The following is a 71821-nucleotide window of genomic DNA, read 5'->3' on the forward strand; positions in this document are numbered from 1 at the left end:
TGCCGACCCTCTGCCTCTTTACGACGGCCGTCCCTGACGCTTCCGTCGAGCCCCCTGCGTTCCTCACGGGCCGAGAGCAGCCCCCAGTGATAGTGTGGATCACGCCCGCAACGGGTCGATTCTGCTCCCGAGGCTTCGGAGGAGCCGGGTCGGCCGGACGCGGGTCTGCGGGGGGACGTCGGTCGCTCACATATCGACCGAGACGCCCCCGACGGATAAGGGCCTCGATCTCGTCCCGAAGCTGGAAGCAGTCCTCTGTGTCGTGGCCGTGGTCTTGGTGGTACTCACAGTACGCCCGGGAGGGCCTCTTTCCAGGGATCCTTCGTATCTGTCTCGGGGCCGGGAGGTCCTCCCGCCCCTTGATCTTCATAAGGATCTGGGCCCGGGGAGTCAGGAGAGGGGTGTACCGGTTGAAACGTCGGGGCGGAGAACGAGGGCGTGGGGCGCCGTGGTTCTTCGCCGGCGACGGGCTTCTGCGCCGACGCTGGGGCGTCGGGCTCCTCCTCTGGCGTGCCTCTTTCCGCCTTTTCTTCCCAAGCTTTGGAGGGATCTCGGTAGCCTCCTTGCTCCGGTGGGCGGCCGCCTCCTCGGCGTCCGCATACTGGTTCGCCCGGGACAACAGCTCTGGGAAGCTCCGCGGCAGGCGTTTGTCCAGGGAGAAGGTGAGCCTGCCCTTCCGAAAGCCACGCTTTAGGGCTGAAAGAGCTACCTCCTGACTCAGGTTCCGGACCTCCAGCGTAGCGCTGTTGAAGCGGGTAATATAATCCCGCAGGCTTTCTCCCTCGTTTTGCCGGACGTCAAAGAGGGAGTCGGAGACCAGTCGCCGCCGGCTACTGACGGCGAAATGAGTGATGAAGAGGCGAGTGAACTGGTCGAAAGACCGGATTGAGTCAGCCTCCAGCCCGGCGAACCACGCCCTCGCCGGGCCACGGAGGGTTGCCGGGAAGGCCTTGCAGAGAAGGGGATCTGATGCTCCGTGGAGGAGCATAAGGGTCCTGAAACTCTCGACGTGATCCCGCGGGTCTGCCGCGCCGTCATAGGGCTCAATCGCCGGCATTTTGAACCCCGGGGGATTCGGAGTTCGCAGGATCCTCGAGGCAAGTGCCGGCTGGGAGGAGATCTCTAAGTCGGCGAAGGGATCTTTGGAATGGCCCTTCAGGACCTGGAGTTGTCGGTGGAGATCGTCCACCCGCCGGTCCAGGGAGCGCGACCGGTGGGTGGGAGACAAGGAGCGGCGAGTGGGGGACCGACTGGAGCGCGGGTTCCTCGAGGACTGGGGGGTCTGGGAACGCGCCCGGGCCCGCCTCTCGTACCCCGCGCAGCTCCGATGGGAAGGTCCTGGCAGAATAGACCGTGCTCGAGAATCCTCCTCGCGCCGGCGCTCCTCCCCATGGGAGAGGAAGGAGCGCGGGTTGAGGAGGACAGGCGAGCGCTCAGGGAGCAGTGGCTCCTGAGCCCGCTGTGGCGCCCGGGACATCGCGCCCTGCAGATTCTGCACCGCCTCCGCGAGGGTACGAACCTGCTGGGTTAGCTGGTCGAACTGGGCGGCTTCGACCATCTGAATGGGCGGTGGGGCGGTGGAGTGTTGCTGAGAGCGTGTTGGAGATGCAGCGGCCTCCCGGCCAGTGGCGCGAGAGGCCCCGCGACCGGAAGCATTGGAAGCTCCACGACCACCTCGCCGTGCCATTACGATCGCTCTGAGATCCGTCCCTTCCTCTAGCGCCAACTGTTGCTGGTGGTCCAAACCGAGAACGATTGGCACAGCGGTGTGAACGGGGTTCCCTTTGAGTTGCTTTGGTTGCGCTCCGCCCTCCGCCGTGAAACCTGCAAGCAAGCCTCGCACCACCACCGGGGTAGTGGGGGCCCTCCGACGATCAAGTCAGAGGAGATTAAAGGAGAAGGAGAAGGAGAAGGTAGCAGGTGAGATGATACTCTGGAAGATATATCTTTCCCTCTCCCTTCCCCCCCAGCCTCATATATATCAGGCTGGGGGGTTTTTCCGGGGATTCGTCATCGTGTGGCACGATGGGGCTGCCACTGACATGGCCGTTACAGGGCGTCGTGGGGCAGCGCTGGGTACAGCCATGGCAGGGCATAGTGGAGCTCCGCTTTGTACGGCTGTTACAGGGGATCGTGGGGCAGCGCCGGATACGGCCGTTGCAGGGAGTAGTGGAGCAGGGGGCCGCGGCGTGCCTCAGAGGAACAGTCTGTTGTTGTCGAGAGATTGCCGACTCGGGGTCGGATTGCTGGATCAAGGGGCAGCCGACTCGGGGTCGGGCTGCGGAGCTGAAGATATCCGACTCGGGGTTGGATTGCTGGATCAAGGGGCAGCCGACTCGGGGTCGGGCTGCGGAGCTGAAGATATCCGACCCGAGGTCGGATCGCTGGATCAAGGGGCAGCCGACTCGGGGTCGGGCTGCGGAGCTGAAGATATCCGACTCGGGGTCGGATTGCTGGATCAAGGGGCAGCCGACTCGGGGTCGGGCTGCAGAGCTGAAGATATCCGACCCGAGGTCGGATTGCTGGATTAAGGGGCAGCCGACTCGGGGTCGGGCTGCGGAGCTGAAGATATCCGACCCGAGGTCGGATTGCTGGATCAAGGGGCAGCCGTAGTCTTCCTGGGCGCGCGTGCCGGTCACGTGGGGCGTGATGGCTAAGTTCCCCCGTAACATATATATATATATATATATATATATATATATATATATATATATATATATATATATATATATATATATATATATATATATATATATATATATATATATATATATATATATATATATATATATATATATATATATATATAGAACAGGCAATTCATACCATTCCAATATGAATACATCACAAAAAAAAAAAGAAAAAAAGAAGTAAGATATTCTAAAGTGCCCTATCAACGCTCAATTGGTCTATAGTACATCACCAGAATACTTTGTCATATAGAAGACCATCTAATCCACAGCTTCGATCATCCTACGATAGATGTGTTTCGAAAGGAAGTGGTGTCCCTCACCAGTCTCCATATATTCTTCAAAAGAGGTTGCGTACCTACTCCTTCATGATAGTATTGCGGCCATGCAACTTTGTTTACTAGTTAAACTTACTATCATATGACATACAAAAGTGGTACAAAATTTAGCATACAACATGCGATGTCGTTCCCGAGTCCATTAATTCTATCAAACTAAGGTCCTGGAAATCATGGACCCAAATAATAGTTTGGGATCCTTATCTGAACGGTCTTAGAACATCACATCAAGACAGTCTTACAATTTTGACCGTCCATTTGATGTCACAGGTGGAAGGCAGTACACAGTTTTTTTACCATTCTATACATACCGATACAGGCAGCTACAGTACACAATGGTGGTCCCGACGCCTATTTTATTTTATTTTTTTATGTTACGACTTGCTTTATTTATTTATTTATTTTTTTTTTTGGTGAAAACGGCAATTCATATAGCTCTAAGTTGAGTACATCTAGCAATATCAAAATAAAGTAAAGAGTGCAAGGTGGGAGGAATATCTCCTAACGATGTCCAAATGACCTCTCCGGAGTGTCAAGCGGCAAATGAGGCGACCCAGTCTGCTGCACTGTTCGCCTCCCGAAAAACATGTGAAGCCTGGAAAACGCTCGGCTCCAGAGCCAATCTCCGAATCTCACGGATGAGAGGATGATCATCTCCATATCTGTCCACTCCCCGAATCCACTCTATCACCACAGAGGAGTCTCCCTCAAGACATATGTGCTCAGCACGGAGTACCCGCCTCACATAGGATATCCCCTCCCAAGCGGCCCGTAGCTCCGCACCGACTATAGTAAATCCCGGCACGCGGCAGCCACCGGCTGCTATCAAACTGCCGAGATGGTCCCTGATAACAAAGCCAACTCCTCCTGACACCCCGTCCGCCGACATACTACCATCAAAATTTACTTTGAGATGACCAAGGGGTGGGGGTACCCAAGAGACTAGAGCAAACCTGGGCGCTGTGACAGCAGAAAGAGTACCCCAGGTGTCCCTGGCCATCTCAGAAGAGAAAGTAATGGCAATGGTAGAAACCTCCCTGGCAAGACGCATGGCTCTGTCCACCACCATCCGCGGGGGTAACCGCCTGCCCTCAAATATACCCGCATTCCTGTCCAGCCAGATAGAATGAGCCAAATATGCCCACCGGATCCCGGCCTCAACAGTGCTGGGCTGCCGCAGGGCCACTCTCAACCAATGAATCAAATCCAGTGTCGACTCGATTGAATGGGGTAGCAATGTGGGCGATCGGCTCCAAATGCCCCTAGCTCTGGGGCACTGCAAAAGAACATGATCCATCGTCTCCTCAGTCTCCGTACACTCATCACAACACTGAGTGATCCTCACCCCTCGCTGTGCTAGTAAGCTCCTGGTCGGTAGGCAACCCCAGGCTACCTTCCAGATGAAGAGCGCCACACGCGGGTGAATCCGCATCCTCCAAATCCATCCTCCCTCTATCTGTCGGGCTGGCTCTCGGCTCAATAACATGTGGATATCCCTGGCTCGCACCTGCGATCGTCCTGTCGGCATCCAGACTAATCTATCCGCCCCTCCTTGGGCAAAAACAGGTAGGGCCAGGATCCTCTCCACCAACTGCTCCCCGAAAGCCTCCCTAATAAGCTCCACCCTCCAACGGTCCCCCCCAGGCTCCATCAGGTCACTGATCCTGAGACCGGCTAACCTCGCTGTGTCCACGGTAACCGGAAGTCTACTCATAGGCTGCTCCGTCACCCAACGATCCTCCAACACATCAATGGATCGACCATCACCAATGGCCCATCGAATCACAGGAAACACCAACCCTGCTCTAGCACAAATCTCCCTCCAGATCGGTGAGTGGCGACGCCCAGAACGGGCCCCCGGCACTGGACCGCCATACTTGGCCCTCATCAGTGAGGACCACAAGCCATCAGGCTCCAACACCGCTCTAGCGGCGTGTCGTGCCGCTAGAACCTCCCGCCTCGCCACCAAAGACTGCACACCCAAACCACCATATCTCGTCGGCTGACATACAACCTCCCATGCCATAAGATGGATACCCCCTCTGCCTCCGGTCCTCCCCCAAATAAAATCCCTGAAGATCTGCTCAATATTCCTAACTGTCGCTACCGGTATAAGAGAGTTAGATAATAGGTAAATCGGGATTGAGGAAAGAACTGACCGTACCAGTATAATCCTGCCCATCATGGAGAGAGAATGTATCTGCCACCCCTCCAACCTATGCCGGATACTGATCTCAAGAGAGGTGCAATCACTGCTACGCAGACGCTGACCAGAGATCGGGACTCCCAAATACCTTAACGTGCCTTTCTGCTCTCCCACCCCCAAAATATCCAGTATAGCGGTCTTCACATCTGGTTTGGTCTTCGGACTAAAACAAATTGCTGACTTAGATGAATTAACCCGTTGACCAGACATAGAACAATAATCCCGCAAGATCGTCCAAGTAATCCCTGCTGCCTGTCTAGTCGCACGGGCTAATAGAAGACAATCATCGGCAAATAGTAGATGAGAAATCGGTGAGGCATCCGGCACAGGCCTATAAACCTCCAGCTCCTGGGTGATCACTGCATGCCGCAAGGTCCTGGAAAGCGCATCTGCACATATAATAAACAGTAATGGGGAGAGGGGACAACCCTGACGCAGCCCACCAGAGGACACAAAATACCGTGATGGCGTTCCATTTACCAAAATGGCAAAGGAAGGGCCTCTGATACATCCCATGACCCATCTAATCCATGCCTCGGGAAATCCAAACCCCTGCAGAGACTGCTGCACAAAATTCCATCTCATCCTATCGTATGCCCTCTCCATGTCAAGCTTGACCCCCATCAAACTCCTCCTACTCGACGCCCTGCCAAGATCATACATGAACTCCTGAGCAATAAGAACATTATCTGTGATACTCCGTCCTCCCACAAAAGCCCCCCACTCCGGACTGATCAATCTCGGAAGTATATCCTATTTCCTTCTTTTTTCCCCACAAAGGGAGAAACGAACATTTTTGATAAACTTTTAGTCCATTCAATTAAAATACTACAATATTAGATTTAATTCTAAGAAAAGAAGTATAATGTGGTTTTAGAAAAGTAAATTATATTTTAAATATCAAACCTTATAACCAAGCAGTCCTATTTATTTGCCAGTATAGATTTTTGTCATCTTTTTCCCCCTAAACTGTGTTTTGATTGCTAGGGATGGCTAACCAGATTTGTTACTTAATTTTGGATATTCCTCAATTATCGTAGTACCCCTTATTTGCTTGAAATTTGAGAACTAGTGAGATAAATTATAGAAAATATGGAAAAAAAATAGAGAAGAGAAATCTTTGCTTTGCAAATTAAAGTCGTTTCACCTTTTTGGATCAAATCAATTTAACTTGAATAAATTACATTTTAAACATTAATTGTATACAAAAAAAATTAGATGCGTTTGGATGAATAAATGAATAACTCGAGATTAACTTGTTCTTACCAGCACCAAAACACGGTCTTATAAATTATAGCAACAAATAACACTTTTGTAAAAGTCTTACAAAAAACAATACCTTTTCAAATAATTAATATTTTTAATGAATTATTATTTGGGTTTTCTAGAACTTAGATTTAAATTAGAATGCTGCATAGTATTGTTTCTTGTTAGATTCATATTAAAATAATAATAGCTTTTCTTTCTTCTTAAAAGTACTAAAAAAATACTCAAAAATATGTTTAAAAAGTTATATAAATAATTAAATATTACAAAAAGATAAAACATAAACAAATAACACAAATAAAATTAAAAAAAAGGGACCGGGCTGAGGCTCGGGTCGGGTTCAATTCTCAAGCCGGGTCGGGCCTACTCATTAACGGGTCTATTAGCTTGGTCAACGGGTCTAAATTTTCTATCCGAGTCCAAAAGGATTTGGGCTCCGGTGGGCCGTGAACAGGCCTTGCTGTGACACCGACGAAATAAAGAGGAAAAAGAAAAATTGGCGGTGGGGGTTTTAATGCACCGACGACGTGGGCCCCAATTTTTACTCAGTCCACACTTTTAGGCATACTTCTTTTCTCCCATTTTTTAATTAATTCTTTTCCCCCCTCCATAATTTCACTATTAATATTATTATTATTATTTGGTCCTCCGCCACTATATATACTGTAAATAGAACTGTCGCCATCTCTGCCCATCTTCTCAATTCCCCCTCAAGATCGGATCCCAAGGCCGAGAGGTATGAAACCCTAACGCAAGATTTTGGCGCCTAAATTTCACCTTATTTCGCATTACTAGAGCGATTTTTCGTCGGATCTCGCTGAGATAGGCCTCGAAGTGTTGATTTATGAGGGTTTCTCTTTCGATCGTGACCTGTTGTGGGTGATTCTCGCTTTTGTGATGTTACCCGCCCTCGATCTGGTGTTCTCTTGAAGCATTTCAAGTGGATTGTTGTTTTTATGGTGGATTTTGGATTCTTGGCTCTTGATTTGTGTGTCTTTAAGCCTTATTAAGAATTGGAGGCTGTGGTTTCCTCTGGTAATGGTTTTCTCGTTCTCCTGTCGCTTTCCACGGCATTGACATGGTTGTATGTTTTTTTTTGCTTTTTATGGTGATTGGTGTTTGATTTTATTATCATGGATTGTTTAGGATGCTTTATCATGTTTTTCTGTTTCCCTTTACTGCTGTGGTGATTTGAGAAGTTGATGTTGGGACTTGGGGAAATTTTGGAAATGATTTCAAGACTTAGAATTTTACTGTAGTCTTACAAGCTGATGTTATGAAAAATAACATGTATAATAAGAAAGCCCTTTTTTTTGTAGGAATAGACTTGATGAGAGGAGTGGAAGTGCGAGTCTGGTTATGTTGATATTATGAATGTTATGCTGAATTGATTTCGTCGGGAGTATGGAATTTGTTAGGCGGAAACTGTAAAAAGTGAGACTTGGAATTGGTGGAGATTATTGGAGGGCATGCAAAACATATATATGAAAAGGAACTGTGAACTGGTCCTTGAAGGCCTTGTGATTTTATTAATTATTTGAATACTGCAGACTGCTATATGGGTTGCCCTTTTTTTTTTGGCTTGATCTGTGATAGGTGCAATGTTATTGTTCGTTACTGGATTATTCTCATGAATTAAGATGCTATCAGTCAAATAAGAGGCAGTTATCTGAAACTCTGCATGGTTCATCTTTGGTTTTGGCACGAAAAGATGAACTTGGGCTTGCTGAGCATGTGACTTTTAAAAAAATCAGGGTTTAAGAGTTTGTATGCTGAGGCTGTTATAGTTAGATACTATATTTAAAAAAGGGGGTTAGTCCTTATCCCTAATTTGAATGTTTTCTTGAACTTGGAAAGCAACTATGGTGTCTGGTATATGGAGTGTTAATCCCTAGAAGAAGTGGTATGGTGTCTTTGTCTAGAACATGATCTTAGGAATGTGGAATGTGAGTCTGCTTCCCTTGCTGGCTCATGTTTTGCTTTGCTGGGATTGATATTCAAACACTTGGAGATGTATTTACTTGAATTACCCTCTCTTTCTTTTTATATTGATGATAATTTGCAGCTACGAATCGAATAGATTGAAAAGGGGGAATTTTTAATTTTTTAGTTTTAGAGCATAGTTTAGTGTTATAAGTTCTCATATAGTTCATCAATCCTCAAAGTAGATAACTAACACATGGTCCATATGGACAACCAAGATGCCATTATTTTGTTTGTGACTGATGAGGAAGATATGACTGGCTATTAATCATTCCTTTTGTTGTTGCTGTTGTTGTTCAATATTACTATTACTATTCTGTTGCGTCGTGCGACCTTTAGGTGAGTAATGCTTAGTTCAGTTAGGATTTCATCATGGATGGTCATGATGCTAAGATCAAGGGAGTTGCTATGTGAAAGAAATTCCTGGTGGATTTCAACTCTAAGCATCTCTCTGGTGTGGCTGATTTCCTGATATTATGTTGAAGATTAAGGTAGAAAGGACCTTAGGGGGCTTTTATTTGTCTTTTTTTTGTGTGGAGAGAGGTGGACTTTACGAATTTTGATGGATCTCCTCCGAGAACAACTTTAATGGTAGTCAAATGAAAAGGTTTGGTTTTTGGTGGGGTACTGAACCCTTGATAAAGTAGAATGGTGAAATGTTCAGCAGAACTGTTGTTTAAGTAGATCAAAGTTGCTATCCATTCTTTGCTCGTCCAAAATGATTAGTGGAACTAATGTTAAGTAGATCAAAGTTGATATCTATTGGATACCAGACCATCATATTTAATTGCCAAGTGGATGCAGTCATATTACTCTATTAGTTGCACTGCAATTTATGAAGGGCTGTGGCACTGCAATCGACTGTCAAATATAATGAAACTTACAGAACTGAACTCATAGTGGAACTGATAGTGTAATAGTTCTGACAGGGTAACTATGCTCATTTATCCTAATTATTCTATGTTAGCAATTCTGATTCGTTCAGATATTGCTGATTATTACCATCTCTGTGACCAAATAAACAGATTACTAAGATTTGATTAAATTCTATTGGCCATTACAGTTTAAGGTGTCCTCTAAATGAGCTGTAATACTAGTCTAAACAGCTTGTTGTTTGAGACTGATGATGTTTCCCTTACACTCACAAACCCCCTGAGGATTGTCCACTGAGCATCAGGATAGCTTTTGGAGTGTACGGTATTTTTAGATCCTTTGGCGACCTCCATGTCTCTTTGGTTTCTACAGACTGTAACAGTGCTTTGTTTTGTCTCAAAAAGTATGGATGATTTGTCGGAGTTGTTGGCCCAGATTTTTAATGAAATTGGTGAAATGTTGGCTAGAAAGAACATAACTTACGAGTTGTATTGACATATTTTTCTCTCTGTATGGTTGTATAGCTTTTCTTCAATAGAAAGGAAAAAAAGGTTAAGATGCTTTACTGCAGAAATGTGTTATTCTGATATCTATTGTTTCTTATATTAAAGTCACTTGGAATATGTTATATATGCAATTAACTTTTGGCTTCTGAAAGTTTGTGTAGTATCTGGGTTTGTCAACTATACGGCAAATAATGGGTCGTGGAGTCAGCAGTGGAGGAGGGCAGAGTTCTTTGGGCTACCTGTTTGGGAGTGGTGAGGCTCCCAAACCTGCTGCTGAGCCAGCTACAAAGCCAGCTCCTCCACCACCAGTTGACAACAGCAAGCAGATTCCAGCAGGGATCCAAGGAACCCAAACAAACAACTACTTCCGAGCAGATGGACAGAACAGTGGCAATTTCATTACGGTATGAATCACTGGATTGATTGCCTATAATATTATATGCTATGAATGTATTGTTTTCTAGTTAGCATTTCTCGGCATCCTGTATATGTAATAGTAAGAAATCTCTTCTTCTGGAGAATTATGTTAGCCACCTTATAGACTAATGACATCCAACTATGGCCAGCTAAATTTTTTCATCCTGGTTGGGTTGAATTCTTCCTGTTGTCTTTGCCTAGGGTAAAATCTCTCATAATTTTATGCTTCAAATATACGATATGTATGCTGTTCTCTACTTTCCCACCCTTCTCATCTGTAGCTGACGGCAGATGCTGGTTTGATGGATTAGTCCCTTTTCTTCGGGCCAATTCCATAACAGTCCTCTTTCTTCATAGGAGGACAATTAGGGCCATAGTTTATTATAAATGAGACAATAATCCTTGTTGTCTAATTAACAATCAACTCCCTTGGCATATTTATGTTAAATAATAAATATAATGTTGATTTTTTTTTTCTATTGCAAAAATACAAACTCCTCCAAATGATTCACGTCTCCACTCTTTTTGTTTCAGATTATAGTGGTAAAATAGGCTAACGTTATAATTACCATTTAAATATAAAGAATCATCAGAATTAGTTACTAATTGGATGCAAGGACTATTTTGTCTGGCTTTTATAATAAGTCATTTAAATAAGTTATTAGGTCCTAAATATCTTTTTGTAGAAAGAGGACCACGTTGGGATTAGGCTGGGAAAGGAGAATTAATATGTCAAAATCTCCTTAATTATGTACTAGAAAGCTACTAGAAGGCATTCATTTCTGACTGGTATTGTTATTGTGTTGTTACCTGTACTTTATGCTGTTAGAATGTTGGTTGTAAAGTTGTGATCAATGATATGTTGATTCTAGTACTAATACTGATAAATAAAAAGACTTAGTCGATTACTCTTGGTATATTTGCCAATGATGAAGAGTTCTTTCCTTGTTATACACAGCCTTAACCAGAACTCTCTGTTAGCCATCTACATCATACATCAGAAGAAAAAAGGAGTTATGAGGCTTCATAGGTGTGAATATCTTCAAGTTACATCTGGCTTTGTCTTGTTTTATCAATGCCAAGATCCTTGTAGTTTACCTTCTTTGCTATATGTTTAATTAAAGCTGCATTCATCTTGCATAATGAAAATACTTGGGAGAAATAATGCATTATTTTAGTATGATATTCCTGTCTTATCAGTATGTATGATGTGTTCAATCAATAACTTGGGTCTGCATGGTAATATGCCTACCTTTGCACACTTCTAGTCCTTCGACATAGTACATCTTACCCTGCCATACATTAATTAATTTATTTAAAGTAACTTGTGCATTGGTTTCGAAGTGGCAGTGACCAAAGATATATTTATTTGTGCTCCATGCTCCTTTCTTCTTGCTCCCTGGAAGGTATAATTCCGATTCTCTTGTGCAGGATCGACCTTCAACAAAGGTGCATGCTGCCCCCGGCGGTGGTTCTTCCCTCGACTATTTGTTTGGTGGGAATGGCAATTGATGGTATTCTTGCTGTTTAAAACAGCGAGAATGTCAGAATTGTCATTGCCATTCAGCAGCTGTTTCGAATGGGCAATATTTGCATAACTGTAGTTGGTAAAAACTCTTGCTATGTATTATATAGCTTAATGTGGAAAATGTTGTGGTGGAAAGTTTGCTTGACCAAGCGACTGGTTCTGAGATAAGAAACATGTAATCAATCACTGTGAAGTGACTGTTGAAAGGTTAACTAAGGGATGTTTCATATTTTGTGGACCCATCAGAAATCACCTGTGAGACTCAGCCAGCAGGTGGATCATCCATTTACTTAAACCTGCTTTTCTTTAATATGTTTGTTCTCTTAATGTTTTAGTATTTCTGTTGCTGACTTGCTGGTAGGCCTGAAAAGCATTCTGAGTTTTTTTTTCATCTTTTTTTCAAACTCTTGACCACTCAAAAAAAAAGCGCTCATCTAGGGGCGCTGTTTATGTGCAATTAGGCAGGTTGTAACTGCAGATGTTACAATTCAATTGCATGTACCCAAAATAATTGTTTGGATGCTCGTAACTGCAATTGCAATTGCCATTGCAGGCTATTTTTAAACAGCAAAAAAAAAAATGAAGTTCAAATCTTGTTGTTTAGAATTGTAGGCAAAATTGTCCATAATTTATATTACAAGATTTGTTGCAATTGACCCTTGGATCATCCACTGTTAGAACTCAAAGCCTTCCGAAGATTGTAAGTCATCTGCCTGCGCAATGTGGATGATCCGATGGTCGATGGGTGCTGAGGAATGTGGATAACCGGGCTCCGTTTCCAAATGGGGTTCTTTATAGCTCTCTAACAGCTGAAATTTAACATTATATTAAATTAATAACTAAGATATGTAATTATTTTGATAATTATACTATAAAATATAAAAATTATATTATAAATAATATACATAATCAGTACAGTATAAAATAAATATTTAATATTATAATAATTGTTATGATAATTTGATAATAGTATGATAGTTTACTACTTTTTTAACATGATTGTAAAATGATATGATGTTTTTTGTAAGCATAATAGAAAAAATATATTGTGATAATAATTATTGTTGCGGTGGTTACTGAGGCTCCATTTGGGGGAGCTTTTGGAGGGCTAGAAAGTATTTTCTGGCCTTCCAAAAGCATTTTTGGATGATGAGAAAGGGTGTTTGGTAAAAATTTTAAAAACTGTTTTAACTTTTCGAAAAAGCTAAAAACAGTTTTATGTAAGAAGTTCTATTTTGAAGCTTTCTAAAAAAGCTGTTTTGAGCTTTGTTAGAAAGCTATTTTTTGACCAAAATATTTATAATAAAATATAATAATTGTATACTTTTTCTCTTTATAAATCTAAAAATTTGTTCGAGTCGTAACAAAGAATCTTAGTCGTGGATCAGACTTCTTTTCGTGCAAGAAAATGTATTCTTGTTTTCTATTATTGTATTATACTATAAATATTATATTATATTATATTATATTATAATATATTAAATGTTATATTAAATAATTTAATATTATGTTATATTATAAAAATTAATGTACTCTAATAATTATAATATTTGTACTTTTATTATTGTATTAGGCTATAAATACAATATTATATTACATTATATCATAATATATTGATATGTTATGTTAAATAATTTAATATCATGTTAAATTATTATGTAATAGTATACAATATTATATTATATTACAATAATATTATATTATATCATATATTTATGTATTAAATATGTTATATTTTATTATGCTCTGCTATGCAATGTCCTTTATGGTAATTTTGTCATATAAAAGTACTTTCTCAGTTTGTTTATCAAACACATGTTAAAGTGACATAGCACTTTAAAAATATAGTTACCAATTAGTAAACAGCTTTTTATAAAAGTTATACTTTAGAAAGCTCTACTTTGAACAGTTGTACTGTCCCATAGAGTACGTCGCAATAAAGGAAACCAATAAGACATAACGCTCCCAAACAGGGCCTTAATGGTATGATTGTCGTTATGATCATAATATATTTATTTAACTAAGACTATTATAATATACTTATTATGATTTATATAGTATTATGATACCATATTCATGTTATAAATATTAGTTTATTTTAGAGTGATAAATGCTACAGAATTGTGGTAATAGTCTCATAATAATTTGATAATATTATTACTTTTCGTGTATAATTTAAAAAATTGTATGATAATTATTATATTATAATAATAAGAGTAAGGGTAACAACTACGGTTGCATTTGCAATTTTCGGCAGCAGCAGCCAAATAGGAATATTTTTTACAATCGTAATTACAATTGCAACATTTTTTATAAAAAGGTGTTGGCAAGTAGGGCTAAAATTGGATCATATATTAGTATATCTATATCTATATTTATTTTGTTTAACAAATATACATACAAATATTAGATACAAAAAATTATATTTGTATTTGCTTTAAGCGGATATAGATACAAATTGAGCACTTCAAGCATGGATATAAATATGAATACAAGTCGAATAATTAAATTTTATAATCATAAAATCAAAAATATTATCAAGTGGATAATAAATCAAATTAATAGCATGTTGATATGGTTATTTATTTTCATCAAAATTTTATGAGTGTCATATAGAATTAAATAAGGTTACAAATAAAATCAAATATTTTGGATATGGATTGGGCAGTTCTCTAATTATATCTATATGATTTTTCTTTGATGTATGTGGATATGAATACAGATATTAGTTAGATACTAAAATTTCTAGTGATATCTAGGTATATTTGGATATGAAAATGAATCTAGATAAATATTACCCGACCTATTTTCACTTGGCACTTCAATTGGCCATATGCATATCCAAATCTAGAGTATATTTCTTCTATCTCAATCCAAATCTAAACTGAACTAAAACTTTATATCCATACCCAATATTGAACTTGAAATAAGTGAGATGTAAGACTGGGTTCTAGGTAGAAAGTGGGTATCTGCCAAATTATTTTGTTAGACTTATGGACTATTTTCTAAAAAAGGTTATATATACTTTTTCTTTTTTGGACTAGTATCTGGAGTTCGAACCGTCGGCATCTCTTCAACTATTATTTTATCTAAATATACATGCAATCAAAACGCACGAAGAATGATGAAAAAAAAAATCCTACAATGATTAAGTATATCATAACAAATATATTGTAAAAAGATTACTACCAAAGACACCATATAAATTTGGTGGAAGGAAGGGGGTCACGATTCCACTGTGCTCTACTTGGTTTCTTTCTTTTATCATTAAAAAAAAAGATAAATACATGCACAAACATGTACACATGCTTGTACGTATATATGTACGTATGTACTTATCTATGCATGTATATACATATATATATGTAATATATATGTCTGTCTGTGTGTGTGTATACATATATGTATATATATATATATATATATATATATATATATATATATATATATATGTATATATATATATATATATATATATGTATGTATATATATGTATATATATGTATATATATGTATATATATGTATATGTATATATATGTATATATATGTATGTATATGTGTATATATATATATATATATATATATATATATATATATATATATATATATATATATATATATATATATATATATATATATATATATATATACACACACACGTATCTATATATACACATATATATACATATACACATATATATACATATACACATATATATACATATACATATATATATATACACACATATATACATATATATATATACATATATATATATATATATATATACATATATATATATATATATATATATATATATATATATATATATATATATATATATATATAGGTGTATATATAGATACGTATATATATATATATATAGGTATATATATATATATAGGTATATATATATATATATATGTATATATATATATGTGTATATATAGATACGTGTGTGTGTATATATATATATATATATATTTGTACATACGTAAGCATCTATGCTTACATATGATGCATGCATGCATGCAAAATGACTTTATGAATTTACATGCACAATATAATCATATCAGATTTCGGGTTTCGAGCATCAATTTATCTAAAACCAAATCTGGCCCAATAAGATTTTCAGTCTAATTTGGAACCCGAACCTATTCCAATTGCTTAATGTGTTTATTTTTCATACGTAAATCCTGTATCTCACGGATTAGATGGTTATCATCTCCATTGACACCCCTATTTCCAATTGCATTTTGTGTTTAAATTGTATATAATTTAATTACATGCAAACAAATGGTCCCTAAACATTCAAGAGCCATTGCGATGCAGTCCAGCAAACAACGCTATAACTGGTTTCCATCATCTTCCTCATGATAGCATCATTGGAAACATTGGATTATTTGTCATCTCCTTTAGATTTATGATTAGTTCTGAAAGAAAAATCGATTTTTTCCTTGAGCTCTTTGATTCTGAAATATTCATGATTTACTGGATGGTTCGTGAACTTCGTGATTATTCTCAAATATATATATATAAAGACAAAACAAAAATAAACATTAAAACAAAACAGGTGGTCATCTTCCCTATAGAAATATCATATTTTTAATAAAATTTAACTATCTAGATCAACTTTATACTTTTAGAAAATCTCGTTTCAAACATTTTCCGTAATCTTGAGTTTCTTTACGGAACGCTTGCAGCCATGCATGGAGATTAAGCTCTGCCAAACCGGTCCACAAACTTTTGTGGAAGCTTTCTCCAAGAAAACATCATATTCTTCGACCATCCTTTATCATGCACAACCTTAAATGCGCATGCATTTAGCCATGAGACTATTCTGTCCAGAATTATTTTCTCCTATTTCACAATCTCCCTCGACTAGTTCATCTTAGATACAAAATACAAGCATCTCTCAATTTTTTAAGCAAATTTTATTTGTTTCTCACATTGTTTTTAACAAACTTCTCTGTAATTTTTTTCGTCTTCCCCTTGCCAAAACTCTCGGACAGGATGGAGAACACAAGAGGTTGTACTTAGTAGGAATGCCACGTAGGAACACCAGAGGTTGGGATTTGGGACAAGATTTACGGTTATAACCTAGTAGCTAAGCCATCCCTTTGCATTATTAGTGTGAGACTTGGACTCATTACCTGCCATCCTGCTTTCATTCTTCAACCATCAGCAAAAAATAAAGGACTCGTACTAGTGGTTATTCCTTTGGATGCTTCACTCAGAAAAGGTGCTCCTCCCAGTCTACGCCACCAACCTCCCATGAGTTCCTGTACAGATTTCATTCTTCCACTTATCTTTGTCCCTGCCATCACCTTAACACTACTTTTCATATTACAGACATTGGAGGATTACCATCAAAGAAGGATGGAACTAATCCTCCCCAAAAACACTGCAGCACAAGCACTCGCAAATGCCCGTGTTAGCTTTTCAGTTAGGTAGAGGTGTTGCCATCCACCGCAGTCCATGTCTGCCTACTTCAATGTCGATGGAATCATTTTGATCGATTTGATGGTGACAAACTAAATCCATATTGGACCAACCTCCATCCACATATTGAACCAGTGATTGGTTATGTAAGAATGTTTTGTATAATTTATATAGTCATGTTTTAACATTCATAACAGGATGGCGAAAAAAAAGGATGCATAACAACAGAGGAGAGCAATAAAAGGCCAAGCCTATACAACATGACCTGCAGATAATCTTTGATACCGTATGATGTCCTGAATTCTGGGTAGAGACTTCAGGCATGGCTGCAAAGACTGGCGATATTAAAGTCATTCACTCTGCTCGCATCAAAGGAATTGCTATTCCCTCCCAAAAGGGCCGCCTCCTGCTCAACCTCGTACTCTGCAGGCAGTTTTTTACATTTCATATTGATTCTTGATGATGACCATTGCTCGACCGATGATGCTCTTCAGTATCCATTACTGAGAATGAGAAAACATGGGCATCATGAACATTAGTTTTAATAACTGAATGTTCTAATTTAATATAAGTGATGCCCTTGTACTGAAAAAACATACACCCAAGAAGATCATATATATTCGGAAGCTGGTTAAAGACAATAAAAACAAAACCATGCACCTGTCATGCATGGTGTAGCCATAACGGTGATATCAAGGTAGCTTTAAAGTGAAAGGTGAGCATCCTTACCATGGCTTGCTGACGAGGGTAGTGTTTCTTCAACACTGGCAGATGCCTTCTCACATGATTTTTCATCACTCGGTTTTTGTGGATCATCTGGAGTTCCAACATTCTTCTGATTTGCATGGGGAAGTGATGGCGGCTCCACATTTATTAAGGTCTGCAAGAAAATATTTGGGCTACAATCAGCTTTCCTCATATGACTTTTGATAGCTTTTTGAGAACTGAATTATAGATATGCACTCCAAGAAGATATATTTAATCTATTTGGTTTGGTTCTATTGATCCTGTTCCACCATTCATTCCTGCCTAACCCATGTCAAGATAAACGTGTCAAAGTAACTTCCATATGTTTATATCTTCTGTACTATACCTCATTTCAACTCAAGTTCAAGACCCCCTTCTCATTGGACTCCCCGATCTCCACAGGTTCAGAACATCTTAAACAAATTTTCCTTGCAGCGTCACTTCTAAGTTTTCTATTAAGCAATGATCTTTCTAATATCATCACACATCCATCCAAACTTCCTTATCTATAATTTATGAATCTTAAATCTACCATCTCATGTCCTAGTTTTTAAAAGAACAATTACAGTGGTGAGTTTTACAGGGTGGAGTGCATCTTCTGACTGATCTGAAAGTTTATCCTTGAGGTCTAAACTCTGGTCACATCCATTGTAAATCCAGGAGTCCAGGCAGAATACGTTCATGCATCTTCATAGTCCATTCCTTGAGCTAAAGCAATTGCATATCATCAGAGTGTTTGTGAAATCATAAATACATGTACTGTGGGACTACACAAGGAAACAACATAATTAGCTGTGACATCTGGACAAGTATGCGATATAAGTAGTCTTCAACACCCACCCTGCACTCAATCCTAATGGAATAAAGACTACACTAACCCTGGAATATTAAGACCCTTTATACACAAACAAGGACTTGCAGTTTCTAATGAATTAATCATTTCAAATGAATGCTAACCAAAATACAGATCCAAAGGCTTGTCCTTCAGAATGTAAATGTTCCAAGGTCGCATTCTCATATTCCATGTAAGTCTTCCATGAGGCTTATTCTTGAACCTTCCTACATTACACATTTCCAAATCATCTCATACACAATTTTCCTTACCTTCAGTTTGTGCTATATGAGTCCTCCTCTAGTGTACAATCTGAAACTTCATCCCAAGGAATGAAATTATGAATGACAAAAAGAAGAATTAGGGGGATTAAAAAATGATTTCATAACTAGACTTACCAGTTACAAAATAAGAAACTCTATAGTGCATATAAGGATTCATAAGACAAGTAGCTTAGGCACCATGATCTTTTCAAATAAGAAACAAGCACAAACAAAGTAAACTACTAACAAGGTCAAATGGTAAGCAAGTAAAAGTTATATTAGCAGCGGACAATCAAGTTTCGGCTTGGTTTTCCTAGATCAGAAACAAGAGACAGAAGGTAGGTCAATGGTGGCCCCAGGAAAAGTTAACATCAACATATAAACTAGCATAAGAGAAACTGGCACTGGATATAACAGTAGGAATCTAGACACACAAACATGGAAGCGACCCCAATCTCTGCGAGCAATGATTGCTCTCCAGCATGGGCATCATGTGGAGGCCTATATGCTGCCAACAATCGAGAAATACCAGATGATATTTAAGTCTGATTTCTCCACTCTCATATATATCAGAAATAGGATAGTCGTTTCATCCTTGAAAGATTGATCCCAGATCCGTGGGAAACATTTGACAGCACAGAACTCCAAGGAGAACGCAATCAAATATAATTTCTTTTATCCAGTGACCCAAAAGCGGTTGAAAAATGGTACATAACTGACTCTAGTGGATCAAAAATTCTGAACAAATGATGGCAAAGCATGTACAGAGAACGCAACATGGCTGCATTCTGGGAATTAAATTGAAGCAGTGATAGGGAAGCAAAAGTTGTCCACAAGCCATGCACTTTTATTCTAGTGGAGTTTGACCATTTTTTATTTTTTTATTTTTTTATTTTTTTAGATCATGATGTAAATCAAGCCAACAAAATAGTTTATTTCCATAAAAAAGGGCAGCACATGAACGAGAGTATGAAAAGCCATGAACCCATTAATCTCTCGTAGCAGACGTCGCTTAATGCCTCTAAATACTCAATATAAAACATAAAGGTGCCAAGCAGTCAAATTTGCAGGCCACATAAATTTTAAAGATGTAATGTACAGTGCAACTTTCTATCAGTCGGATAACAGTATTTTTTTTGTTTTTCATGTACTTTTTTCCCACCTTTTCACAATGGTGCTGATGTCTGATCAACTACAGCAATATACAAGTTTACTTGGAGGACCAAGCAAAATAAAAATCATAAAAAAATCAGTAGCATTTATTTGTAATAAATAACTATTGTAAAAGGCACCATTTCTTTTATGTCCTGATATTGAAACAAGGCGCAGTGAAATAAAATAATCATTGCAAAGTGCGATATAGGAATATCCAGGCTCACCATATATGGCTGAACAACAGCAACAGGAGTTGATTTAGTCAACTTTGAAGCAAGAGTTCCCCTAGGCAACTCTTCTGATGTTGATTTTCTGCCATAAACACCCCGGCGTCGCCCCTTCTCCAAGCTTCTTGTTTCTGCATGGATGGCTGTATCGGCATTCATGAAGGGTTGGTACACATTCTGTCTAGCATCTCCACCACCTGTGGCCATCCTCCTGATGAGGTCAGAACAGAATTTCCAAACTTGGGTTAGTCTGACCAATTTATAAGTTGGCTTGCACAAAGAACAATTTTCTACACTTACTTGTTGGGGTACTTATCCTGGATAAAGCTTGATGTGCAGCAGAATAGCATGCCATGAAGCAATTTTCCATCAATGGTTGTTTCAATTGCATGGCCATATGGATTTGAATTTGTAACTGTAGCTTCAAATGTAACCTCTTCAGGAGGCCTGGAATCACATGCTCTTGTTCCTGCATTGAAGTACAGCTTGTAGCCAGATATTCAATTGTCGTCACATCCAAATCCTATAAGAAAGAAAATACAGAGTTTGCACTCTCTATACCAAGTCACTTCCATTTTCAGGTAAAAGAGGCAAGGTTATGAGGTGATAATTTTGCAGCTGGTTGGGTTGCTCTCTAAGAAGCACATGTCAAACAAAAATAGAATCTTCTATTGGCATAGGAAACATAGTCCAGTACTTAGTGGAGTACCAAGTCACTTCCTTTTCAGGTAAAGGGACACTTTGTCTTTTGTCAGGTAAAAGAGAGAGAGAGGCTAGTAAATGATAATTTCCAGCTGCTTGGGTTGCTCTCTAAGAAGAACATGTCAAACAAAAATAGAATCTATTATTGGCACAGAAAACATGGTCAGGTATTTGGTGGATCATTCTCTTATACCAAGTCACTTTATTTTCAGGTAAAGGGAAATGGATTCTTCATGATAACATATTTAATAAAATAAAGCACACACACACACACATGATAACTCACATATGTATGTGTGTATATATATATATGTATCATTAAATTTCATATTTGGCAGATCCAAAGGATTCCCAGAAGCACTCTTTAATATATGTACAAGATACTAGTTGATTAAAAAATATTGCATGCTTAGGCAGAATGCCAAATGACTCAAAACACCCTATTAAAAATGATATGTTACTTTCCTTTATAAAGGCCTCCCAAGAGACTGTAACATAAGCAGTTACTCCTCTTGAGAAGAGTGTTCTTACTATAAAAGTTCGGGATTATGCATCCATACTAGCATCACCAAACTTTGTGATGGTATCAGGACCTACCAGCCTGACTGCAATCTTGCAAACGCACAGGCCGGGATGAATCAGACATCGTCCCAACCCTGAGAACGCCATTATCCTTCACAAAACCTTCAGCAGGATGATATTCTTCCTGGCACTTTTTCTTTAACTCTCTCCTAATAGAGATTTTCTCCTGAGTAGGTTCCAATAGTCCATTTACCACCGGCATATCTAGCAAAAGATTAAATGTAGCCAAAAAAGGAAAAAACATTAGTCAGAAATAGCTTAAGGAAAATTAAAAAATAAATCCAAAAGTGACCGTCTGTGCAATTTAAATCAACAGATCCTGTGAAAAAAATAAAATATATAAAATAAAATAAAATAAAAAAGCTACATTAGCAGCACAGATTAACAAAAAAAAGTACAAAGACATCGTTTCACTACAGGAATTAAACACTTGTGGTAAGTTAGGCAATTACATAAAATGAACACAGTCGAACCTGTATGTAGATAATACATGTCATCAAGTGCCTCAAGAGTTTGATTGCAACCACCTATGAAAACAATTATGCCCCTCCGTTCATCCACACAGTCACCAGCTACTGAAAAACGGGAAGAAGGCCCCTGGTTCACAGGTACCACTCTCCTCCAACTACGACCATCTGCACATACATTAACTTCTTATTGCAATTTCTCAACTTTAAAGAAAATAGTTACTCTAATCCAAATAGCCAATCTTGATTTCCCTCCTAAAATATGGCATGTATCAAGATCATGCACATGTCCATAGCCATATCAAATAATCCATAACAGAACATATGGAACTGTGAAAAAAGGAAAGCAAAAATGAAACAGAAAAAGCCTTCAATCATTTACTCTTTCAGAAAAAAGCATTTCAAAGCTACAAGACCAAAAGATGTCCTAATGACATATTAAAGAAGTTCAGTTCTGCAGTTTGAGATTCATATTTCTTTGTTTGTTTAAGACATCTATAAAATGAAACCAGCAAACCCACATTAGCAAGGATGAAAAGATTTGCAAATATCTGAAAACAAACTACCAAGCACTGCACATTACACCCACCTATGGCTCATAGTATTTGTGATAGTGAGGAAAGCAAAATCCATTGAATATTCGTCACCCTAGTTCAGATGATAAATTCAAGAGCAACAAATGACACTTCTGTGAGGTTTACAGTTTAGTTAGTGCTGTTGTCATCATATGTATAACAGATAGTGTACTAAATTGTATCCCATTGATTGTCTAGGGAGGTCTAAGACTTGTTTTTTATCAAGATCTTGGATCACATCCTCTCTCGGATTGAGCTTTTAAGCATGCATCTGGCAATGACATGAACTCATTATACCAAGCAAGAACCTAAGGTTGAAATTTCTGATGTTCCCTACTGTTTGTTTTTAGTGCATTATCTCCCAAAGGAAAAAAGACAGCTCCACTTGAATGCGTATTTACCTTGTGGGTAAGGAACTTTTTAGCCCATTTTATTTTTTAAATTTCATTTTTTATCCATAGTGTAAATTCTTATTCTTAATAAAAGATAATCACAGATAAACTGATTTTAAAACAGAAACAAGGATCAATTACCAGTTCTACCAATCTCCAAGAACAGAATATGTCATGTTTTGAGCAAAAGAACAACTAGCCAAAGTGAATAGAATACAGTAGCAAGCACCATTATTTTCCGTTACTTCTGGAACACATACCAACATCCAGTACATGTAGGTCATCATAAAGGTTCCTAGCATCTGTAAAACCCCCAAATACAAAGATATTGCTTCCAATGGCCACACTTGTATGCCCAGCACGATGTGGAAGTATCCCTGTAGTAATCATTTTCTCCCACGCAAGAGTTTCTGCCATAAAAAGATTTAAGTGTAAAGATAAGGCATTTGATGCAAATATAGATTTCTCTAAAGAGAGTAGAACATTCTCTTTTTTCTTAGTATTTATACATAAGCAACACCGATCAAATTCACTAGCACAATCAAGGCAATCCCATAACTGTGGCCTTACTTCACAACACTATTGCTGGGCCAAAAGTACAAATAGATGTTGCCTATCCATAGCAGTCATTATTGTTATTTGCTAAATCTTGTGAACAGCTGAAAGTAGCAGACGCCTTGTCTAAGATCAAGAGGTAATATAACTTTAATTTAATGGCCAAAAAAAGTTGCAGAAAACATGAGAACAACATTTCCCTCATTACCTGGACACCTCATTTTTCAAGTATTCTAGGAGCATCGACTTCTTGACACTTGGACATGGCACAACATGATACGACACAACACAACTAGAAACTCCACTTTGAAGTGTCCCATTGACGTCAGGAAAAGTGCCAAAACTTGGCACCTTTTTTTTTCTTTTGGAGTCTAATGCATGGGGCTCTTACATTCAAGTGTTGGACACTTTATGCAAAAGTATCCCTCATGGGCAAGTGATCTCCGGTCGGCACCACTAGAAGTACAACTGGTGCAACAAGAGTTCAAGGGAGGAGAGGTAACCAGGTTAAATTAGCATCTAGCTAGTGGTTATCCCGATGTATCTAGTACTCTATGTGCCGGAAATACCAACAAAAGATCCGACAACTGATTAAAAAACACATCGCTGATTTCAAAGCAACAAAGAAGAGGGTTGCCAAGAAAAAGGCGGAGGTTGACCGCCAAACGGCAGAACCATCTTCTTATCACTCCAGAAAGCTAGAGGAGGCATCCGCTCCAGATGACATGGCACAGATATAGGCTTGATCAGTGGCAGCAGGATGAGGTGGCCAAATATAGAGCTTGATTTGGGCCCTCACACTATAAGTCGAGCTCCGGTTCGAGAACCAGTAGGGCAGATCCAGAGTTCAAGAGGATCTGCTCAGTTAGAGATGCCGTCAACAGAGGCAGTGGCCGTATTGCATCTATGTTGGAAGCTTTTAGTAGCAAAAAGAAGTCTTGAAGAGAGATTCCACTAGAAGCCACCATCCATGATTAAGATCCACATGCTTTCTCCAACAAAGATTCGAAGTAGCAGAAGATTGACACAATGCTAAAAAAAATATAAAAAAGGCTATGTGGTGAACTATTAGATCCTTATTCCACTTCAGCCACATTCCAGCGAATGCGGCAGACAATACGTACTATAGTCTGTCATTTTCTCCATACAGGCTGCCAGCCCTGGTGTAGATCCTTCAGGACTGAAGGACATCTACAGTAAGCTTCTTGACAACAATAAGGAGCTAGAAAAGTGGATTGCCTCATACAAGAGCAAGTGGCATGCATAGGGACTGACGGTGATGTGTGATAGTTGGACCGATCCTACCAAGCGAAGCATCAACTTTTTGACATATTGTGATACGAGATTTTCTTACATAAGTCGGTTGATGCTTTCGATCAGGTGCATGACGCCATGTACATCTTCAGATTGAAGAATGTGATTGATCAGGCATGAGACGAAAATGTCATGCAGGTTATTACTGATAATAGGCTACAATATAAGGCCGCCGGAAAAATCTTGATGGAGCGGCAACTACATATTTTTTGAACTCCATGCATTGCACATTATATCAACGCCATGTTGATGGACATTGCGAAGATTCATAGGGTGAAATAAACAACGGAGATAGCTCAAACTATCACCAAATATATTTATAAGCATACATAAGTCCTATCATTGATGAGGTATACAGAAGAAAAAATCTTGAGACTAGGTGTGACACAATTTGCTACTAATTACGTTACACTTGATAGCCTTCTTGAAAGTAAAGCAGTCCTACATCAGATGTTTGTCAGTTTCGAGTAGCAGAAAAGTAGATTTATCAGGGCCGACAATGAAAAGAGCACTGTCGAGGACTTGGTGACGAGGCAGACATTCTGGCAGCAGGCCGAGAAGATAGTGAAGGCTATCAAGCCATTGTACGAAGTGCTTTGGGCTGTAAACAGCCAGAGGTACCTCTTGAGAGGTTTCTTGTCTTATATGATGGAAAGTGCAAAGACTCTAATCATGAAGGTGGATACAAGGCAATGCCCAGGAGTATATCAACATCATTGAGTAGCTAGCAGGTAAGCAAAAATATTGAAAATTAAATTACTCCAATACTTGTACAATTTTACTAAAATAATTACAAATTCTATTTGCAGCTTATTACCTGAACCTAAAGTATTAGTACACTATACCCAAGGTACGCAGAACGCGACTGAACCGACGTACCGATGGAGACTGGTACCGGTTACCAAACCGACCAACCACAAAAAAAAATATGCGACGCACGCGTGTCCGTGTTTTAGCCATAGAGTGGCATTAAATGCCCACGCGGTGCTGCGTGGGCTCGCTGCCTCGCATGGAAAACTGCGCGCGGGCGTAGTTCCCTGCGCAGGGAATCGCGCGCGGGCGCGCTGCCCCCACACGAACGCTCCTTTTTTTTTCTTTTTTTCCCCTTCCCTTCTTCCTCTTTCTCGAACTCTCTTCCTCTCCTTTCTTCCCCTCTCCTTCTCTCTTTTCCCCCTTTTCCCGCGAGCAAAGAAGGGGTCAGAACCGCGAGTAAGACGGGTGATCCTCGTCGGCCCGAGGGAGGAGGTTGGCCCGAGGCTCGGTGCGACAGATAGGCTTCTTCTCTTCTTCTTCCTCTTCTTTCTTCCTCTTCTTTTCTCTTTTTCTTCTTCTTCCCTGGTGTCAGTACCGAACTTGTACCAGTTCAAACTGGAGCAATTCGCACCGGTTCGCACCAGTACGGGCAAAGAGCGGTTCGGCTAATTCTATGGTAGTATCGTACTGGTGTTGGCCGGTACCAGTACAGTACAGCCGAACCGACCGGTTCAACAGACCTTGACTGTACTTGATATTGATATGGATGAACTTCTAGCCCCTACATAATATAATTTACAAGATCGAGCATGATTCAAAACTCGTGACCCTATGTTTAGAAGAGATAAGTTAATTTAAGTGACATGCGTAAGTTAACTAATATCTTCAATAATTAACATATTACAACACAGTTCTTTTTCACAGACCCAAAATATTTGGAAAGGGTGCTGACAGTTTGAAGTTCGGCAGTTGTTGTAAGTAAAAAAAGTATGGATCTAGATATATTATATGTTACGGGGGAACTTAGCCACCATGCCCCACGTGACCGGCACGCGCGCCCAGGAAGACTACGGCTGCCCCTTGATCCAGCAATCCGACCTCGGGTCGGATATCTTCGGCTCCGCAGCCCGACCCCGAGTCGGCTGCCCCTTGATCCAGCAATCCGACCTCGGGTCGGATATCTTCGGCTCCGCAGCCCGACCCCGAGTCGGCTGCCCCTTGATCCAGCAATCCGACCTCGGGTCGGATATCTTCGGCTCCGCAGCCCGACCCCGAGTCGGCTGCCCCTTGATCCAGCAATCCGAGGCACGCCAACAACAGACTGTTCCTCTGAGGCACGCCGCGGCCCCCTGCTCCACTACTCCCTGCAACGGCCGTATCCGGCGCTGCCCCACGATCCCCTGTAACAGCCGTACAAAGCGGAGCTCCACTATGCCCTGCCATGGCTGTACCCAGCGCTGCCCCACGACGCCCTGTAACGGCCATGTCAGTGGCAGCCCCATCGTGCCACACGATGACGAATCCCCGGAAAAACCCTCCAGCCTGATATATAAGAGGCTGGGGGGGAAGGGGGAGGGTAAGATATATCTTCCAGAGTATCATCTCACCTGCTACCTTCTCCTTCTCCTTCGATCTCCTTCGATCTCCTCTGACTTGATCGTCGGAGGGCGACCACGACCCCGGTGGTGGTGCGAGGCTTGCTTGCAGGTTTCACGGCGGAGGGCGGAGCGCAACCAAAGCAACTCAAAGGAAATTCCGTTCACACCGCTGTGCCAATCGTTCTCGGTTTGGACCCCCAGCAACAGTTGGCGCTAGAAGGAGGGCCGGATCTCAGAGCGATCGTAATGGCACGGCGAGGTGGTCGTGGAGCTTCCAATGCTTCCGGTCGCGGGGCCTCTCGCGCCACTGGCCGGGAGGCCGCTGCATCTCCAACACGCTCTCGGCAACACTCCACCGCCCCACCGCCCATTCAGATGGTCGAAGCCGCCCAGTTCGACCAGCTAACCCAGCAGGTTCGCACCCTCGCGGAGGCGGTGCAGAATCTGCAGGGCGCGATGTCCCGGGCGCCACAGCGGGCTCAGGAGCCACTGCTCCCTGAGCGCTCGCCTGTCCTCCTCAACCCGCGCTCCTTCCTCTCCCATGGGGAGGAGCGCCGGCGCGAGGAGGATTCTCGAGCACGGTCTATTCTGCCGGGACCTTCCCATCGGAGCTGCGCGGGGTACGAGAGGCGGGCCTGGGCGCGTTCCCAGACCCCCCAGTCCTCGAGGAACCCGCGCTCCAGTCGGTCCCCCACTCGCCGCTCCTTGTCTCCCACCCACCGGTCGCGCTTCCTGGACCGGCGGGTGGACGATCTCCACCGACAACTCCAGGTCCTGAAGGGCCATTCCAAAGATCCCTTCGCCGACTTAGAGATCTCCTCCCAGCCGGCACTTGCCTCGAGGATCCTGCGAACCCCGAATCCCCCGGGGTTCAAAATGCCGGCGATCGAGCCCTATGACGGGGCGGCAGACCCGCGGGATCACGTCGAGAGTTTCAGGACCCTTATGCTCCTCCACGGAGCATCAGATCCCCTTCTCTGCAAGGCCTTCCCGGCAACCCTCCGTGGCCCGGCGAGGGCGTGGTTCGCCGGGCTGGAGGCTGACTCAATCCGGTCTTTCGACCAGTTCACTCGCCTCTTCATCACTCATTTCGCCGTCAGTAGCCGGCGGCGACTGGTCTCCGACTCCCTCTTTGACGTCCGGCAAAACGAGGGAGAAAGCCTGCGGGATTATCTTACCCGCTTCAACAGGGCTACGCTGGAGGTCCGGAACCTGAGTCAGGAGGTAGCTCTTTCAGCCCTGAAGCGTGGCTTCCGGAAGGGCAGGCTCACCTTCTCCCTGGACAAACGCCTGCCGCGGAGCTTCCCAGAGCTGTTGTCCCGGGCGAACCAGTATGCGGACGCCGAGGAGGCGGCCGCCCACCGGAGCAAGGAGGCTGCCGAGATCCCTCCAAAGCTTGGGAAGAAAAGGCGGAAAGAGGCACGCCAGAGGAGGAGCCCGACGCCCCAGCGTCGGCGCAGAAGCCCGTCGCCGGCGAAGAACCACGGCGCCCCACGCCCTCGTTCTCCGCCCCGACGTTTCAACCGGTACACCCCTCTCCTGACTCCCCGGGCCCAGATCCTTATGGAGATCAAGGGGCGGGAGGACCTCCCGGCCCCGAGACAGATACGAAGGATCCCTGGAAAGAGGCCCTCGCGGGCGTACTGTGAGTACCACCGAGACCACGGCCACGACACAGAGGACTGCTTCCAGCTTCGGGACGAGATCGAGGCTCTTATCCGTCGGGGGCGTCTCGGTCGATATGTGAGCGACCGACGTCCCCCCGCAGACCCGCGTCCGGCCGACCCGGCTCCTCCGGAGCCTCGGGAGCAGAATCGACCCGTTGCGGGCGTGATCCACACTATCACTGGGGGCTGCTCTCGGCCCGTGAGGAACGCAGGGGGCTCGACGGAAGCGTCAGGGACGGCCGTCGTAAAGAGGCAGAGGGTCGGCAATGTAATCACCTTTTCTGATGAGGATGTAAAGGGGGTTCAGACTCTCCACGATGACGCCATGGTGATCTCCCTCACTATGGCAAACTATGATGTAAGGCGTGTTCTTGTGGATAGTGGAAGCTCAGCTGATATTTTGTTTTACGAGGCCTTCCAAAAGATGAGCTTGTCCAGACAGTTGTTGCACAAAATGTCCACCCCCCTCGTAGGATTCACCGGTGACGCTGTCCCGGCGGAAGGTGTCGTTGAGCTGCCTGTGACTGCGGGCGTCGCACCCGCAGAAGCCACGGTGCGACTCGGGTTCTTGGTCGTCCGTGTTCCCTCGGCCTACAACGCTATCCTCGGGCGACCCGGGCTGAACGCCCTTCGCGCGGTGGTCTCCACGTACCACTTGCTCATGCGGTTCCCCACGGCGGTCGGGATCGGAGAGGTCCGAGGTGACCAACCGACCGCACGACAATGTTTTCTAGCAACCCTCAGAGGGAAGAAGCCCGTGGAAGCCCTAAGCGTCGAGTCCCTTGATGCCAGAGACGAGGTGGCCTTGCGGCAGGGGGAGTCGGCCGAGGGTGTGGTCGAAGTCCCCCTCGAGGAAGGCCGCCCCGACCGGGCGGTCCGGGTCGGCGCCAATCTCGATCCGGGAGCTCGGGCCCGGTTGGTGGAATTCCTCCGAGCCAATACCGATGTATTTGCCTGGTCGGCGGCCGATGTACCTGGGATCGACCCGGAGGTCATTTCTCACGCCCTCAACGTCGACCCGACCCACCGACCAATAAAGCAGAAGAAGAGACACTGTGCCCCGGATCGGATCCGGGTGGTCGACCAGGAGGTAGACAAGCTCTTGGAGGCAGGATTCATAAGGGAGGTAAGCTACCCCGAGTGGCTGGCAAATGTTGTACTTGTCAGGAAGGCGAGCGGGAAGTGGAGGATGTGCGTCGACTATACCGACCTGAACAAGGCGTGCCCTAAGGATAGCTTTCCGCTTCCGCGAATAGACCAACTGGTCGACGCGACTTCCGGATATCAGCTGCTGTCTTTCATGGACGCCTTCTCCGGTTACAACCAGATAATGATGGCCCCACAGGACGAGGAGAAAACTGCCTTTATAACAGACCGGGGGCTGTACTGCTACAAGGTAATGCCCTTCGGTCTGAAGAATGCTGGCGCCACTTACCAGCGCCTCGTCAACAAAATCTTCAAAGAGCAAATCGGCCGGAACATGGAGGTGTACGTGGACGACATGCTGGTGAAGAGCCGCCATGCAGACCAGCACATCGCGGATTTGGAGGAGACTTTCACCACCTTGCGGAAGTTTCGCATGAAGCTGAACCCAGCGAAGTGCGCCTTCGGCGCTTCGGCCGGGAGGTTCCTCGGTTTCATTGTCAACCAGCGGGGTATCGAAGCCAACTCGGACAAAATCAAGGCCATCCAAGGTATGTCCCCTCCGACCAAAGTAAAGGAGGTTCAGGAGCTCGCTGGAAGGGTCGCCGCGCTTGGACGATTTGTGGCAAAATCGGCCGAACGCTGCCAACCATTCTTCAAGGTGTTAAAATGCCCGAAAGACTTCCTCTGGACGGCCGAATGTCAAGCAGCATTCGACCAGCTCAAGGAATACCTGGCGTCTCCTCCCCTACTGTCCAAGCCGCAAGAAGGGGAGATGCTCTACCTCTATCTGGCGGTCTCCCCAACCGCGGTCAGTGCGGTGCTGGTTCGGGAAGAGGCAAAGCTCCAGAAGCCCGTGTACTACATCAGCCGGGTCCTACAGGATGCCGAGACGCGGTATACGAAGGCTGAGAAGATCGCCTTCGCGCTGCTGACCGCGACCAGGAGACTTCGCCCCTATTTTCAGGCCCATTCTGTCACCCTCTTAACTGATCAACCACTACGACAGATCCTCAGCAACCCCGGGAATGCGGGACGGCTGGTGAAGTGGGCAATAGAACTCGGTGAGTTCGACATCCGCTACCAGCCTCGACCCGCCATCAAGGCCCAGGTGCTCGCGGATTTCCTCGCTGAGTGCACGGTGCAGGAGGCGGAACCTAGACCGCCGGAAACGCCCAGCCTCGACCTCCCGACCTGGACGCTTCACATCGATGGGTCGTCGAACCCCGAGGGTGGAGGAGCCGGGCTGGTCCTTACCAGTCCTGATGGAGTGATAGCCGAGTATGCCTTGAGATTTGGATTTCCAGTGACCAACAACGAGGCGGAGTACGAGGCCCTAGTCACGGGACTCAAACTCACCAGGGAGCTCGGCATCCGGCGTTTGAAGGTCTTCACCGACTCCCAGCTGGTGGTCGGGCAGGTCCGTGGGGAGTTCGAGGCCCGGAGCCCGACCATGCAGAACTACGTCCGGAAGGTGCAAGCACTCATTCCCGATCTCGGCAGTGTCGACATCCAGCAGGTCCCCAGAAGCGAAAATGCTAGGGCCGACAGGTTGTCCCGCTTGGTGAGCGCAGAGGCGCACAACTTGTCGAGGGCAATCTACCTGGAGACCCTGGAGGCCCCGAGCATCGGCGAGGCTGGAGCGGTGATGGCGATTGATCCGGAGCCGTCTTGGATGGACCCGCTCGTCGCCTACCTCGCCGAAGGGATCCTCCCTGAAGACGAAGATCAAGCTCGGCGACTTGTCAAGAAGTCCGCCCACTACGTACTCTATGAAGGGAGGCTGTATCGGACCTCGTTTACCGCCCCCCTCTTAAGGTGCCTCCGCCCCTCGGAGGCGGCCTACGTCCTCGGCGAAGTCCACGAGGGCATTTGCGGATCGCACTTGGGGGCTAGGTCCTTGGCGCACAAGATCATGAGGCAAGGCTATTATTGGCCTACCTTGTTGGAGGACTCAAAGGATCATGTACGGAAATGCGACGCCTGCCAGCGCCACGCCAACGTCCAGAGAGTCCCTTCTGTCCCCTTGGCACCAATCACCGCACCCTGGCCCTTCGCACAGTGGGGAATGGATATCCTCGGACCATTCCCCGTCGCTTCAGCCCAGCGGAAATTCTTGATTGTTGCAATCGATTACTTCACCAAGTGGGTGGAGGCAGAGCCGCTGGCCACTATCACGGAGGCGCAAGTCCGGAAGTTCGTGAAGAAAACATCATTGTCCGATTTGGGGTACCCCGAGTCCTCATCTCGGATAATGGTCGACAGTTCGACAACAAGCATTTCCGTGATTTCTGCGAGGAGTTCGGGATCGAGCATCGGTTCACATCTGTGTCGCATCCCCAAACCAACGGTGAGGCCGAGGTCACAAATCGGACAATCCTCCAAGGAATTAAGGCGCGAATCGGTCGGACGGGGCAAGCTTGGGTCGAAGAACTCAAGAATGTCCTTTGGGCGTATCGGACCACGCATCGGACCCCTACCGGGGAGACACCTTTCAGCCTAACCTATGGCACGGAAGCGGTTGTTCCCGTGGAGCTCGGACTCCCCTCGCCCCGGGTGGCCGCGCACCGACCCGAGGCCAATTCGGAGCAACTCCGAGGGAACCTGGACCTCTTGGAAGAAGCAAGAGAAATGGCGCAGGTTCGGATGGCGATGTATCAGCGGAGGGTGGCCCGATATTATAACTCCAAGGTCCGACCGAAACTTTTCAGAATCGGAGATCTAGTGCTAAGGCGAGCCAAAGCATCTCAACCCGCGGAAGGTGGAAAGCTGGCGCCAAATTGGGAAGGCCCGTATAGGGTTCGCTGGGTAAACCGACCTGGCTCCTACCAGTTGGAGGCCCTAGATGGTCGAGAAATTCCGAGGAGCTGGAATTCCGCTAACCTGCGGGCGTATTACCAGTAGAACGACAAAGCCAGGAAGACAGTTCGAAAAATGTACAATTCTTTTCATTTCAATAATTCCTGGTTACAACGGTGTGTTCGTGTGAACACAAAGAATTCCCAGAGGGGAATTGGGGAGTAAAGAAAACAAGGAAGAGGTGGAGACTCCGTGGAGCTGAAGATCTGGGATCCCGAACCCTCCATCCGAAGCAGCTGCAATCCCACCGGGCGTGGGTGCTTCCCCCCGGAGGCGCCATCGACGCCTCACGAAAAAGATGAGGAGCCGCCGCAGAAGAAGTTCCCGCTGCCTCCAGAGGAACGCCACCTCCAAGGGATATTCCGGTCCTCCCCAGGAGAAGGGAAGGGAAGGAATACAAGGGAGAAGAGCGCGAGGAGGCGCGATCCCGGATGAAGCGTCTGGCGCAGAGCTCAATCGGGAGGCGGGGCTGAAAGGAGGGGGGATGTGATCCCGGATGAAACGCCTAGAGCGGAGTTCCGCCGGGGAGAACCTCCTTGTTGATCCCAGATGAAACGGCTAGTTGGCGGAAGTCGCGAGGGGTGCGCCTCCCGTTCCTCCGGCAGGGGTTTCCCAGCCACACGCCGGAGAGGAGGTCCACGATCCATGGCAACCTGAATAGCTCCGGCTTGGGAGGCTCCACCGCACCTGCACTTATATTTATAGCCAAACTGTGGCCCTCCGGTCGTTCCGATGCGGGTGGCTCCAATAAAGGCGGGCGCACCGAATCCGGAGCCGTTCCAGCTCTCGAGGCGTATCCTCCCACGATCTCCTAAGCGTCGTTCTCCTTAATTGCATTCTTCATGCAGGACACTCCGGGCGGTGTGTATCCCACGGCCCACGTATCTCCGCTCGCGCCCAGGCCGCATCCGCCTCGAAGAGCGCGCGTATCGCGGCCGCTTAACTGACACTCCTTGCAAGCAGCAACTGGCGATCCGATTTCCCAGGTAACGCCTCAATTAGCATTTAAAACCCTTCTGGTGTTCCCCAGGCGACGCTTGAAGAATAGGAGAAACACGATCGTAGCTGGCCACGGAGAAATCCCGTCGAGCGGCAAGCGACAGGTGCGCGACCAACGAGCGGAATTCCCCGAGGCTCGGCCCTCGGATGCCAGGCTAACCCGATGATCATCCCGGGAGCAGACTAGCCTGAAGCCCCGACCGGTCGCCTCGGCTTGCGCCAGCCTTGGCCGACCAACGAGCGGAATTTCCCGAGGCTCGGCCCTCGGATGCCAGGCTAACCCGATGATCATCCCGGGAGCAGACTAGCCTGAAGCCCCGACCGGTCGCCTCGGCTTGCGCCAGCCTTGGCCGACTAACGAGCGGAATTCCCCGAGGCTCGGCCCTCGGATGCCAGGCTAACCCGATGATCATCCCGGGAGCAGACTAGCCTGAAGCCCCGACCGGTCGCCTCGGCTTGCGCCAGCCTTGGCCGACCAACGAGCGGAATTTTCCGAGGCTCGGCCCTCGGATGCCAGGCTAACCCGATGATCATCCCGGGAGCAGACTAGCCTGAAGCCCCGACCGGTCGCCTCGGCTTGCGCCAGCCTTGGCCGACCAACGAGCGGAATTTCCCGAGGCTCGGCCCTCGGATGCCAGGCTAACCCGATGATCATCCCGGGAGCAGACTAGCCTGAAGCCCCGACCGGTCGCCTCGGCTTGCGCCAGCCTTGGCCGACCAACGAGCGAAATTTCCCGAGGCTCGGCCCTCGGATGCCAGGCTAACCCGATGATCATCCCGGGAGCAGACTAGCCTGAAGCCCCGACCGGTCGCCTCGGCTTGCGCCAGCCTTGGCCGACCAATGAGCGGAATTTCCTGAGGCCTAACCCTCGGATGCCTGGCCTAGCGCCGGAAGAATTTCCTGAGGCCTAACCCTCGGATGCCTGGCCTAGCGCCGGAAGAATTTCCTGAGGCCTAACCCTCGGATGCCTGGCCTAGCGCCGGAAGGATTTCCTGAGGCCTAACCCTCGGATACCTGGCCTAGTGCCGGAGGAACTTCAAGAGTCAGGAGTCGGCGAGACGCTACCAAGAGTTAAAAAGAGGAAGGACGAAAGTGAAATGAGGAAACACTTTGTTTGCATTAACTTTCGTTGCATCAGGGCCGAGACCCATACAACATGGCAAAACGCCAACATACAAAGAAAAGAACAAAGAAAAAGTACAGAGGGTCAGCTTGGAGGAACCCCTGGATCGGGAACGGCGAGCACGTCCGCGAAGGGTAGGGAGACGGTTGGAGAACCGGCAGGCAATGGCATCGGAGGGGAGTCGAGGAGGGAGACCCCACTCAGGTCAATTCCGGGGTATTTAGTGGACACCCTTGCCAGGCCTTCATCGAAGCCTAAGGCAAAGGAGTCGGACCCCGCATCCGACATGTCACGGATGAACTCGGCGGACTGACGATAGGCCTGTACCGCCTGACGCCCGATTTCCGCGCTCTTCTCGGCCAGCACCGCCTCCGCTCGCTCCGTAATCTGAGCTTTCGCCTCCATGACCTTCGCCACAATCCGGTCGTCCGCCTCGGAGGAGACCCTCAGCAGATCGGCCCGAGCCTCCATGTGCTTCGCCTCGGCAGCAACGCGAGCAGCCTCAGCCTCCTCCAGGCGCGAATGAAGCTCCTGGTTGCTCGCGCGGGACTCCTCCAAGGCCGATTCCAATTCGGCCAGCTTGGCTTCAAGAGATCGGGCTCGGTTGCGGGCGTTGTCGGCTGACTGCTGGGCCTTCTCCCACCTCTCCCGAAAGTCGGCAGCCTTCCGGGACTGCTCTTCGGCCCGCTCCTCCGCCTTCCTGATCTCGCCTTCGAGACCCGAGGCAATCTTGAGTTGCTCCTGAGTCTCCAACAGTTGCCTCTCGAGGGCGGCGAAGCCGAGTACCCGCTCTTCGGCCACCTGGAGCCTCGTCTCGAGGTCCCTGGTCGTCCTCCCTGCCGCGGCCTGGCCACCCTCCTCTACAGCTTTCAGTCGGCTCTCGGCCCTCGCCAGAAGCCTCGCCTGTTCCTCGTGGCTCTCCTCCAGACGGATCATGTACTGGGCGAGCTAAGAGATAGGAAAAATGAGGGCGTCAGGCGGGGATCAATAGAGCCTATAAATGACGAAAGCGGCCAGAAGAACACTCACCGACATGAGACAGACGCAGCTGGCAGCTCCGACGTCAGGGATCCCCATCTGCCGGACCCGCCTACGGTCACTCTCCAGCAGCACCGTCTCGATGAGGTTTCGGGCGCCGGCGAAAGTGAAGGCTGACCCCGACTTCGCCCCGGAGCCGGACGGTGGTTCTGCGGCCTTACCCTTACCCATTGCTTGGGGGAGAGTCGTGCTGACCGTGCTCGGGGCGGGGGCCGCTCCAGAAATCGACAGGGTCCCGCTCGGCCGGGGCCTCGGCGCGCTCCTTCTCGTATCATCCGAAGCCGACCGAGTCGAAGGCCAGGCTGGGGACCGATCGCGTCCGACCCGGCCGTCTCGGGCGCGCCCGGGTGACGCCTCCGGAAAAGCGGTAGTCTCATCACCGGAGGGCTGATACGGCGTCAACTGTCGGTCCAAGCCCGCGGCGTCCCCCTGACCGGTGGGTCCGGACCCGTCTGTCGGCGTCGGAGTCGCCTGCTGGCGGGACTTCTTCGCCGGTGGGACCCCGCTCGGAGGAGTCCGTTTCTTCCTCCGGACCGCTTCCAGTAGGGACGCCCTACTGACAGCCGTCGCCTTGTCCGACCGCATGACGTCGTCGATTTCTGCAAAAAGGACGAGATGGTCGGAAACTGAGAAGCTGATGGAAAGAAGAAACGAAAGAGGAGAAAAGAGCTAAAAAAGAAGTGGTGGCGGGCTCACGGTCGGCGGGGACCGAGCTCAGACCGACGTTCACCAAGGCATCCTCGGAAATAAGGCGGGCCACCGGGGGAAGCCGGCCCTCGGCAACCAGCCCCCTCAAGACGGCAACGCCATCGGACTCCTCCCTCGACAACCTCGATAAGCCGATCGGGGACTTCATCGGCGTCTCCCAGGTTATCCCGATTCCCCAAGAGGGATCTACGTCAATGAAAAAGAAACGCTCCTTCCAGCCGTGAATGGAGGAAGGAGCATCCTTGACGAGGCCGCACCCTCGCCGCGCCGCGAAGCACCACCACCCTCTGTCCCGGGGGTGGCCGCTCAGGCCGTAGCATTCCCAAAAGACATTCAGGGTGGCGGGAACCTCATGCATGCGGCAGAGAACCTGGAAGGCCGTCAGGGTGCGCCATGAGTTCGGCACCAGTTGCGTCGGCGCCACTCTTAAACCCCGAAGCACCTGCACGACTAAGTCCGAGGGGGGAAAGCGGAACCCAGCCCGAAGGATGTCCTCATTGATGGCGACCTTCCCTGGAGGAGGATGGGACATCCTCTCCTCAGGCCCCGGGAGCGTAATGTTGCAGGCTTCGGGAAGGTGGTACCGGGCCACGAACCTATCTAGGTCTTCAGGGACCAGCTCCGACTGAATGCGGTCCGCCCTTACTTCGTCCATCCCTAATGGCCAGTGAACCTACGGTCAGGACGGGGTCAAGAGGGGGGAAGGCACCGGAACGACTGGAGTACACTAACACGAAAGGAGAAAGTACGGAGAGCCCTAAATTGAAGAGTGGGGCAACTCACCGGAAAGGAAGGAAGAACGGCTCCGAGAGCGTCAAAGGAGGAGCGAACGAACAGTTCGGCGGCAACGGCAGCGGCACAAGGGAGAAACTTGAAGATGCCTGTGAAGAGAAAGGCGGACGGGGGAGGGCCTCCGGTTAAATAGGCGGAAAGGCGGGTGGCGCCTCGGTGACGCCAGAGGACGCCTGGCTGCCGAAAGTTTGTTCGCGCCCCAAAGGCGAATCGACGCCATTAAGGAAGGATGTCCGCCGAAATCCGCAGACCGCCAGATCAGCGACAACTGCCATACGCCATAAAGAAGGCGGGAAGCTCGGAGCGCGCACGCCTTTCCGAGGGATGGCGGCAATCTCGAAGCATCACTCCCTTCACCCGTTCCCCTCCTGGTTCCAGGCTCGGGAGTGGGGGGCTACTGTTACGGGGGAACTTAGCCACCATGCCCCACGTGACCGGCACGCGCGCCCAGGAAGACTACGGCTGACCCCGAGTCGGCTGCCCCTTGATCCAGCAATCCGACCCCGAGTCGGCAATCTCTCGACAACAACAGACTGTTCCTCTGAGGCACGCCGCGGCCCCCTGCTCCACTACTCCCTGCAACGGCCGTATCCGGCGCTGCCCCACGATCCCCTGTAACAGCCGTACAAAGCGGAGCTCCACTATGCCCTGCCATGACTGTACCCAGCGCTGCCCCACGACGCCCTGTAACGGCCATGTCAGTGGCAGCCCCATCGTGCCACACGATGACGAATCCCCGGAAAAACCCCCCAGCCTGATATATATGAGGCTGGGGGGAAGGGGGAGGGTAAGATATATCTTCCAGAGTATCATCTCACCTGCTACCTTCTCCTTCTCCTTCGATCTCCTTCGATCTCCTCTGACTTGATCGTCGGAGGGCCCCCACTACCCCGGTGGTGGTGCGAGGCTTGCTTGCAGGTTTCACGGCGGAGGGCGGAGCGCAACCAAAGCAACTCAAAGGGAACCCCGTTCACACCGCTGTGCCAATCGTTCTCGGTTTGGACCCCCAGCAACATTATATATCAACGATAGTTATTACCTGACGTTAGATGGTTACTAATATTATACTATTTTAGTATTTTTTTAATGCTTTTGCAGCTGAATGGTGAATTTATTTTGAAGAAATCTTAAGCAGCTAACCATCCGGATTCTCTTCCAAACGGTCTTCTTGAGTGGCTATGAGCACAACTGGTCCACCTTCACCGTCATCCACAGCAAGCAAAAGAACTAACATAAAAGCGCCTCAACGATCTTGTATGTGTTCACTACAATTTGAGGTTGAAGCTGAAGTACATTCAGAAGAAAATGGAGCTAAAGTATACAAATTCGATCCATAATGCTTTCGTTGACGATGACAATGATCCTATAATCGGATGGCTTGTAGGCCAGTAGTAGGAGTCAAAGCTTGATGAGTCAGGATCGCATTTACGACCGGCTAGTTTTGTAACCAGTAAGGCTAGGGTTGATGTAACACAATGGATAGAACACAACATTCCACGCATCCTTCCAGCTGTTCATCTACAATCACAAGGGTCACTGGGGAGCCGGACATCATGTGACTCTTCATCTGAGACATCCTCTTAAAGATATGATCAAGAATTGCTTAGACGAGACTACCACGCTACTCGATCGACTCAATCAGGAAGACGACATCCATCCTCCCAGCGTAGCCAAGCAAAGAGGGGCACGGAGGGTAAGCAAGCAGCTGTCAGCATAGCAAAAAAAAAAGACAATTGCAGCCCCAACGAAGAGTGTGCAGGAGTCAGTTTATTCAGATTCGGAGATCAGAAGCAGCAGCGATGTCAGTTCTGGTGGTCATGAATTTACTGGCCCGAGAGAGAGAATGGAGGTTATGAGACCGACATTTATGAGATAGTCGTAGGGTGGTCTTCGATTCACCAGTGAATTCCAGTTTACACATGCTACACAGGATAGAAATCATGATGCATGACCTAGTAGAGCATGCGAGTCTATAATTGCATATAGAAGATGAATTTCTCGAGGTCATTAAGGAGGATACGATGCAGCTGCAAATGACCTCGCACGTAGAATAGGATCCAAAAACTATCAAATTCCGAGTCATATACTGAATCCTATTATCCGCAACCACCGGTAGCCTATGATCTATACGGATACGGATGATCTCGCATATACTGAGGCATCGTCTTCCGATGGCTACTACCCTACACAGTCGAAAGTATCTTACATGTCGGATTTCGCCGTTAGCATATTCGGATGGGCGCCTCCATAACCATATTATCTGTCAGAGGACACCTCTCAGAGTCAGAGCTTTAGCAAGAGATCCGAGAATGCTTATAATCCAGAGCACGCTTCTTATGGGATGAGCATACAAGACTACAACGCCACTTGATTAGAGGGATGGGCTGATGTGCCTTCTCAATATGCTAATGATTCGGATACACGAGAGGCATCGCCACTCGACAACATTTTAGATATCGGTATGTACGTTATACTTTAAATATATGCAATTGATTGTATTATTTTATACTTTCTATCTCACTAGTAGCATGTAACATCTCACTAATCATTTCATGTTTTGTATCACATTAAAAGAACAACATGCATTATTTCGGTTATACCGGAATCATAAAAACATCAAAAAATATCAAGAAACATCAAATTATACTTAAAAATATTGAAAAAGTTAAAAAAAAATTAATTACCAATAAATCAAACCTAAAATCTTTAAAAAAATTGGATGTGCCGGTTCGAAGCATACTGTGTGTCAGTACGGTACCGAACCCGTACTGTATCGAATCGTCCGCTGACCAGTACGGGTCCCGGTACCAGTTCGGCGGACATTGCTCCCTCCCCTTACTCTTTTGTGGATAAGCATAAAAAAAGGCACACACATGCACACATGTGCACACATAAACATTGTATCTCCATGCCTAGGATTTTGGATATTGCCATATCCAACACTTTTGAAGGAAGTGTCTAGGTAACAATGTGTTTCCCTGTTCATATTTTTTATAAATTATTTTACAAATTGATTAGGTAATTTGATCCAGGTGCTACGGGAAAATTAATCCTTTTGAATTCAGGAAAAGCAGTTCTAAATTACATCCACATCATCCTGAAAAACTGATATACCTGCATCAAGTATGTGAACATCAGATAAATAGCAATCTGAAGAATCTTCACCGGCAATCACTATAATCTTGTTATTCCATAATGAGCAGCTATGACAATCACGGGCCGATGGTAGTGTGCCACATGTCACAGCAAGTTCCCAGACTAATTTCTCTACAGGATGGCAAAAGAGATTGTTACATTTGAAATTTGTTCTGAACTTCTGATACATTTGATAAATAATGGTATTGAGAAAGCAAAGTTCTCAAAGAAGTGCTGAATATAGGATCCAATAAGGATGTGCTTACAAGAAAGAAAAACAGTTCATAACGGGGTAACACATACATGATACAAATCTTAGTAGCTATATACTAGTCCGACTGCAGATAAATGTTATTTTTCAAATAAACTTCACTTTCATTTGTGTAATAAAAAGATAAGGCCATCAAAAATTATCCAATCGTGAAGAGTTTTATTTCCAAATAGAGTTGCAAACTGGTTGTAAGATTAGAATCTTAAATTGAAAAATTCTAATAAAAAAGAATAAATCCGCATTGGATTGATCATAAGATAAGCACCAAATTCCAAACTATTTGCCCAGTGTGCAAATGTGTACATGGGCACGTGTACTTGTAATGTATACTTGTGCAAGTTTGTGCATTGTACATCAATGTGTATTCCTAAATATGTTAGAAAGTTGAAAATGTCTATGCATTTTCCTAATATACTTGTATATATTACTGATAACTGGAAAACAAAATTTAGCATGTAATGTCACTTGCACGAAGTTTTAAACAAATTGGATATAAGAACAGAATCTAAAAATGAAAGGTTTGATTAATAAATGAAAGCCCATTATCATAAAACGAAAAATAAGAACAAGGGTGTACATGAACATGTACATGTGCATATATGTTGGTGTATATGTCCGTGAAGGTGTACATGGAGCGTACATGTGCATATGCATGCATGTGCACATCTTTACATTCCTAAGTATCTTAGAAAGTTAGTAGCAAGGTTTGGGAAAGCTGCCTGTGTCCAGTATGTAAAGATCATTGTAATATAATGGTTTATGAGTATCGCTAGACTCCCCACAGCCTCCAAATATGAAGAGTCGCTTGTCCACAAGTACAGCACTATGCCCCTCACGTGCATCCGGTCCCTTGCCATGTACAGTTGGCTGTAACCATGTATTGGATGCTGTCCATATAATTAGTGTTAGAGATCAAGGGTCAACCATCAGTTACCATGCATAGCAAAACAAAATAATGCACCAGAAATGAAGTAGCAATTAATATTGCCGTAAACAATATCTGATTTTAAAGTGTACAGAGATAAAGCAATGAGAGTTTGAACAGAGCTTCCAGTTCTATAGACGAAGCACAATAGCCACAAGAATGAGTAGTTATAGAAACATTTTCAATGGTTGATATAAATAAAAACAGATTAACAGACTTGGAAGAGAAAAACTATTGACACCGAAGTGTAAAAAAAAAAAAAAAATCTTAAATATCCCTATAATTAAACACCTAAATAGAAGATTTCTATTTCAGATGCATAAACTAAGAAACTCATCAGTGACCATATACCATTAAAAAATATGCATTAAAATCAACATACTTACAGGTGTCTAACACATGCAAGTCATTTAATGGGCTCTTCCCATCAGTACCCCCAAAGATAAATAGCATGTTCCCAACAGTGGTGCAGGTATGGCTGTCCCTTGGAGAGGGCGGAACACCTTTCATCATTGGTTTGCTCCAAGTCTGCTTAACTGCTCAGGCAACAATGCAGGAAGCTCAGGCTTTTCTTTTTTTGTTGTTAACAGAAAATGAAATTACATGTAAGATGCGAGGCAATATATCAACGCACAAATCTCTAGATGCCACAGATCAGAAAAACCAAAATAAACAGCATAAACTATTAGGAAAAAAAAATGGAGATTCAAATTCTAAATACTTATAAGAAACTTACAAGTATGTGTAATTTAAATAAGCAAATGAACATGTAAAGGAAAATGCACTGCAAGTATCCATGAAATAAGCCACCTAGGACAGCGGTTAAAATCAAAGGAAAACAAGATATTAGAAAAAGGTATTGTAAACTATTAAATACTTTTATATCCACACACACTGCCAACTAACTAGTTTAACTAAATATTTAGATCAGAAAAAAATGAAAAAGAAAAGCAAATATTTGCCAGCTAAATAACATCATAGAGCAAAGAGATCAATTTGAAGTTTTGAACACACAAACAGAGGGACAGTCAACCCTGAAAATCCATAAATAGAAGTTGCCAAGTTCCCACCCATAGATCACTTGTTGATAAGGATAGACAAAATGTTAAATCTTCAGAATAAGACACATTTTACAAACCAGAAAACATGAATGAATAATAAAACTATCCGATCAACTTGTGGACCAGATATATGTATCGGTGAGCCTTTAGTTCCAATACAAGTCTGGGTACTGCCAAATAGGAAAAATGTCTTCAAAATAATTCTCATAAACTCTAAGTATGCCGAAAAAAAAAAACAAGTTCATAATAGAATTTGATACCACAATTTGAAAGAAGGAATTAAAAGGGAACCTATTAACCATCAAATTTATGCATTAAATAAGCTCCAAGCAAGATGATCCACAACGTGATACTTTCAAACAATAAGGAATGAAATGTAACTACTTAAATTTATAAAACTAGATTGTAGTCATGTAGTTGTACAAGAAATGAACCAACAGGAAAACTTCCAAAGTTTCAAGTTGGTTGCCAAACTTGTAACAGTGGTAGAGAATAGCATGTTGCTAAATCAAATATAATCAGCAGATCATGCCTACCAAAATGACAGGGAATGGAGTAATAATGCATCACAAAACTTAATAAAGGCCCTAAGGAAACTCAGAGGGGGGTCATTCAAAATATGGAAATAAGTAATGATAGAAATCCAGATAGTAAAAGAAAAAGTCAAGGGAGATATTAAGTGGCATGAATATTCCATACTGCAACCCAAAAAGAAAAAAGAAACTTCAAATAACACTCAGTTCATCCATCAGAAATTATAAATGAAGCTAAAAGTTGATAAATGGCACTGACCACCAAACCAAGGAAACATGGATAAATATATAATATGTGATAATTTGATATATCATCGCCATATCTAAAAAAAAATGTTTCAATAAAAAATGACAAAAAAAGAAGAAAAAACAGTCCTGTTTCTTCAACTACATTTGCATCCAGAACATCACTCTGATGGTGATCAACATCCTTAATCTAGTTATATTCTTCAATTAAAATGAAATAATTGTTGGTATCACTGTCGTGATTATCTTAGATCATAACATACTCCCCGTGTTCGGTCATGAGAATGTTTATACTTAATCACAAACTCCAATGTAACTCCTAATGTACCCCAGAAACACCCTAAAAACAATCTGTGGTACTTCTCTCCCTTAAATAACCATAATTCTTAATGGTTAGAAGAAGGAAGATAATTATTAATCAAGAATGAAAGGAAGATAATTCATAATCAAGAATGAATGACTTCTTCCATAGTCCAACAACTTCCTCTTTAATATGTGAGCCACTTTCTCCTTTTTTGATGGAAGCAGCCATTTTCATCTTTGATCAACAAAATGAGCTTGTATAATGCACCAAAACCTTAACATGGTAGTGCTCAAAAATTAGTATGATAAATCCTTTGTGGAAGAACAGCACTATTGTAGAAAGATAACCAGAACATACCATCTACCATATAACAAACATGTCGATTAACGATATATGAAGACCAGTTTCAGCTTTTACAAGAAAATTCAATTTACAGTCAGCGTTAGTATCCTCCAGATTCGGAAACCAAATGGCTCATGAATGCATTATCTGTTTTCTTCCTCAATGGAAGTCTCTAAATCATCGTTCTTACATATCCTTGGATTTAGATGATCATTGATGGGTGCCTCTGATTCATTTCATGGCTGAATAACTATTTAACTGTTCAATGGCATTTGATTGTCCTATTATGATACTTAGGTACTTATACCAGCTCTGGTATTCAGGAAAACAGGCTCTGAAAAGGCATTCACCAGTTAGAATGCAGATTCACCATGCTTAGATCCCAAACTCAGATTATTCAGCAATCTCAGTGGGCAATCAACACAAAGATAAGCTAACAATCTCATTTTATCTCGCATGAGATGAGAAATTGAAAAATTTTAATTAATTTTTTATATATTTTAAGATAGCCTCATATATCAGCCGATATAGAACAAACATGATATCAGAATACTGACCAATAGAGTAAAGAAAGTGACATTAAACAGCACTTTTCTAGCGATTATAATCAATGATCTAGATAGTAAAAAGATTGCCAGCAGATGTACTACTTTCTTATCAACTGATATTTTGAGATATATCATTTTCTGTAGACTGAGAAAAAAGGAGCCGATATTTTATATATTGTATCATTAGTCCCTAATATCAACACATATCATATCATTAGTTCCTAATATCAACACATATTAGTAACTCAGCCAAGATGAAAACAATGGTCATAGTCTATGATATATGGGATATTTGTACAAGAAAAGAAGTTAGGAAGACATTTTTGTTATGTGCATCTTAAATGGCAGAATGTACGTAAGACTTGCTAAAAGTAATCAGATGAACGTGTTCAGAAAGTGAAAACTACCTTTTCTGTATGGACTATTTTTTCTGGATTCTGCATTAATGTTTTAGCATCAATAATTAGACTTATTTTCATGCATTTGAATGACAAGTTAACTGTAGATATTATATCATGAAATTAATGCCAAAGATTGTCATGCCCGTATGTATACTATTTCCATCATCTACGCAGATGGGTTAGTTGCACTTAAAAAATTTATTGGTATCAACACAATGGATATTATAATTATATCCAGAACTGCATTTTCTATAAATAATTATGCCCATATCATAATTATATAACTGAAGATCATTATATAGTTTGAATATTTTGCCAAAGATAACTGTCTTCACACCCATTACCAATCAAGTTGTAACTAACAGGAACTTCAAAATAATTTCTAGTTCAAATAGCTTCACGTGAAAAGTAATATGGCATTGTCATGGATTAGGAATTTTAATCATAAGAGATCAAAATCATATATACAAACAGGATGAGGAAGGTCAACTGACTTATTGTGACAACTAGCCTTTCAAACAATTAATGCAAGGATAATCACCTTTCTTGAAATCTTTGGTTCTGTTATTGAAGAATAAATGGCACCACATAACTTCTTATAGTCTGCAACATGCGCTTCAGTTTGAACTTTGAAGTAACAAAGTCATTGTTATTAAACTATTACCATCATTTTCACTGAGAAGCATGATTTTTAAGGATGTTTCCATGAATAGATAGAGCAGATATTTACAATCAGCTGTCTGGCATCAACCCTCTTATTGAATTCTTAGAAAAGGAAACCTGAAGGCCACTGGCACATAGGAAAAGACACCTCATTGGGCAAGTGGTCTAAGCTTATGCTAACAGGGAGCAACTCTTCATAGTCCAAATTGCCCTTGACTTAGAAAGGTTCTAGAAAAAGAGTGGACAAGTTTTGGTATAGGGAATTACATGCATATCTGAGGCACAAAATAAGAGCCAAAGAGCCATCATCAACAACAGCAGCAGCAGCAGCAGCAACTGAATAAGAGCATCGATAAAATTCAACAATTTCATTGCTGATTTAAGATGCTACAGTTAATGCTCCAATCTACCATTCTCTACAACAACAACAAAAAAAGTATAACTAAAGAAAATGTCCTGGGTTACTTAATCAGCAGTACTGAAGACAACAGAAAGAAGCTCAAAAAAGTAGATACATCAATCTGATATCTAACAAAGACATATTGAAATAAAAGAAAAGATGGACCAATAAAATTACTAACAATTAATCATACACCAACTGTCATCTATAAATTCTCCTTAGAGCACACAGCTTCGATATAAAAGTAAGAATAATACCAACAGCAACAATGATGGTGACGACTTGCAAACTTTTTTCTACTAAAAAGGCAACGAGGTGTTTGAACTTAAACAAACTTAACAGAGTTCACACTTTCTGCATGCTTCACGACAACAGTAAAAAAATTCTTTTAATAACCATTTCAGCAAATGGCATGTAATTTTTCAACACGAGATCAAAAAATGCCACATTAAGGCAATAACAGCAAGTAGATCAATAAACACACTTATTCAAAACTAATATGCACTTCAAGAATCATCTATCAAATCCCCCTCAGAGCACACAGCACTCGTTTTTTTTTTTTTTGGAACAAAAGAAGAGGTAACAATTGTAAAAAAAAAAAAAGCACAGAGAGAGAAACAAACAATCAACTGCCCATGTCATCAATTAAACAAAAATATAGTATATGATTGCCTTCTGGAAATACCTCATAGCAAGCTACGAGATCCAATTTTTCCGAACAACCAACTCTCCGAACGATGCAAACATGATAAAAATCGGAAATCCAGCAAATAAAAGATGCTCCTCTACCAAACATTCACGCAATAAAAGACACTCATCTACCCAAACATTCACCTAACAAGGTTCCCCAAGAAAAGACTACAGATCAAAACTCAATCTTTTTAAACTCAAAAGAGAAGAACGCAATAACAATCACGAATGCACCTACAAAAAACACTCGTTCGTTTACTTCAAGATTCATCGAGAAAGCCTCTAAGAGCAGAGACATCAGATCAAAACTCCTTTTTTTCTATTTTTTTCTAATTGACGGGGAAAACAATTCATCAGTGTAGAAGAAAGCTCCATAACCCACCAGTGTCGAAGACGTGAACTTCGTTGGTATGACACTTGTTGCTGCCGTAACCACCGAAGACGTACAGGTACCTCCCCCCCTTGACGGCGTTGCAGGTGTGACCCCATCGGGAGCCAGGGCCCCAGATCCCCCCATTCCTCCCCAGCGTTCTCCTCCCGTCCGGCGTCTCCCGAGGCCTCGCGTTGAAGTGCACGGTCTCCCACCACATCTCTAACAAGGATCTGGGCCGGATAGCCCAAAAAAGGGGGAAAATCGGGAAAAAAATGGCAGCTTTAGATCGAAAGATTCGAGCTTTGAGTTTTTACCTTCGAATGAGATCGAAAGGAAGGATTTTTAGGCGATTTTAGTCGGGCGCAGAGATGGAGAGAAGGGGAATGGGCTTCGGAGAGTGGGAGTGGCAGAAAGGAGAAATGGTGGCGTCAAGAGGATGCCAGGGAGAAGAAAAGGTGGGGTTGGGACTTGGGGGTTCGTCAGGTGCTGTCCCATTTGTTTCTTTATCGAATTATATTAATTTACATTAAAAAGGCTTTGGTAGGAGGACTACGTGTGATGTGGGACCAGAAGAGACATTCCCATAGGAACATAAAACAAGGGATATTGTGGGACAGGACAAGGGAACGCATGGGATATTGTGGGACAAGGATCCCAAGCCCAAAGGTTATTTGCAGATAGCACCCTTGTTTAGGCCAAATTGTATGCAAATTTGTTTCCTTTTCCCTACCTTTTCTCCCTTCTAGAAATGTCATTTTAAAAGGAAAAAAAAAACTCATAAAAGAAAATGTGAACAATATGACTAATTTTTGTTGGTCAATAATGCTTGGGGTATACCTTGGATGGAGTACATGGTCATTCTTAAACTATTAAACCTGTTTGGCACACTTCAGATAAAGATTTACTTAGAAGGACATAAGTTGGATAAGATGCGAGGCATTTGAAAAAAAAAATCATATTCATCCAATGTTCTCATTTAAACTATTGAGAATGTATTTGAATAATATTAAAATTATTATTTATTGCATGAGGATATGCAACAAAAAAATTTGTTGGATAGAAATCTAATTTACGTGACATTTGAGGGGGTGCATAACAAATTTTACTCTGTTGATTGGGAAATATCGTGCTTATTTTTTGAAGTCTTTATGCAATTAAAAATATTTTTGGTGAAAATAAGGCTAAATCACCTAGTATTTTGATTTCAGTAAAGTATTTTCTAGAAATTAAAAATTACACATTTTTTATATTTTTATATCGTTTCAATATTATTTTAGTTTTGACCAATTTCTTTACTAGTTTTTCTTCCATTTTTTTTTCTTCCTTTGCCATGATCTTGCCATTTTGGGCTCGTTTGGTTCGCGGGAAGCATTTTCCCTCCTACGAATATGATTCTTGAAAAGCAGATTCCTAGAAAGAGCATGCCTGGAAAAGTACTTTTGGCATATTTGGTTGATAATGGAAAAGTGATAGATTTCCAGAGTACTTATGTTTGGTTGACCATCAACTTTTCTGAAAAAGTTATGTATAATTTCTATTATACCCTTAATAAAAATTAGGTTTTTAATGCCTTTTTAATGCTAAAGGGTCTTTTGGAAAAATAATAAAAACAGAGTGATTTCCGACTTATAGAAAAGTAATTTTTTCATGTTTCTCATGAAAAAGACTTTTCCATGTTTCTCATGGAAAAGACTTTTCCATGTTTCTCATGGAAAAGACTTTTCCATGAAATGTGGGAATCATATTTCCATGGGAATACAACTTTCCTTTCTCTCTTCTTTAAAAAGCTTCTAAGTGGTACATTGGTACTTAAGAAAATAATAAATTACAAGAAATACCGGCCTTCGTACCAGCAAAAATAAAAAAAACGTAGAGGGGTTATATGCAAAAGAAAAAAGAAAAAAAAAATATCTTCTTGTTCCTTAGCTGACTTTTGCATGTGTTCCTGGATAATGGATATCATAAATAATGGATATTTCATAAACATTGATCCATCTAACCTATCAGTCTTGGGAAAAACAAAAAAAAGCTAAGGTCAAGACTATAGTAGTTGGATCCTTGGGCCACCATTATCCTACCTTCGGTAGAACACTTGTTCAAGCGTCGGTTTCCCCTCTAGCCTAGTTTGTTCGACGGGTTCGAGGATTTTAGCTTTCCTACTTGCTCGACAAATTCATGCGTTTGTCGGAGAGCTACGAATGATAACATATTCACGTGGAGTGCACTTTAAGTATAGCCCGATCGACATATCCTTGTGATATCTCTTTAAGGTTGGCGTCAACCGAGCACAGTACGATAACGAGCAATAACACGAATATATAACAGAAATATTTGATCATATCACCATCCGCAGACACGTATAAAACCAACATTGATAACCTATCGGGATATCCTTTCTCGAATGTGTTTGGTATTGGGTCATCGTCCCAAAATTAAGAATAATGTGGATGAAGATGATGAGTTTACCGCGTTTAATTGCACCACAGTAATCCTACGTGGCCTCCACTCCTCCGATCATTACCCAATCCAATGATAGTATACCTGCTTTTGAGATCGGAAATCCAAAGTTACCAGGGTAGTGATCTTAGGCAAAAAGTTGAGAATAAAAATACTTCTTAGTTCAGCATAAAAAATTAATTTATTAATATACCGTTAATATATTATATCAATGTTATATATGTATCATACTATATTGATATTATATAAATTATATTTATGATATATTATTAATCATATTATTAATAAATGATAATTTTAAATTATAGTAGAAATATATTGTTATATTCTATTTTTATACAATAAAAGTATTTAATATATTACTTCTATTTATCTTATTTTTTAATCAAAATAATTATTACGATTAAAAAAATAATATATTATAAATATAAATAAAATTATTAATTCTATAGTAATAATTAATATATATTTATTGGATTAATAATTTATATAACTAATAAATATATTTTTATAAAATATATTAATAATTAATATAATAATAAATATACTAATATTTTTATTATAATATATTTTATATGATTAATAAATATATTTTTTATGGAATCTCTCCGGAATACCTGATATTATATGATGGGTGACTTCGGATTTTTAATTACCAAAATATAATATACCGGACATGATGATTTTAAATTATCGAGAATCGGATTATTTTTCGATAAGGATCATCGGTGATTTAAGATCATATCTGTGATCACTTTTGGTCACCAAATGCTACATTAATTTAGTGATCTAACGCTAGGTTTGTAAATATCTTGTAAATTGAAATTAGCCATTCTCTCTGGGTACGGTGTCCTTGACCCGACACTGCTCCCTCATAATGTTCTCAGAGAAATATGTATGTGGGATCAGATATGTCATATGCGCTGGCCCTGTGAAGTCATCCCATAAAGTCATCTATAGAATGAAACGTAGAGAAAAGTTCAAAAGTAATACCTGGGGTTGACACAAATTATGGATTGATAGGATGTGTCCAAGGGGAGGTGAACAGACATGTTGCAATTTAATCTTTGAGCCTTTTTGTCTCCCAAGATTTTCTTATTCCAGTGTAACTCAGGCATAAAAAAGATTGAAGCATGCCTACACCCTTCCAAGGATGTGGGACATCCTCTCTCTATAATCCAAAATTCAGTTTTTTTATTTTAATTTGCCACAGCAGCAGCACATGTAATCCTTATGTGATTATATCAACCTCAGGCTTCCGCAAAAGATTTGTTTATCTTAGATTTTTTTGATAAATTATTTAAAAAAATATAAAGAGGGAGATTGTGGCAAAGGTGAGTAGCCATAGAGATAGTAGGGATACTAATGGTTTGGATGCCAGGTGGCGATATGGTAAAGGTTTCGATAATGGCAGTAGTGGCGAAAAATACTGGTAATGCAATGGAGAAGATGACGATGATAGCCAGAGTATAGTAGAGGTGGTAGCATGAATAAGGATAACGAGGTGCTAGCTATATATAATGAAAGTAACAACGATAGCTGTGGTGGCATGTAACAACAATAATGATGGTGATGAGAGAATTTATGATATGATGAAGAAGATAATAATGGGGGCGAAACTAGCAATGATGATAGTAGTAGAGATTTTGATGATGATAAAAAAATATTTATTTTTTATTTTTCAAATTATTGAAGTAAATTTATTATTATTATTTTTAAAAATAATAAATAAAAATAATAGAAACAAATATATTTTTATTTCGATTTCTATTATTTTATGTTTAAAAATAAAAAATAAAAAATAAAAGCAAATGCCAAATTTAGAAGGGGGGCATATCTAGAATCCAGGCCCAGTCTCCTCCAACCCAACAATCGCATCATGTTTTGGAGGCAGTAGTATCATTTTTCATGTTTTATAATCCTTCAACCTGACAAGCAATATGAATCTAAAAATATATGGTTTACGAGCAGAGTTCACCTCCCCAGCAAACGAGTTTAGTCCCCCCCAACAACCCCAATAATAGCATCATCTTCCTTTCTCTATTTTGCAGGCAACAAAATCATCTTCCATGCTTCACAATCCTTCAACCAGACAAACAATATGAGTTTTTAAAAAATATATGGCTTATGATCAAAGTTCACCACCTTAATAAGCACCAGTGAAATTCAGCTGTTGCATACAACACAGTCCAAGATAAAGCCCATCAAATGCTATCATTTTACTGTCCAGTGGAAGATTTTATATATTTTCAACTTTCTAGCCTTGTTGGAACATCAGAAGCCCCTCTTGTCAATGATCAAGATATAGAACATATATCCTGTAGGTGAATTCAGAGGTGGCTCAAACATGTATCCCATAGATATATAACATCTACATTCTTGCATCGCCTTTGGAGTTTTTGCAAGACAAATTATTTTGTCTATATTCATTATCCACAGAAAGATTTGTTTCTAGCAGGCAGAATAACCGGCTTTTGTTTATAAATTGACAGAGCCCCTGCAATAGCTGAGAATAATCTTCACATTCCAAAACAACCACAATCAACAATTAGAGGGGTACGCATACATTTTTCTCCCCCAAACATGTTTTTTGATATTTCCACCTTTTACTTATCCAAATCTCAAAGGTCATGATTTTCACCATATTAGACATGTATCCCGCATGAAAGTCTCTTGTGTCACTCTTCCGAGTGCAGATTAACATTTAAAGAATACTGGAATTGATGATTACTTATGAATTGTGCCCTCAAAGGGACCACAAGTTAATTGCAAGAATCATTTTGGGTCTTCTGAAACAATAACATGCTTTTTTTCAGTTGAATCAGTATCTATATTCTGCATTTCTAGCAATTGCTGCTCCTCCTCATCATTGATTGGGGCCTTGGTTTCATTTTTAGTTGCCTTAGGCTTGGAGGTAGACTGCTGATAGAGGACACCTCCAGACATGCATATCAAGAGACCAATCGTTCCCACCAGGGTGGAATGCTTATCCCAGATGACCAAATTTATCACAACAGTCAGAAGCTTGTTCACTATTCCAAGCACTGTGAAGCCAGTTGCTGAGATTGCCCGTCTGCAAGAGAACCCAAAGAAGGAAATAGACAAACCAAACAAGCATGATAGGGCCACGGGCAAAACCACGCCAAATGAGTACCAGTCGGATTCATCAGAGATCTCATGCTTTATCTTATTCAACTCTCCCATTATAAGCAGCTCCAGGGGAAACAGCATCAGTGCTTCCAGGTTGTTGTAGAGCACCAGGCCCCATGTGTTAAGCCCTACGGTCATGACGACATGCTTAATGTACACGAAATCTATTGTCATGCTCGCAAGGTAAGCCAAAGCCCAACTGTAGGCAGTCACAGTGAATTGGTAATCTGTCAGGACATAGATCACACTGCCTCCAAAGATAGTGGCAAGTGACATCCATGTCCGAAGCATGGGCCATGGCTGCTTCAGGTAGAGTGTCTCTCCAATGGCTACAAATATGGGAACAGCAGATCGGAACACAATGAAAGTATCAACATTGGCATGGAGGAGTAATTCGCTATTTGTGAAGAGAGAGAGATAGAAGATGGTAGCAGCAGGCAAGAACTTCCACATGGTCTTGAGGTCAAGGGGGTCATGGTCCACAAGTTTGAGACGTCCACATAATAGAACTCCAAATGCACTAGTGAAATATTGCAAGGCAGTCAAAGCACCTGGGTATGGAAATTTCGTGACTGCCCATTTGTTGATTATGGAAAGGAGTGATGCTGATATGCAATAGCCAGCAGCTACTCCATATACCGATGCTTGCTGTGCTAAATTTACTAGTGTGTCATTCCAGGTCACCTCATTTTTTGATGTGGAAGAAACTTCGCCTGTACCACTTGAAGAAATGTCCTTCAGAGTCTCAGCTTCATTAGTAGACATCTGCAAGAAATCATAAGTTGCTCAACTTCAGACATGAACATATGATAAAACAACAGTGAACAAATTAAAACAAACCAAAAGGAACTCTAAATTTTCTAGGTGCTGGGCTCCATTTTAGACAAAATTAAAACATTAACATAGATTTATAACTAATACTTTGGACAAGTAGAAGCATAAATTTTGGTGCATGTCTGCCCATATGATTAATGGTGTACAGCTGTATGGTTCCTTTTCTTTCGGTTGCTGATGTCGCTATGATCAGACATGAGTTGAATGTTGCACGTTGGATGCTTCAAAGCATAGGCGGTTTGCACAAACCTGGGTTGAGCTAAAATTTACGGCCAAATATAACCAGTTCCCCAGCAAAACCATTTTTATTTCTGAACCACAAATACCCCAAAGGAAATGCATAACCACGTAAAGTCACAGAAAGTGTGTCTTCATGGTCATGGTTGGTGGAATTGACCGTATTAGAAATGTCATATTGGTAAGTGAGTAGTATCCCATCTATCCTTTATACTGCTGAAGAAGGAAGTAATTAAAAATTTAAGAAAAATGGCAAAGCCAACAGAGATGAATCCAAACAGAGGCCTAATGAATTTATCACACTGCATCAATAAACATGCCCAGTATGTCAGTCCGCTACCTTCATAGATCATTGCGAGAGGATAGAGAAGACTTAAAAGCAAGGTACATCGTCTCGGTACGAGGCCACATACCGATGCCACCCTATTACCGTGTCAGAATGTTTGGTATGAGGGCCCGTTCGGCGTACCGAGCGTCGCTACGCCCTCCGTACCGCATTACCGGTATTGAACCAATATGGTGCAGTATGCTCTATACCGCCTGGTCCAATACCGAATGGCATACCTTGCTTAAAAGTGTTTCATTGCAATAATATAGATTACCTAAGGTAATTATCAAGCTGCATCTCTCTCCAAGCCTCAAGTAGTCCATGGAACAACCAGCTTTGCTGTTGCCAACTGATGACCAGGTAGCTTACTTCAGCCTGATTGTTTCTTTTTTAGCTAATTGAAAGCCAGTAGATAAATCATTCCAGATTAAACAATTTTTGATTCAATAATTCATCTTTCTGATTTTTTTTTGAAATAAACTTCTCTCCTTCCACAGCAACAATTATAGCAATTCTAATATAAGCACCTGATTTCTTGTCTAGAAACCAAAGAGGGAGAGTTTATCCATCCATTTATAAAGGCATGTCATTACTATTCTCCTCTCTGCATGTAAGTATGAAACAACTGAAAGATGGCATCATTTTATTTGGGATCCGCTATAGGTAGAATGCTCAAACTCCTATTAGAGACTCCTTGTCAAATGTGTTAGAGACATTAGAGCTACAAGCATTCAGATGGAAATATAAAAATTAGTTGTGTGCAACTATCCTGATTCCTGACTTACTGAAGACCAACTTCCTAACCTTGGAGGAAAACATTTCCTTTGGAAGAGCTAATACAGGTACCAAACTCCTCAAATTTTTATCTCTTGAATTCCAAATCAAATATATGCCAAGTGAAGCTCCTTAAATAAATCTAATTTGCAGAACAGTTTTATAAAAAGGGCTCCTACAAAGGTTAACAAGTCATAATTTAAGGGCCAATCAACTCAAGCAACCATGATTAAAAAATATTCGACTTCCATTCCTGATGGAAACATCATCATATCTCAAGCATTTTGCTTGTTGCCCTACAGGATGATGCAGGAGCATTTTTTGGGTCCATAAAGTAGTCAACGAAAGTCCAAGAATCTAAGCTTCTTTTGTAATTTTATTTGATTCAAAAATTGTTTATGTTTGATTTATGTATTTTGTTCTTTCATTAATCGATATGTTATAGATAGCAAAGCGTCTAAAAGTTACTATTCATGTCTCTGTAGCATAAACAGTCTACACTACAGTAAATGTGACCTTTAAAGAGTCTACTAAATGGTCAACTAGGTGGTTCATTAGTGAGATTTTTGAGGAGTTTCTTGATTTGTAAGAGTACTTGATGACTCCAACTAGAAACTTTCTAGGGGTTTTGTTGAGTCTATAAAGAGTCCAGAAAGGTTCTGTTGCAAGGCGATGTGTGCTGAAACGGTTTTATGAAGTAAAGAAGGCTGTAAGCTGTTTGCAGCCCCTTCCTCTCTCACGTACCTCCTCCAGTCTTTCTTTTCCTCTCTTCTTTCTCTGCTAATTCTCTGCTCTCTATATTATTTTCTGTCAACTGCTTGCCATTATTACTTCTAAGACTATCAACATATTTCAGTTTCCTTTAGATATCTTTCTAGTATCGAATATCACTGCATCGAAATACATGTTAATTTCAATATCAATAGAGATTTTGATATTTATTCTCTATTATTTGATTGTTCGGGTCTGAAAGTTATAGCTGCCTGTCTAAATCTGTGTGTGTTATGCATTAAATTGCTGAAATCTGATTATAACTTTACAGTGAACCATTCAATTAAGCCTTGAAAACCCTAAATATTAATTTCTCCTATTCTCCTTCACAAATAAAACCCTAGAGTAGAGTTATCTGATCCCTTCTTCACCGAGAAAACTGAAATTGGTTCTTTGTTGTCCCATTCTCAGGACTTGGACAGCAAGCAATAAAGCCGCTTTAAACCCTAAAGGGTCCTCTCACGCAATAATACAGGCCATCCAATTTGGTCCTGCATCACAGGACCATCGGGGAGCACATCCAACTAACAAGCTTCTTTCAAAACCTGCTTTAAAGAACCCTCCCCTATAGACTATCTTGGTTATTTCCATATATAGTAAAAACTTAGCAAGACACATGACCACCTTGAAGTCAATGAACACTAACTCTTCTAGTATCAATGTTATCCAAAGATTGAAAGTTTCAGCCAAGACTGATCTGAAACTGATTGAAATTTTCCATTTCGAATAGTTTCATCTAGTTTTGGCCAGTCTAATTTAGTTTTGGTCATTTTTGTTGGGGATGGGGATAAATATGTTTAGTGTTTTCTAAAGTTCATCAGTATAATTTAGTCACACCTATATCTAGGGATCTAATGATCTCATGCGTTATTTTCATCTAAATTTCGTCATTCCAACGGGTTAGAAGCATCTATCTCTAAGTCATAAAAAACACTGCAATATGTCTCGAAGCTTTTATTATTTTGGAGACCAATATATATAATTGATTTTTACTCTTGTTTTGTTAGTTCATACTTGGTTGAGTGATATTTAATATTTTAGTTAATAATTAGTACATTCATATAAAATTTTTAATACTTTAAGCTTCGATACAATTTACTTTTCAGCCGGAAACCACACGAAATATTAACCATGGATAACATAAAACCGTAGTTATTAAACCTGGATTAACTAGTCAAGATGAAGACCTAGCCAGACCGGTTTCCCCAAAAGATCAGAAATGCAATTGATTCGGATAAAACCCACCGAACTGGGCAATTTTATGGAAAAAACAATGACTTGGCCAGTTCATTTGAAATTATCCATTTTTTCCTATTAAGCAAATGCCAAAATTTCCCCGATTTCAAATGCATATCTATTTTAAAAATGTGGTTGTTTTGATCTTTTGATATCAATAAAAACTATATTGAAAAAATCCTAAATTAACCTGTCTCTACCCCAATCCCCTTCTTCTTCCTCTCTCCATTGAGATCTATACTAGTCCAACAAATCCATGTCCAGTGCCAATAGTCTACCCTCCTTTCTCTCCAACCATTCAACGCCAATGGTCTGGCAATGGTGACAAGCACCCAAGGAAACCAACCCTATCTCCTCTTGCCTCTCCCTCCTAACCTCCCTTGTGGCTTGCCACAATGCCTGCCAACTAGCCATCTGCCTCCCTACCTCCCTCGAAGCTTCCCTATTGTACCCCCTCTATCTATCCCCCTAAGTATTACGACAGTACTTGGTACTCTCTGTCTCCCCCCCCCCCTCTCTCCCCCTCCCCCTCCCCCTCCCCCGCTTTGCTCTAACATAAACGGAAAAAGATGATGCTAAATGTTTTCATAATCTTTGTTATTTCTCTCTGTCCATCTTCTTTTTCATCTACTCCTATTAAGAAAAGTAAAAGAGGAGGGGGTGCGAGCTTAACAGATGAATATATTCAAAAACAGAACTAATCAGATGAATCTGATGATCTCAATGTGAATGAGAATTGTGAACTAAAAGGGGGAGAAGGTTTGGTGGGATGGATGCTGCATGATCCCATGGATGGTGAGATTTTCCAGCAAGAGATAAATTTGGGGTGAAAATTTGATACGAATGGATCAGAAGTCAAGTGTTATAGTCCCTTGACACCACATGTACCTAACCATATGTTTATGAAATATATTTCAATTCTGAATTTTGAAGTCTATTCATCTTATATTGGATATTTCATTATTATTTTCTTAAACAAGTACATGAACCATGGATTATTGTGAAAAATAAATTATTCAAACATTAAGTATTTAAGTATAAAATTATCTATGATTATTCATATTTATATATAATTTCTAATTATTTTATAATTTTTATTTTTTAAAAAAATATTTTAATATTAACCCGATCTGATCGATTGACTCCATGTTTGGACTACGTGACCTGACCATTTCACTAGGTTGATCTCTAATCTGGGTTAACAGCTATGATTAAAATGCAGTGAAATGAGGTGACTTGCCATGATTTATTTTATTTCATTTTCTTTTTTCCTTTTCAGAATTTTTTCTGGCCTTTTTGCCCGAAAACAGCAAAAATATAACTCTACTGAGTGGATTAAAACTGAAAAAGAAATTTTAAAACCTTGGCGTCGCAATGTCATGCTTTGTCCTTTCTGGCAATATGTAAAACAATTTTCTAGGCGACTCCAGCATCAACTTTCTGGAACATGGACATGAAAACAAGTAGATTGGCAGGAAAGTTCCTCATACTGACTGAACTAGGCCTCTGATGCTATTCTCTCTTGATGGAGGTCTACACTTTAAATTAATCTTCCTTAAAAAAAGAGTGAAGATATAAAAAGGCATTTTCCACAATCTAAGCAGATAGCTGAACTGCATGCAGCTAAAAGCTTTCCATTAAACAGGTTCGGTAGAAGTGACCAGTTCATGGTCCTAACAGCCTTATATGCCCTTGCTTAGCACCTCTGGAATTTGAAAAACTTCATGAAATTTATGAAGAATGAATAATACTTGTTGTGGAGTAAATCTAGTTCTGCAATTCACATAGAAACATCAATAAATAAAAATTAATCAAGAACAATAGCACAATGGTGCCTAAAAACATCATATAGAGAAGATAATGCTTGCATCTGCAATTTACTCAGAGCCTTTACCAATTAGCTGATTATTAGATATATCAGTGTTGGCCATGTATAAATATGTAAACACAAAGCATTGTAGCCAAATAACAAGTTAAAAGTAACAGGCTGATATTTATGTGCCAGAACTGGATGCATAGATATTATAGAGACAGCAAGTTAAAAAACAAGAAGAAAATTTGGAAAGCATAGCATGTTAAAAGTACATCAACTCAACAATTAGTACATGCATACAAACATAAAATCAAGATAATAAGGTGGCAGGAGAAAAATAACTAGAACTTAAAGAGGAAAAGACCTATGGGTAAGGGGTAGAAAATTTAAGAAAATAAGAGCTGCATACAGAAATACAGAACTGTTTCATTCTAATTACTTGGGGCAGTCTGATATATAAATAGAAGAAATTTCCAGCATAAAAGGATGGATAAGAAGGATTTAAGTGTTGGTGGCACAGCACATGAAGTGCCATACTGACACATTTCAAATGCACATAAAACATAGAAAAAAAGGATCTCAATCCCCTTTGGTTCAGTACCAAGCAGTACCAAGATGAATTGATCTGTGTGGAACCAACATAGTTCGATACAAGTGGCACAGTTTCATACAGGGTGATACCCTGCACTGCATACAAGTCTGCCCCACGCCAGCACCAGCCCATGGCATTTCGGCATCACTGGCATGGATTTGCAATTCAGTCCACATTAGAAAGTAGAAACGATAATATTCCTTCCATTTACAGCTAAGCAGTCCTCAAACATTGGTTTCATTAGTTCGAATCTTACCTTTAAACAAAAGCTTTCTTCTAGAGTGGCGAATGTCTGCAGTCTCTACAGCAGTTCAACCAAGGTAGACAATGCATCTTCGTACAGTAGAAACAATATCATTTTCTTAAACAATCCCAGTGTTACGGGATTTGGCTTGAAGGCGAATCACACATCATCCCTATCAGGATCATTTCTCTTTTACAGGACAACCACAAAAACTCTAATAACCCCTATGACTTGCTGAATTTCGAGCTGGAAAAGTACATGGTAGAGCAGCATCACTAAGCTATTTAGAGAATAGAAGAACATAGAACTCCTCTGTACAGAAATCTGCAAAACCTACAGAGCACATCTGTATCAACACAAATATGTACAAGTCGGCAGATATCAAAAATCTTGCAACAGATTTTTCTTGAATACATCATATTGTTCCATATGCATTATATTATTTTATAAGAAAACTGCCAGCAATCCCAAGACAAATATACATATACACAACATGATAAATAGAGGTATGTAAATATGTTATATTTTGAGCAGTAAGGTACAATATATATGAATCTATCAGAAATTGAAGGCAGGAGGAAAATGCCTGATGCATACAGTATTTCAAAGAATGTGTTGTCTGATATCTTTAAGTTTTTGTACTCACTTTAACATTCTATTTCACACTAATTGTCCGCATGAAGCCACATAATGAGTATCTTGAATATGTCACTGTTTTAGTATATGGCTATCTGTGAAGTGAATATTTGACGGTGTCATATATGTAATAACTGGTGAGTTACAAACTGTTTATATTACTTAGCTAGGTCTAATTACAAGCATTGAAGCAGCCCTTTCCTTGACCGTAGTCTAGGAAAGCCTCATTTTATTTCATGCAAAGAGAATAACAAAAAAGAAAAAAGTTTTCCATGCAGATTATTTTAATGCTAATGGCAGCTGTTAGCCAATGCATCTCCTTATGAAGTTTCTAGTGAAAAATAAGTTTCCAATAGTTCCTACTTTATCATGTTTTCCTCCTCTTTACTTTGATATCATCTTTGATATGGCAACTGGAAGGCATCTAATTAAAGAGCATGCAGTTTACTTGTTCTAACTATGACATCAACACTTTCAGGTATGAAAACTTTGTTCTCATATAAAAGTTGTAGTTGTCTGTTTGAACATGTGCGGTGCATCTCATTGCGCCTCTTTATTTCTTATAAAATAACACATTTTCTCATAGGAACGGGATTGGACGGTCGGGACGCCCCCGTCCTGCCTGAACTTAAAACCTTGGTATCCAACAAACCCAAACTTTATGCTCTCTGTGATTTATTCATTAATATTGTCTCTATGGAACTCTGTGCAGGTAGCATGCAGTATATCTTCTTAATAGCATTTGACTTTGTCTATACAATTATTTTTTCTGTCCTGAATTGATTTTCTCTAATCATCTGTATGACCTGGGAAGCCTGCATCATCAATGAAAAAAATATCTTTTTCCCCTTTTCTTCACTCTTTCAAAGTTCAAAGATGTCAAACTGTCCCTCTCAACCATAGTATTTAGTATCTTGAGCTTACACAGGATTTTTTCTAAATCATATATTCATTTTATATTATTAATATACCTGCCATGTGATTAGATCATACGCTGATGAGGCGCCACTGCATATAAACAGGCCTGAAGTTGACCCTTCTTTTATCTCTTTGTATTTCTTCACTCTATATGGTTATGGCATCTCAATTGTGCCGAATAATTCAGCCTTACTGAAAGCCAAATATCAATGCATCTCATAAGTTGACCAGATGCCTGAAGTTGACCTCATTTTCAAACCAGATGCCTTTGCTTTTCTTTCTTCTATTCATGCTTGGAAGACCTATAACATACATTTATGATAACTCTACCACAAGACAAAGTTCAATAACTAGTGTTTCTTTAGCAGGCAATACAAAATCATAGAAAAACAGCATTTTATGTTCAGTCATGTTGACTCAAGAAATTCAAAGAATATAAAGAATCATCAATAACTGAACAAACAAATGATAATAGTAATCCCATGACCTGAGCAGTAATAAGTTACTAAATAACGTTAAATAAAACCACTCCATCATCGAGTCACACTTGCATTTCTTATTTCATTAGTAACTAATTTGGATGTAAGCTATCAAAACCATCCGACCATGCTTTCAAGTCTAGCATCGAACTTAAGTCATTCCTATTCATAAACAAAAATTAACACATACCCAAGCTACCACCAAAAGAGAAACTTTTAACCATTCACAAACAAAGAAGAAGGAGAAGAAGAGCAACAAGAAGAAGAAGAAGAAAGAACGAATTTTAAGTCTTCAGTACTCAGTGCGAGAAAACTAACAAATTGGCTTGTCTCCAAGCAAATATCAATACGAGTTCCGTTCCAAACCTAATGCAGTCAATTACCAAATCTTCTACTTTGGTAAAAGAATTTAGAACATAGAATCAAATAATCTTCCAACTTCATAGCTCCAGAAATCCTTTGAAAATGGTATTTTACCCTAAAATTCGCCAGAAGAACCAAAAATCCAACCAAGAAACGAATTTTCAACTCATGGAACATAAACTAATCGAGGAACAGAAGCTATTAACGGAAGGAGAACTCACGGGAGAGCTACATTTGAATCAACCCGCCTCCCGGTTCTTTCTTCGGGGCTCCTCCAGAGTCCAAGACCAGATCTCCCCGATTCGAATCCCCGCGTTCTTTTTTTTTTCGGAAGGGGGTTTCAATTAGATCAGAATTCGGGAGGAAAATAGATGGAGAGCGAGCGCCGGACTTGGCGGTATGGGGATCTCGAGGGTTTGATTTCGACTCAGCGACCCGATGGTTGGCGTCGGACAGCGAGTGCGGGTATTTGACTCTGTTCACGCCGCCCTTTGCGGGTCCCACCTAGGAATCGGACACGTGGCCATAGGTGAGTGGTTCGTGCGTTGGTCAATGAAATAGAAAAAGGGTACGGGATCGGAAGAGGTGCAGCGATCTCGCCCTGAAGCCCGGGGTTAGCATAAAGTCAGCTCCTCCGTGGCCGCCCCAGAAGTATTATAAATTTAGAATGATCTTTACTTAGTTAGTAAACTCTATTTATTCTTAAGTATAATTTAATAGTAACAACTAATAATAACCATCTCCTCTTTGGATTAAACTTCCTGCTAGTTGTTGCATGGATTGGGTTGGGAGATGAAGCAGGAAAGGGTAATAGAAGGAAGAAAAGGTGAAGGGCTACAACCCTTCTAACCATACCAATGAATGGTCAAACTTGATGATTTGATTTGTTGGTTTATTTGATACATAACCTTTAAAAACTTGTGAGGCTCAATCCCTTGTTGGTCAAGTTTAATCTATATAATCCAATCACTATAACTCTTGATGATTTATTTTAAGAATTAATGTTTTTGTCACATTTTAAGAATTAATTAAATAGCTAGTAGTGAAAAGGAAAATCATTCCAACTCAAGTCACGAGGGTTAAATTAAAATCTACTCTCATGACTCAAGTTGGTTAAATCTCTAACCTATACTAGACTGGCTTAAAATCAAAGTCAAAATATTTTTTTGTTATTTGTATCCAACCTAACTAAAGAAGAAAAGTTTTTGAACCAAACAAAGTGGAGTCGGTCCAACATGAAAGTTCTTTGACTTTTGACATTTAGAACATGTTTTATAAAAATATTTGCTTAGAAAAATTTGTTAATATTTAATGACTAGCGACTCCAACCGGAAGTTGAATGGGAGAAGTTTAGGTCGATAAATCAAAAGTCAATAATGCATCATGTGATTATCATGTTTGCATAGGCTCGATAGCATCATTCTACAAATTATCTCATATTCGACAAGAGGCTCGTACAATCAAGATCGTCTTGTAATAAAGAACACTTGTGATCGTTGAATTCGACCTGTTCGATAGAATCATAAGTAGAAGATGACTAAACTCAGCAAATTCATCTTGTGACGGTATGCGGCTATATCAAAAGTGAGAAGCGAACAATATTTGATGGAGAGTTAACTAGCCGAACATGGAGCTAGTATATTTCATATTTTATTTTTCATTTGACAAGAGCGCTATTTGATTTTAAGATATTTTATTAATGGTTGTGATCTCGTCAGCAAGATCAAAGTTTTTGCATGCAAATTTAGACAAAGAACTTTCATGCAAGTCAATAAATACATCTATATATTTTGTTGATCTAATTTCCTACTCTCTAGTCTGTTCGGTTAATCTGTTTTTAGATCAGATCTGCTAATATTGTCTAGAGCGCTATTTGATTTTAAGATATTTTATTAATGGTTGTGATCTCGTCAGCAAGATCAAAGTTTTTGCATACAAATTTAGACAAAGAACTTTCATGCAAATCAATAAATACATCTATATATTTTATTGGTCTAATTCCCTACTCTCTAGTCTGTTCTGTGTCAGGAAATGAATGCAACAATCGGGTTACTCCAAGCGCGCCCGGTTAATCTGTTTCTGTATCAGATCTGCTAATATTGCCTTGCACCTCCATTGGGTTCGTGCGCGCGTAAGCTACTTACTTTCTTTGTTTCACCAAGTTAAAAAGGTTGTAGACTATATAAAGACCATTTGAGTTTCATCTCTTTTCAATATGGGACTAGAGAAATTACATAAGAGAAAAGAAAGGTAGATTTGGAATTTTGAAATACTCCAACATTTTGCAGCACAGAATTAGGTAGTTGAGTTTAATCAAAAAGAGAGTGCGCACATTGTTAGGAAGCAGTGTGATTGCACGTACAGATATCTGAGTTGTTTTGCATCATATGCAGTGGATTATTTAAAGAACATTTTCCCCACCTTAATTTGTTCCAGTTTCCAGCAAGCCAATACCGATCCAAGATGCGTAAGAGAGGTGGGTAGTTGGACAAGGATACATAACTTTTCCTACAATCTTAGCATTACAAATAGAAACTCTTTTCACGAGTAGAAAGGAATGTCACATTGCATCCTCCCATCCAAGCATAATCTTTGATCTCTCACCTACTTTGTTCGATATTGGTGTCTTTAATAGATGCAAGATTTTTGTTATATTTTTTTTAAAGCAAATAGAAAATAATCTCCATCTGCAGAAGAAATTATAGAAATTTATGCTTTCTGTCTCTCAATTTGAATCCTTAGTCTGACGAAAATGTTAGGGCTGGAACAGGAGGAGTATGTGAGCCGAAAAGATCTTGAATTAGATTTTGAAAAAATGGAATGGAAGTTACTTATTTCTGTTTCAATTATGGAACTCAACTCTCTCTAACCAAATATGCCTTCAGTTTGTACAGTACGAGGTTATCATGTGACACGATAGTCTGCTCTAGAAAGAACTAATAAAAAGAGTTACTAGAAAGCAAATTGGACTGCTTTTTCTTTTGTTTTCGGGGCTGGGATTAGGCCATATCCAAGGGTAATGGGCTCAACCCAAAAAAAAAGAGCAATTCAAAGAAAGACCGATGTGTTGACGCTCATTCCACTGTTCGCCTACAATGAACTCTTTGGCTGCCATCTTCACGCCTACAATCTTTCATGCTTTTCTCTCTTTTCCAACCTTTACTTGCTCGACCTCATTCTTGCTGTCCATGTGTAATTATCAGAATTCCCCAGGCAAAAATGATTATTTTCAACCTCAAACATTCAGGGCAACAAGAAGTATTTTGTCCGATGGATATATTTGCATGACATAATGTTGTGATTTTTAAGTCGGAGGGGATGACATGAAGCATGGCAAAAGATCAAATGAACATAAGAGGTATTTGTTGAAGTTTCTGAAACTGTTTTTATTTTTTTTACATTCATTGCTTAACATTAAGCACGTTTGAAGTTAATCATGCCTCACTGACTGGCTATCTAATTGCACTCACTTTTTACAATTTCTTTCCTTTTTTTTGTTTGGATATTGTTGAGGGAATGCAAGTCCCCCCGAGTACATGAGAACCTTGCCGGTACGGAGCAGGATGACGGCCGATCTCGGGCGACCGAACTTGATGCCCGACTTCAGAATGCCCGACCTCGGAAGTAGCCTAGATGCACAAATATAATTAAATATTTCTAATATTCAAAAACAATAAATAAGAAGAATAAACTAGCAAATAACTAACTTGACAATATAATAATAAAATGAAGAAAGAGAGAGAAGATGGCCTGTGGATCGAAGCACGCTGATGCGCTGTCCCAGGAAAGTTTATGCCCCCCACGCACGGGTCTGTTGGCACAGATCTCCTAGAGATACGACGACCCAATACAGAACCACGTCTTCCCCGTCAGTGCGCCTCCAGGGAAGAAAGAAGAGCACGTTCACGCTTGCAGATAGCTCAAAAGAAACTTAGAAAAATTATGAGGAGAAGAAAAATTTTCTTTATTTCTTTTCTCCCCAATGATCCCTAGAGCCTTTTTTATCTAGACTCTTGGAATAGGGAGAAGAGAAAATTTTTATTATGTTTTGAAATGATCCCTAGAGCCCTTTATATAGGCTCAGGCACGTCAAAAGAAGAAGATTCCCCTCCCGCGGATTGTTGACGTGTCTTCTTGTGCTCCTTTGATTCTTCAGCTTATTGCATCTTGGCCGTTCATGCTTCCTTCCTTCTTCGAGGGGCCTTTCCATGTTTGCTCCTGCGCTGGATACATGACACTTGTCATGGTTTGCTTTCATTAGAAATTCTTCCATGTTTGCTCCCTTGCTTGTGCACGGATGCTTGCCACTTGGCCGTTAACCAATTTTGGTTTTCAAATTTTTAAATTATTTGATTTAATTCAACAGTCCGACCTTGGAAGTTCGACCTCGGAAGTCCGACCCCGTCGCCCACCTACCACGGTTGCGCCCTTCCGAAGTCCGGTCAGGGGCCATGCCCTGCCACCGCCTCCAACATTTAATGCGCACGATCTCTGCAAACCCCCTACTCACTCAACAATTAATACATATCTCCGATTCACTCAACAATTAATGCGCGTGGCTCCGGTTATCTACGGATCGTTAGCTCTCCACGGCAAATCAGCTCAGCAGCGTTCGGTCAGCCGTGACAACTCTATGATCCCGGCCTTACCTCCGACATCAAGACATTGATTCACCCGATCGCGCACCGACTCAAGCAACGTGCTAAGTCGTACGGCGACCTCGCCCCATCACATCACAGGAAATCCGACCCCCCCTATAAGAATAGGGCCCCTCCTTTTCAGAGGGGGGACAGAGAACAAAAAGGCCCAGCATAATATATCTTCCTCCTCTCCCCTTCTCCAAAATTAAGCCCCCCTCGGACTTGAGCATCGGAGGGCCGGCGCCGGAAACCCCGGCCACCGGTTTTCTTTTGCAGGCCCCCCACGGAGGACGCCGCTCGCCGACGGATCGCCACCCGCCAGTGTTCGCCGGAGCTCCACCTCCTCAGCCGACGGCCGCCCCCGGGTCCAATTTCCAGCAACAGTTGGCGCTAGAGGAAGGGCCCCGGCCACGCACAGACCTTCCCGCTTGGGGGGGCTGTGTTGTGGGATGGGGTTCCGAACTTTAGTCCCACATCGGCTAATCAGCGGAAAGGTCTGTGCCTTAAAAGGGGGGCTCAATAACCTCTTCTCATTGAGGCGCCTTTTGGGGGCAAAACCGTGAGGGGTGGAAAGGGTGGTTCCACCCGGGCGCCACCAGAGGGTGGACCTCCGGGAGCGGTCGACGATCTCCGATCCCCAGAGCGGACAATACCTCCGTGAGGATGCGTCGCTTTTCCTGCTCGGCTGGTGTGCGGATTGTTGCCGGGGTGAAAACCCCGCAACAGATATAATCTAAAAGTCAGGAGTGCAATGAAGTTTTGAATTATGATCCACTTCATTTGCTGCCAGGCATTGGAAAAAAAAGATGAAAAACTTAATGATCCTCCTCACCCCTTTTATACTGCTTTCATTTGCTTGATGAAAGTCATGAGGCTGTGTCTAATCATTCTCAAAAAAAAAAAAAAAAAAAAAACGAAAAGGAAAAGAAAATGAAAACCTCTGCATGCATAGGCTTGAGTTTAGCTATACCAATTATTCAGTGTTTGGGATCTTTTGGAGCTCGGTGTGCTTAGCATTGTCCCTCATAGTCTGCCATAACATTCTGTCCGTCTACAGGCATTGGCATTTAGCAACATCCTGCTTTAGACAAGGGAAAAAAGGAAAGGTCACACCCGGAAAAAAGTAAGGGTGCAAATGAGACGAGCAACTCCAACTGCTTGAACCCGGCTCGAATCCAAATTCAACTCGGCTCGACTATGACTAAGCTTGAGCAGTAATTTTTCGAGTCATTGCTCAAACAGCAAAATACTCGACTTGAAGACTTGTGAGCGTAGTCAAGTATATATCTTTTTAATAATATTATATTTTATTTATAATATATATTCTCAAATTAAAATTTTAAAATATAATATTTCATCATATTTTGTTTTAATCATATTTTAAAATTACGGCCAAAGCTCAAATTCGAGCTCGTGTATGGCTTGGTTGATATTTATGACAAATTGTTTTTTCTTTTTTGGTCGAGTTGAGTCCAAACTTATATATTAAGGCTGGAACGATCTTAAGTCGAGTTTTGAGCCCGAGTATTTCGAATCGAGTCGACCTCGAGTCTCTAGCTACTCGACTCTTTGGCTCGGCTCAATTGCTTCCTAAAAAAAATTAAAAAAAAACAAAGAATAAAGAGAGGACTAACGTTCTTACCTATCAAAAACCAGAGCGCCTTAAAATTTGAAGAGTCATCTGAATAATTTCTCAATCACAAACTCTATAATGGAGCACCAAAATGGTGCAAGCTCATCATGTACGCTGAGATTATGTCCAACTAATGGTTCCATAGAGATAAAGCATTCTTCCTCCATGACAACTGAAAAGGACGTTGCAGTAGAGACATACTATGCTTCCCATTTTTCTGTCTCAAAAGATCCATTACCAGCGAGAACGGTCGTAGTGTTCCATCAAATCATTTGCCTGGAAACTGACACCATTAGCTAGCGTTGCACCAGAAAGGACCATGTAAGGATGGCAAAGGCCTCAAAAATAATGCAGAGCTGGTTCGCTGGCTTTTTATGGTGGTTGTCCTTGGTCATGACCCTGGTGGCAAGATTAGGCCTGTGGAGTTCAGAGCTTAGGTTGCAGGTATCAAACACCAAATGGGTCCAAAAGATTGCAGAAGGTTGTGCACTTGGGAAAATGGTTAGGGGGGACAAACGGGGATGGCTTTTGGGTGCTGATGGAGTTCACATGGCGGAAAAAAACAAGAGAAAACTGATGACTAGAACCCTTTAGGGGTTTGCCTTGGCGCTTAGAATGCTGGGGTTTTTAGGGAGAAATTCTATTTTGCACTGTGTCGGCAATCACCGCCCAGTCTTATAAACTTTATTCATCGAGCACTCACCGAAGTGCACTGCTACAGAAACGAGCGGTTGTGATTATCGGCATGCATGACCATATGGTGCACATAGTATAGGATATAATTTCTCCAATTCATGGGTTAGGGTTTGGAAGAGGCATAGGAGAGTCTTCTGGTCTCTTGGATTATGCTAAAGCTATCGAAACAGGCATACATTCAGTAGGCGCCGCAACCTCCGGTGCAGATGCGATGTCAGGTTCACACCATTCATCTTGCAATTCTTTTACAATTGTGACCTCATTTATGTGCCTCTTGTTGAATTTTTATCATGGAGTATGTGATAAGGACTTGAAACATGATATTCTAGAGAGCTATCTTCTTTGGAGATTCATAAACCTGATAATGGATAAAACAGCAGGATCATGCATCCTGACAAAAATGCATTTGGTGAATTGTGCGCATGAAATCTGGGGACCAATGATGGATTGGTTCATGATCTATGGTATGAGGGTTTCATGTATTAGACATGCATGGTTTGGTGATCTTTTATCTTCTGGTAGTATAAATTTTGTACAAACAAATAACATACTAAAATATAAAAATCACTGCACTAAGGTAGATTAAGTTTGCATTACCTTGGAAAGAAAGACATTGCAGGCAAAGTTAAGAGTACCGTTCATGGCATATGAAAATATAATATATGAATGATTTTATTGAAATGACAATAAAAACAAGGTAGTCGAAAGTGTTTGATTGATCGGGGAGGTCGGAGGAATAACTAATTCCTGTTTACAATTCAACACAAAGAAATGTTTTCAATGAGTGTCAATTATGTTTTCAACACGTTAATCCAGCGGAAAGTCCATGTCAAGAAAAATGTTTGAGACACTGAATATACATACTCAACAATTTTTATCGAGCCAACAACCATTGATTTCACAGCTCCATATCAACTAACTTTTGTGTTTGGTGACAAATCTTGCGAATCTCTTGCCATAAGAGATTTTCTTTTTTCGTTGGTTCCAAACCAGTTCTGGTCTAGGCATATATGGAGTCTTGAGATTTCCTATCGTTCCGGTTTTTTTTAGAGTAAGATACCAACCAAGTCAAAGGCGACCCAAATAACTGAAGCCGATGGAAAACTTCATCAAAGATCTTCTTTAAAAGAAACTCATCCGACCAAGCACCAATCTCTGGTCATGTGATGAATACAAACGAAATTGTCGAATTTCGTATAGAAACAAAACAAACTACTTCTATTCTCGGAGCTGAGGTATATGAAGAATTACTTTTTGGTCTCTTTCATCCAGTGGTTAGGACCTTGTCTTTTCATGTCGAAGACACGGGTTCGTGTAAGGTCCTAGCATTTCTACATTTTCTGTAAAAAAAAAAAAGAAATTCTTCCTGCCGCATGCATTACGACATGGGTCAAGTGTAACTTAATGAGAATTATTACCAAACACATAAAGTAGCTGAGTAAATTGCTAAGTTAATCCTATCAGTCCAATAATCATTCTTTGCATGCTCATTGGCTACCCTAAAATATTTTACTTTCAAAAAGAAAGGTCCTATTGGAAGATCTTATAGACCCAATATTTGATCTTCTGGTGTCCAAACATGAACTTACTGAAACTAATATGTATATGGAAATGGGTTAGATCCAGTGTTCATCAAATCATCAAAACTTTGGGTCATGAAGAGCATATCATACTTACATGTGATGCATATTAATAGAATATCAAAAATCATGCTTCTTGGCCATCCTTCTCTCTGCAGTACAATATATGTACCAATTTATGATACTGCCCATCTCTCAATGCAAGAATTCAACTAGTGGGGTGAAAAAAGTGACAAAGGGATCGGGGCAAATGAGGATGGCTTGAGACTGCACAACTAATTTAGATCCAAGTTCACCTCAAGGTCTACATCTATTGCTCGTGGGTGGATGCTAAGCTTAGATCCAAACCCTGGGTCGAGTTCGGATCTACCAGAATTAAATTTAACATGATTAGGCTTAAACTAAATTGATTATACTAAACTAAAATATTCAAAAAAATTGAAAACCTAACTTTGGCACGATTTTAATGTGGATTGAATATTTAAATCTATCACTTGCACCCATCTACTGCAACACATAGTTGTTTTGCTAGAGGAGATGATGTGGAGAAACATCATCCTTATATATGCTAAGAAAGTTCATTAATGATCAGATATCGTACCATATAAGCTAGTATTATAAAAGAAATATTCAATGATACTATGAATGAATCCTATAATGTTGTATCCTTTCTAAGTGATGTTCTAGGTATAAATCCCAAGAATCAAGCAAAGCATAGAGATGGAGAGGAAGTTTGGAGGATTGATAGTGGCCTTCCTCCGGCAATTGTAAAATATTTCATATCAATACCTCATGTGATACAGGA

At 41.9% G+C, this 71821-nt stretch overlaps 3 protein-coding genes across 13 annotated transcripts; 1 reads left to right on the forward strand and 2 right to left on the reverse strand.

Annotated features, from left to right (window-relative positions):
* The first annotated feature begins 7128 nt into the window (after positions 1-7128).
* LOC103704200 (protein SPIRAL1-like 1) lies at positions 7129-12036 on the forward strand. 4 transcript variants are annotated; one of them, XM_008787392.5, is made up of 4 exons: positions 7164-7236; positions 7820-7934; positions 10024-10266; positions 11711-12036. In XM_008787392.5, the coding sequence occupies exons 3-4, from the start codon at positions 10054-10056 to the stop codon at positions 11789-11791; spliced, it is 294 nt and encodes a 97-aa protein (XP_008785614.1). In that variant the 5' UTR covers positions 7164-7236; positions 7820-7934; positions 10024-10053; the 3' UTR covers positions 11792-12036. The 4 variants fall into 4 exon arrangements, with proteins under 4 accessions (XP_008785613.1, XP_008785615.1, XP_008785614.1 ...); XM_008787391.5 differs by lacking the exon at positions 7820-7934 and having other exon boundaries at positions 7129-7236; XM_008787393.5 differs by lacking the exon at positions 7820-7934 and having other exon boundaries at positions 7139-7236; positions 10015-10266.
* Positions 12037-17389: 5353 nt separating this feature from the next.
* Positions 17390-48136, reverse strand: LOC103704202 (Galactose oxidase/kelch repeat superfamily protein). The gene is made up of 11 exons (XM_008787395.5): positions 47645-48136; positions 42461-42610; positions 41869-42036; positions 40858-41010; positions 23454-23603; positions 22233-22394; positions 21775-21963; positions 20776-20944; positions 20473-20686; positions 17981-18131; positions 17390-17754 (listed from the first exon to the last, which is right to left on the reverse strand). The coding sequence occupies exons 1-11, from the start codon at positions 47850-47852 to the stop codon at positions 17696-17698; spliced, it is 1773 nt and encodes a 590-aa protein (XP_008785617.3). The 5' UTR covers positions 47853-48136; the 3' UTR covers positions 17390-17695.
* A 4523-nt stretch (positions 48137-52659) lies between these two features.
* LOC103704203 (GDP-mannose transporter GONST3-like) lies at positions 52660-62925 on the reverse strand. 8 transcript variants are annotated; one of them, XM_088711669.1, is made up of 5 exons: positions 62689-62925; positions 61679-61927; positions 60084-60404; positions 59837-59974; positions 52660-54007 (listed from the first exon to the last, which is right to left on the reverse strand). In XM_088711669.1, exons 4-5 carry the CDS (start codon positions 59957-59959, stop codon positions 52868-52870), a joined length of 1263 nt encoding a protein of 420 aa, XP_088567795.1. In that variant the 5' UTR covers positions 59960-59974; positions 60084-60404; positions 61679-61927; positions 62689-62925; the 3' UTR covers positions 52660-52867. The 8 variants fall into 8 exon arrangements, with proteins under 8 accessions (XP_088567795.1, XP_088567797.1, XP_088567796.1 ...); XM_088711671.1 differs by lacking the exon at positions 61679-61927 and having other exon boundaries at positions 60084-60317; XM_088711670.1 differs by lacking the exon at positions 61679-61927 and having other exon boundaries at positions 60084-60395.
* Positions 62926-71821: the final 8896 nt, after the last annotated feature.

The sequence above is a fragment of the Phoenix dactylifera genome, chromosome 15 (genome assembly GCF_051530095.1).
Source record: "Phoenix dactylifera cultivar Ajwa chromosome 15, Ajwa_hap1_PhDact_Kaust_v1.1, whole genome shotgun sequence".
In the NCBI taxonomy this organism is placed as follows: domain Eukaryota; kingdom Viridiplantae; phylum Streptophyta; class Magnoliopsida; order Arecales; family Arecaceae; genus Phoenix; species Phoenix dactylifera.

What these genes read in the sequence shown, in the direction of transcription:
- LOC103704200 (XM_008787391.5), top strand. Translation starts at nt 10,054, where the DNA reads ATGGGTCGTGGAGTCAGCAGTGGAGGAGGGCAGAGTTCTTTGGGCTAC. An exon ending in ACAGTGGCAATTTCATTACG is followed by an intron (nt 10,267 to 11,710) that starts GTATGAATCACT and finishes TCTCTTGTGCAG; the next exon opens with GATCGACCTTCAACAAAGGT.
- LOC103704202 (XM_008787395.5), bottom strand. Translation starts at nt 47,852, where the DNA reads ATGTGGTGGGAGACCGTGCACTTCAACGCGAGGCCTCGGGAGACGCCG. An exon ending in AGTTCACGTCTTCGACACTG is followed by an intron (nt 42,611 to 47,644) that starts GTGGGTTATGGA and finishes TTGCCTGAGCAG; the next exon opens with TTAAGCAGACTTGGAGCAAA. An exon ending in CATGTATTATCTACATACAG is followed by an intron (nt 21,964 to 22,232) that starts GTTCGACTGTGT and finishes ATCTTTTGCTAG; the next exon opens with ATATGCCGGTGGTAAATGGA.
- LOC103704203 (XM_088711671.1), bottom strand. Translation starts at nt 59,959, where the DNA reads ATGGGCTGGTGCTGGCGTGGGGCAGACTTGTATGCAGTGCAGGGTATC. An exon ending in ATTCATCTTGGTACTGCTTG is followed by an intron (nt 54,008 to 59,836) that starts GTACTGAACCAA and finishes GATTTCTTGCAG; the next exon opens with ATGTCTACTAATGAAGCTGA.